The 72,089-nt window shown below is 38.6% G+C and overlaps 5 protein-coding genes and 1 pseudogene across 5 annotated transcripts; 3 read left to right on the top strand and 3 right to left on the bottom strand.

Annotated features, from left to right (window-relative positions):
* The first annotated feature begins 16,576 nt into the window (after window positions 1-16,576).
* Window positions 16,577-17,527, top strand: LOC138420170 (olfactory receptor 51H1-like). The gene has a single exon (XM_069553314.1). The coding sequence runs from the start codon at window positions 16,577-16,579 to the stop codon at window positions 17,525-17,527; it is 951 nt and encodes a 316-aa protein (XP_069409415.1).
* A 6,911-nt stretch (window positions 17,528-24,438) lies between these two features.
* Window positions 24,439-25,443, top strand: OR51T1 (olfactory receptor family 51 subfamily T member 1). Its single transcript, XM_069554641.1, has one exon. It carries the CDS (start codon window positions 24,460-24,462, stop codon window positions 25,441-25,443), a length of 984 nt encoding a protein of 327 aa, XP_069410742.1. The 5' UTR covers window positions 24,439-24,459.
* Window positions 25,444-33,927: 8,484 nt separating this feature from the next.
* LOC138420597 (olfactory receptor 51A7-like) lies at window positions 33,928-35,037 on the bottom strand (annotated as a pseudogene).
* A 14,169-nt stretch (window positions 35,038-49,206) lies between these two features.
* OR51A7 (olfactory receptor family 51 subfamily A member 7) lies at window positions 49,207-50,145 on the top strand. The gene has a single exon (XM_069553742.1). The coding sequence runs from the start codon at window positions 49,207-49,209 to the stop codon at window positions 50,143-50,145; it is 939 nt and encodes a 312-aa protein (XP_069409843.1).
* Window positions 50,146-54,359: 4,214 nt separating this feature from the next.
* On the bottom strand, window positions 54,360-55,301 carry OR51G2 (olfactory receptor family 51 subfamily G member 2). Its single transcript, XM_069553280.1, has one exon. The coding sequence runs from the start codon at window positions 55,299-55,301 to the stop codon at window positions 54,360-54,362; it is 942 nt and encodes a 313-aa protein (XP_069409381.1).
* A 12,109-nt stretch (window positions 55,302-67,410) lies between these two features.
* Window positions 67,411-68,363, bottom strand: OR51G1 (olfactory receptor family 51 subfamily G member 1). The gene is given in 3 exon segments (XM_069554155.1): window positions 67,411-67,969; window positions 67,971-68,183; window positions 68,185-68,363. Coding segments are annotated over 3 exon segments (951 nt in total).
* Window positions 68,364-72,089: the final 3,726 nt, after the last annotated feature.

Raw genomic sequence — 72,089 nt, 5'->3', positions numbered from 1 at the left:
CTGGTGGAGTTCATTCCTGGGGTCACAAAGAGTCAGACAGGACTGAACCACTGAGCACATACATATATTTGTAAATAGACACATTAGTGGACATAACTGTTCAAATCAATCTTCACAAGTTTTAACTTTTAAGTTTCCATAACCTCATTTTAAAATATGAAGGGATAAAGAATAGGGGCTATTGACCCAGAAGCAACCACATATATGATATGAGAGTAGCCATTCACAAAATCTTTATCTCAAGGGTCTTCTAACACTCCAAAAACCTGAGGCCATTCTTGAAACCTCTCCTTTCATTAAACCAAACTTAATGAATTTCAAATTTGTCTCCAAAACATACAAAATCATTATTTCCTTTCTTCCTTTTGTGTAGTCAAAAATAGCATAGTTCATTCCTTGCAGGCACCCTAACTTATCATCCTCCACCCATGAGTGCCCCCTTTCAAAAATTCCTTTCTGCAGTCAGAATGCACTTGGAATATTTAGAAAATTATTTATTCACCCAAAGCAAAAGGTATCTCAAGATCTTCTATTGTACTTAGAACAGAGTCCTAAATCTTTATCATTTCCTTCAGCCACAGTACAATTCAGCCCATGTCTACCTCTCTAGTGCCAATTCGCACCATTCCCCACCCCTCCCCCCACTTTGGTCTCTTCAGTCCAGCCAAATTTGCAGTCTTTAAGTCCCTGGATCTCACTAAGAAACTTTCGGATATGGGATTTCACGTGTCCCTTCCTGTTTCTTGTGCCTTTCTCCACCTTCTATAAAGTTCCTCTTTGCCTAATCAAAGCCTATCTATCCTCAAATAGAAAGAAAAAGTGAAAGAAAGTAAAGTCGCCCAGTCGTGTCCTAATCTTTGCAACCCGGTGGACTTTAATCTACCTGGCTCCTCCATCCATGGCATTCTCCAGGCAAGAATACTGGACTGGGTTGCTATTTCCTTCTCCAGGGGATCTTCTCAACTTAGGGATCCAACCCGGGTCTCCCGTATTGCAAGGAGACACTTTACCCTCTGAGCCACCAGGGAGGCCCAAATAATAATCCTCAAATAAGCCTTTTCCAATTCTCATAAGAGTTTAAGACCCCTCAGTACATAGTTTTCATATTCTTCTTATAAGTAGGTACAGTTAATTAAACATCACATAGATATTTGTTTAGTGTCTATCTCTCCTACTAGAATTAAACTTCCTGAAGGAAAAGACTCTGTTTATCACCTAAAAGATCATATACTGGGCTTCCCTGGTGGCTCAGTGATAAAGATTCCACCTGCCACTGCAGGAGAAATGGGTTTGATCCTTGATCCCAAAAGATCCCACATGCCATAGAGCAACTACGCCTGTGAACCACATCTATTGAGCCTGTGCTGTATACAGTCCACAGGGTTGCATAAAGTAGGACCCATGTGCCTAGAGCCAGTGATCCACAGTAAGAGAAGCCTAGATACCATAACTAGAGAGTAGCCTCTGCTCACTGCAACTACAGAAAGCCTGCAAGCAGCAACGAAGACCCAGTGCAAGCAAAAATAAATAAATGAATAAATCTTTAAAAGAACATATGCCGAGCATATGTTAGCTTTCTGTAGGTGTTGAATGAAGGAATGAAATCAAGAATAAATGAATATGGATGATGAAATATCATTCTTTGCAGATATTTTACAAACTGTCAAACTCTTTCTGCATGTGGGTTGAAAATCATTGATCTAGAGAAAAATCTCTTTTTCTAACAGGGCACAAAAGCTTAAATGAAAGGTCTTTGGGAGGAATTAAATTTTGTTGTTGTTGTTATCATCCAAGTACTGATTGTGAGAAAGGAGAAAGAAAAAATCAATGAGTGTTTCTGGGAGAGTTGGGGATGGGAGGTGGTGGTGTTGACAGGTACACAAGACCAGGTGGGCTTCCAGGCTCATTCTTCCATCTGTTTCCCTGCTGTGAGAGGAGAGTTTGTGGTTGGGGGACAATACTACAGAGAAGTTATTTTGCAGATTATGATCTGACACAGGAGGTCTTTGAAAGAATCTGTAGTCTTTTTACAAAGGTTGTGCTGTGTGTTGAAAACAGAATCCAGATGTCTCTCCAAATAAATCACAATGCTCAGATCTAAACAAAGCACTCTGTGCTGCCCAGCTAACCCTCTGGAGCACTTTGAGGAAGCAACATTTTTATACTTTATAGGTTAAGTGAGAGCCCTTCAGTTGACTGGTCCATTTTCCCAAGAAATTAATGACAGCTTTCACTTGAGAGGAATTAGTTGGCTCATCTCTATTAGATATTTTTCTTGGAAAAACTTGTACAATATTTGACAGTCTCTGATCAAGTCCCCAGGGCCTGCTAAAGCACTGCTGTTCTATGGAAATTGATTATTTTCTTTTAATTTTTATTTTTACTTTATTTTACTTTACAATACTGTATTGGTTTTGCCATACATTGCTTATTTTATTTTCCCCCTTTCTTTTATGTGCCTTTGACTCTGTTTTTCTTTACCTGAATATGTTTTACCCCATCTTCTCCTTTTTAAACAATATCATTTCTATCCCTAGTCTTCACATCTTTTCCATTCTCCCTGATTTTTCAGACCCTTATTTTCCCTAGCTTGCAGTTCACTTCTCATTTACTCTTCCATCCACTTTTTGTTTCATTTTTTTTCTATATGATAGACCCTCCCTCACAGTGTATCTCTTACTTTACTCCTAATAACATTACCTACATTTTACTTTTTTTCTCATCTTTTCTTTGTCTTCCAGCAACCCCATGACACTGGACACTCTCTAGGTGCTTCTCATCTGCCTTTGTCATTTTCCTCACCAGAATTTTTATGAAGATTTGATGAAATAATGTGCATAAATAATCCCACACAGAGCTTGGTATATAGAAGTCATGCCAAAAGATTTTAAGATAAATTTATTACCTGTATCAACCTCTGTGCTCTTGTTCAGAATTAATTTGGCTTCTTTCCTTCCCTGAGACTAGTAAATAGAGCACCTATGAAGTCTCCTCAAACTTCTGGTGGTGTCTCAGCCATCACGGTTCTGTATGCTCCTTAATTCCTCTGGAGAAATCCTTTGAGGCCTGTTATGTAGTGCTGCCTGACCTATTCCATCGTGAATTCCCAAAGAACTCTAAGCTGCTCCTTCATCTGTAAAACTGCCCTTTCTTCTACCAACACCTGTTTCAAAATTTCCTTCATTTTGATTTTATTTGTGTCCTCTCAGCCAAGACTGAGGAAGGAATAAGGATCTACTTCTCCCAAACACACACACGCATACTTTATACATATATGTGTGTATGGCTGTGTGTATGTATATATATATAATATTACTAAAGAAGTCCTAGAATTCCATCCTAATTTTTCCCTAGAGCTTCTGATTCCAAAGCCAGTTTCAGTCTCATTGCTAATATAGTGCTGAGATTTACCTTGAAATAGCACTGAAGTCTATTGCTGTTTTGGATAGAGAGAAGAATTGCTTAGAATTTCCATTAGGAACAAAGAAGACAGAGTTCTTTAAATTTGTTGGACTTTGGTTTTCTGCACTGTTATTCCAGTATCATAAATATAATTTCTTTCAATTGTTTTTATGCATTTTTTCTATAATCATATTTTTTTCATCAATGAGGTAAGTCTTAGGATTGTGGAAACAGCTCATTATTCCATCAGTGTGTGCCTTTGTGTGGTCAGTCATTAAAATGTCCACAAACCCTTTCCACTACTTCTTCATGTCTCTTTTGATACCATTTCTTTACCTTCATAGGCTTATTTACATTTTTAAAAATTTTATTGGAGAGTAGTTGATTTACAAAGTTGTGTTAATTTCTGCTATACAGCAAAGTAAATCAGTTATATAACACATATATCCACTCTATAACCATATACATCATTATAGAGTATTGAGTAGAGTTTCCAGTGGTGTACAGTAGGTCCTTATTAGTTATTTCTTTTATAAATAGTAGTGTGTATATGTTAATCCTAATTTCTCAGTTCATCCCTCCCCTCCACTTCCTCCTGATAACCATAAGTTTGTTTTCTACATCTGTGGTTTTATTTCTGTTTTGTAAATAAGTTCATTTATAGCTTTTTTAAGATTCCACATATAAGCTCTCTATCATACAATACTTGTCTTTCTCTGTCTGACTTAATGAGTATGATAATCTCTGGGTCTGTTCATGTTGTTGCAAATAGCATTATTTCATTTTCTTTTTGTGTGGCTGAGTAATATCCCATGGTATTTACGTACTACATCTTCTTTATCCATTCCTCTCTCAGTGGACATTTAATTGCTTCCATGTCTTGGCTGTTGTAAATGGTGCTCTACTGATCATTGGGATGCTTGTATCTTTTTGGATTATAGTTTTCTCTGGATATATGTCCTGGAGTGGGATTGCTGGATCATATGGTAGTTTCACAGATATAGATCTTTTGTGCTTTGTTTTGAATATTTTTCTTGAAGCCCAGAGTGTTACACAATGGAGTATTACTCAGCCATTAAAAATAATACATTTGAATCAGTTCTAATGAGGTGTATGAAACTGGAGCCTATTATACAGAGTGAAGTAAGCCAGAAAGAAAAACACCAATACAGTATACTAATGCATATATATGGAATTTAGAAAGGTGGTAATGATAACCCTGTATGCAAGACAGCAAAAGAGACACAGATGTACAGAACAGTCTTTTGGACTCTGTGGGAGAGGGAGAGGGTGGGATGATTTGGGAGAATGGCATTGAAACGTGTATGATATCATATATGAAACAAATCACCAGTCCAGATTCAATGCAGGATACAGGATGCCTGGGGCTGGTGCACTGGGATGACCCAATGACCCAGAGTGATGGTATGGAGAGGGATGTGGGAGGGGGGTTCAGGATGGGGAACACGTGTACACCCTTGGCGGATTCATGTTGATGTATGGCAAAACCAATACAATATTTTAAACTAATTAGCCTCCAATTAAAATAAATAAATTTATGTTAAAAAATAAATAAAATAAAATGCAAAAAAAATCACAAAATATGGGAAAAAATTCTGAGGAGTCTCTATTCTAGAACAAGCTAAATATTCTCTAGAACAAATAAAATTTCCTATTCCTCTTCAGTCAAAAGTATATGCTAAACTATTTGTTATGATTTAAAGGTTAAAATGGTTTTCATAGAATTTTCCTAAATAAAGCAGACTAATGTGCTTCTGCCATATTTACATTTTAACAGCAGAAAACGAAAGCCAGATATAAACAATTCTTATGAAGATACTTATTTTCAGGTATGATAGAGAATGTATGGAGGAAGTTTATCTATTTATTTTTAATTTGGGTTTTTCACTTTAAATTGGGTTTAAATTTAATTTGGGCTTAAATTTTTATTTAAACCTATTAAGAAATATGTGTATTATAATCTTCAGGAGACTAACTTTGTCATACATGTGAAGGGTTGGTGTTTTACAATAGATATTTCTGTATATTTTTTACTATGAGTATGTGACTACATCTAGAGATCTATAATTTTCTGTATATTTATATTTTACATAATTATTTATGTGGGCTATATATATACATATATATGTGTGTCTATATGTATATATAGTATATATATGTGTGTCTTTATATAGATATATAGTAATATATATATATATATATATATATATATATATAAAGATTTACATTTCTTTAAACATCCCTTGCCATTATGTGTAAGGAGTTAAAGGATGAAATCCTTATCCTCAAGGAGTTTCTAATCTGTCAGAATATTTAATCCTTCCCAATCTCTCTTGAAGTGCTGTTAGAGACAGAAATAGACATACACAAAATGCTTGATCTGAATGTTTAATGGATGACTTGGGCTCCTCTGCAAACATCAGGACTTGCCTCATCCATATCTACAGAAACTGATGCCCCCTTTAGAATAGCTTCATTCAGGAAAGCCCTCATATTATTCTAACAGAATTTCCTAATATCTGGAGTTCTGCTTTATGAAGGGTATGCCTTTGCAGACCCAAAATTGTAAAATTCAGCAGAAAGAGTAGAGTCTGTGAAATCAGATGCACCTTGCTTGAAATCACCATTTTAATTTTCTGGAAGTTTGATCTTAGAGAAAGTTATTAATTTTTTCATTCAATCAACATTTCCTTGTTATCTATTACTAAACAACATATACTGTTTAAGTCCAGCTGTTTCCTCTCCTCTCCATCTGCATTGATGAGCCCAATACACTTAGAGGAGATCATACAACAATGTTGAGTACTGTATTCTTACTTTCAATGTATCACCAAAGACCTCATGTACTCCCTCACAGCTTTCAAATTATCATTTTTTTATGTCTTTTCTTCTATTCCATTACATCTTTCCAAATTCTTATTCTTTGTTGATGACTTTATTTCCTACATCATCAAGAAAGTTGAATTATCAGAAAACAACATCCAGTGCCCCGATCACATTTACTCGTCTATTAACAGGGTCAAATATATGCTGATTTCTTTGTTACCTTATATAAATTAGATGAACTATTCATCCTATTTTCTAAAACCAATCCTTCCATTTTTGTAGTAGATCCTGTCCTTATCATTTACTCAGCAACATCATTTAGACACCTGTTTATCGTAAAGTTTTTACTCTCTGGTTGGTTATTTTTATCAATATCATATGTGATGTGATATTTTTCATCAGAAAGAAAGTGTTCCACTGGTATTGTCTTGTTTCTTTGCTTCCCTTTAATGTAAAATCTCTAGGAAAAAAAATTAGGAAAAGATGGATTTCTGGCTACTTTAAAAGGAAGAGGTTGGTGAATACTCTCTTCAGAGGAAAAAAAAGAAAAGAAAGAAATGTATAAACCTGGATAAATTATTTTTTAAAAAATAACAACTAAAGATTCTAAGGTTCTAGAAGTTTACCAAAATCAAACAACAGATTGAGAAACATATTTGAAAACCTTTTACAGTTTCAGGTAAGGACACATTCCTTCACAACTGATTTAATAAGCAAATTTTTAAAAAGTAGTTTCACCAGGTTGGAGCTGGCTCAAAGCCAACTGCTATGCTCTCAGAGAGTACAGAGTCAACTCTGAAGCTTTGTCAGCTATCAGCAAACCTGGCAGCAGTGTTACCCAAAAGTGAGGCCTAGTTGCTTACCACTCTGAAATCAATAAAGTCTTGTACCAGCTTACTATTAACAAAAAGTTCATTCATCTAATTAAATTCAATCTAATCTTAATCCTGACAATGTACAAAGTTCTGTTCTCAAATTTCCTTTTCCACAGACTTTTTCTAACTTTCTGGATCCAAATTAATTTGTCCCTTATTATCCTTATATACATAAGCAACCAGCTCTAGGACAAAATTATTTTCATTTTCCTTCCTCAATAAAAAATGTCACCTGTCTTTATACTTTCTCTCACTGGCAACACATATCCTAATGCTTAACAAACTGAAATGTTTCCTCTATCATTTAAGAAGGTTTAATTACATATTCTAAATTTTAACTTTTAAAGAACCTTATGGGGGAGCCTGGTGCGCTGCCATCTATGGGGTCTCACAGAGTCAGACATGACTGAAGCGACTTAGCAGCAGCAGCAGCAGCAGCAACAAAACCAAGAAACAAGTAACAACTGTTATATATCAGTATTTTCTCATTGGTAAACTTAAGAACATATTCCATAGCCTCTAAAAACATACATTTTTCTCATACCACAATTTTCCTTTGATGTAGTACAAGATGTGCGTTTAATGAACCCAAATATATTTTAAAGTTCTACTAATTAACCCAGTGCTGAGGCTTCAAGCAATTCGGGTTGTCATGTATTTCAAGGACATGATAAGAGTTTACTTCAAGCTTTTTCTTAGGCATATTTTTGTTCTCACAGGGTCAGATTCTGAAAATGGCATTTCATCAAGCTAGCTTTCTCTGTGTATGCAAAAAGTGTAAGTTTTTAAATTTCAAAACAGCTTCACCTTAACCAAGTTTCTTTGGAGTCTAAAGGATACTGTTGCCATATGATGATTAATTTATTAATGATTTCATGGCTAATTTTTTTCTAATGAATTGACCCTGTAGTTTCCCTTTTACAAAAGACAACAATGACACCAGTCACACAAATGGAATATATACTCACACACCAGAAGACAGAACTGTCACAAGTCCCCCAGGAAGATCACCAAATAAACACTTGCCCAACACAAACAGTTCCTGACATGACACAGCTCAGATCAATTGGCAAAATGCCCAAATAACACTCAGCGTTCACAAACTGACCCTCAATGGTAGACACATGTCAGATCAATTGGCAAAAATGTCCAAATAGTACTTCATGCTCACAGATGGTCCTTGACATCAGATACACATCAGAACCAACTGACAAAATGCCCAAATGACACTCAGTGCTCACAAACTGTCTTTGGTGTCAGATACATGTCAGAACCAACGGGCAAAATGCCCAAATAACACTTCGTGCTCAAAAGACAAGTTTACCTGGATCCACACTGGGAGACTTACTGAGTCTTGGAGCTTCTCAGATGTCCAGATGTATCTTTCTGTTTCATCAAGGAAAAATGTAAGTTAGCAGCCAAAGATTCTGCTGGAAAGTGAAAGTAAAGTGGGATTTGAAAACTGGTTGATATGAGTGTAAAATGATTCAGCACGCTGGTAAACAGTTTGACATCTTCAAAATTAGACAAACACCTGTCTTACTATCCAGTAATCCCTTTCCCTGATAGGTACCCATACATGCCAACACAAAGACTGTCCATTAATGTTTTTAGTGGCATTATTATAACAGTCAAATCTGTAAACAATCCAAATATATATCAACTAGTGATTGGATAAATAAGTATGCTTTATTTGTACAGTGACATACTTTTCATTAAAGAAAAGGAGTGAATTATGGATATATTCAGCAACAGGAGTAAAACTCGTAACACTGCATTACTTGAAGGAAGATAGACATAAAGAATAATATATTGTAGTAATATGACTCCATTTACATGAAATTTCTAGTAAAGGCAAATTATATAGATAGAAAGTGTATCAGTGGTTTCCTGGAGCTAGAGACAGGCCCAGGACTGACAAACCACGATCAGGGAATATTTTTATGTGATGAAAGTCTTAAAATCAGTTTGGTATGATAGTTTCACAGCTGTATAGATTTAAATTGAAACTCTTTAAATTGTACATCTAACATGGATAAAGTCTATGGTCCATAAGTTATACCACAACAAAACAAATAAGTAAGAAAACTAAAAAATCAATAATTAGGAGACTATTGTTATATTACAGATGAGGGGTCATGGTGAATTTGCTAAAATGACAGAGATGACGAGGAAGAGAATTTGAAGTATGTGGAAAATATTTTGGTTTGTACTTAATAGGATTTGGCAATGATAGAAGGAAGAAGGGGAGAAAATCTGTAGTTTTGATTTGAGCAGATGAGTGAATTGTATGGCTGTCTGATTTCTTGAAATTAATCAGCAAAAAAGTTTACAGTATTCATCATGCTAATTTTTAGCTTCCTATTTGATATCCAAGTGGAATTATCAAGTAGAAAGCTGATCCTGGAGATTAAGGCAGAACTAAATCAATATATAGATGGTATGTGAAGCAATGGGACTTGATAATATCCTTCAGTAGGAGAATGGACCTAATAAGAGATACATTAACATTTAGTGATGTAGGAAGAAGATAAGCCATCAAAGGATATTGAAGAGTGGACATTAAAGCTGGAGAAAAACATGGTGTCACACACATAAAAAAGAAAACAAACAATGAGAAAAACAGAAAAGAAAGCAATTCAACATCAAGGCAATTTTCCACTGTATTGAATTTTGCTTAAAAGGAAAGTAAGATGGGGAATGTTCGGCAATAAGCAGACCATTGGTGAAATACACAAAGATAGTGTCAGAGGAGTGGGAAAGAACTCTCACTGAAGCTGACTGAGGAGAAAATGGGAAACAAGTGGGAAGAGGGGCCACAGATCACAGCATTGAAAGGCTTTACAATCATGAAGCAGAAAAAAGAAACAAGATAGTAGGCGGATGCAAGACTGAGCTCCACATTTTCTTTTAGTTTCTTTCCCTTTCTCTCTTCTTTCCTTCCTTCCTCTCTCTCCATGCATTCGACCCTCCTTCCCCTCTTTTATTTTTTTTTTGACTGAATTGTAAAGATTAGGCAGTAAAGTATATCTGTAATTTGATACAGTTGGTGAAGTACCATTCATATGAGATTCAGATTGATTCTGTATTTGAATGATTGTCATCACAGGTTTGTATTAGGGAAAATTAGGTCCAATATGCCCAGAAGCCTAGGTCTATATGGTCTATGCCCCTGGGCACATCTTCAGCAAGACTGATACTCTTGTCTCCAGAGAATCACCCCAGAGGGGTTCTAGACTAGATGCTGCTAGTTTATCATCCCAGTTTTACTGCTGTGGCTGTCAGTCAGCATCAGAAGTGATTCCCATTTCCTAGACTGGATTTTCGGTAAGTTGGAGACCAAGATTTGGGTGGTACTTTTTCTAGAATGCTGTCACAGAATGCAGGGAACTGTAGTATATACTACAGTTTTTAGGGAAAAAAAAAAAAAAAGGTCAGTGAACTTACAGATGTTCAAGCTGGTTTTAGAAAATGCAGAGGAACCAGAGATCAAATTGCCTACATCTGCTGGATCATCGATAAAGCAAGAGAGTTCCAGAAAAACATCTATTTCTGCTTTATTGACTATGCTAAAGCCTTTGACTGTGTGGATCACAATAAACTGTGGAAGATTCTGAAAGAGATGGGAATACAAGACCACCTCACCTGCCTCTTGAGAAACCTATATGCAGGTCAGGAAGCAACAGTGAGAACTGGACATGGAACAACAGACTGGTTCCAAATAGGAAAAGGAGTACGTCAAGGCTGTATATTGTCACCCTGCTTATTTAATTTATATGCAGAGTACCTCATGAGGAATGCTGGGCTGGAAGAAGCACAAGCTGGAATCAAGATTGCTGGGAGAAATATCAATAACCTCAGATATGCAGATGACAACACCCTTATGGCAGAGAGTGAAGAAGAACTAAAGAGCCTCTTGATGAAAGTGAAAGAGGAGAGTCAAAAGTTGGCTTAAAGTTCAACATTCACAAAATGAAGATCGTGGCATCCGGTCCCCTAACTTCATGGGAAATAGATGGGCAAACAGTGGAAACAGTGGCAGACTTTATTTTGGTGGGGGGGCTCTAAAATCACTGCAGACGGTGATTGCAGCCATGAAATTAAAAGACGCTTACTCCTTGGAAGAAAAGTTATGACTAACCTAAATAGCATATTAAAAAGCAGAGATATTACTTTGCCGATTAAGGTCCGTCTAGTAAGGCTATGGTTTTTCCAGTGGTCATGTATGGATGTGAGAGTTGGACTGTGAAGAAAGCTGAGCACTGAAGAATTGATGCTTTTGAACTGTGGTGTTGGAGAAGACTCTTGAGAGTCCCTTGGACTGCAAGGATACCCAACCAGTCCATCCTAAAGGAGATCATTCCTGGGTGTTCATTGGAAGGACTGATGCTGAGGCTGAAACTCTAATACTTTGGCCACCTCATGCAAAGAGTTGACTCATTGGAAAAGACTCTGATGCTGGGAGGGATTTGGGGTAGGAGGAGAAGGGGCGACAGAGGGTGAGATGGCTGGATGGCATCACTGACACAATGTACATGAGTTTGAGGAACTCTGGGAGTTGGTGATGGACAAGGAGGCCTGGCGTGCTATGATTCATGGGGTCACAAATAGTCGGACACGACTGAGAGACTGAACTGAACTGAACTGATATATATATATATATATATATATATATATATATATATAATTAGTATAGAAATAACACTTCTATCTATAAATGAGAGAATTAGGTGGAGAGTGTGTCATTTTACCAAAGGCCAATTAGAAAAGTAACAAGATCCCCCAAAATTTTGCCCTTCCCTCCTAAGTTCCAGCTCAAGGCCAATAGCAAATACATTTCTTCCCAAAGTGAAAGACTGATCTATGGTTCCTCAGAAGACAATTCCAAGGTACCAGAACTCTGTTTCAGCCTGCAGCTCAAACACTATAAGAGTATAGATTTCTCAGTCAGTCTTTCAGGGAATAGTTCTTCTCCCTGACTGCCTGGGTGGTAAAGAACATTGAATGCTACTTCAGCGTTCTTCAATGCTGTGAGTAGAAAAGGGAAAAATCTCATTTCCTACTTCTCCTCCACTTCCCCACATACTCTTATTAAGCCATAAAGTTTCTGTCCTTTTGCTGTGAGGAAAGTTTATGTTTGATCTTCATTGTCTGTCACTAGTACTGATGGAGGCAGAGTTAATTTGAGTCCAGTTGAGGATACATAGGTGAACAAGGTGAACATATTGACCCATCTGTAAAGCTTGTTTTTATCCAACCCCAGGCACACATTCTACTCCTCTTTCTGATCTTGTTTTTCATGTGTTCTTTGCTAAGGGTCTTGGAAGGAAAAAAAAAAAAATCTCATTTTGAGCCTCTGATTATGATGACTTGTCTAGAACTTAGTAGGCATTCAACAAAGTGATTTATCAGTAAATTAGCTAGACATGAAAACTTTTCCTGGGTTCACCAGATCTTAAGGAATCAACAGGCTAACGTGCAAACCTCATGTTGAATTTTTTGCTTCCCTGGTGGCTCAGAGGTTTAAGCGTCTGCCTGCAATGCGGGAGACCCAGGTTCGATCCCTGGGTCTGGAAGGTCCCCTGGAGAAGGAAATGGCAACCCACTCCAGTATTCTTGCCTGGAGAATCCCATGGATGGAGGAGCTTGATGGGCTACAGTCCACGGGGCCTCAAAGAGTCGGACAAGACTGAGCGACTTCACTTTCACTTTGTGTTAATCTCTGTGATGAATCTCCTCGGATGGTCAGTGCAGAGTTTGTTTTATACTCATAGTCCCTCAGAATCAATGTTCTTTATTCCTCTCTTCCTCTTACTGATTTTCACTACCTATGATTTCTACTAGTGTATTATCCTTTCATCTCTATTTTATCTAGGATCTGCTTCCAATAAATTCTTCACAATAAGCATTCATGATTAAGTGAAGAGTCACTGAGCACAGATCAGTAGAGTTCATGATTTTGAGCACTGCAACAGCCACTGCATGCAAGCCACTGATACTGAGTAATGGAATAAATTCACTGATGGATACAAAGATTTAGATAATATAGAATTTGATTAAAATGCATCAGTAATATATGGGTAGGTAGATATATCTATCAGTGTGTAAATAAATTCCACAGCCTATTGATATTTTTGAGATTAATTTTCACAGCCAAATATGACAAAGTTCAGAGAAAAAAAGACGCTCATTAATTATAGCTAAATTTTGAGTGTTAATTTGTCTGGTGCTTAACAAAATGCTCAATATCGCCAGTGAATACTCTTAACTATCCCACTCATTTTTAAAAGGTGAGGAATAAATCACAGAGATTCTTAAGTAACTTGTCTAAGGAAATAGAACTATGATTCAAACCCAGGTGGTTTCTCTCCAGAATCTTCAGTTTTAGTGGTACTTTCCTATTTAATTTCCCCAAAAAAGAGACAAAGACAGAGAGATAGGTAAAGGGAGGTAGAGGTTATGCAGTATGAAAGACTCTTAAATCCACTTGGAGCTAAGATTTGGCAAGAGGTCACCTAGAATGCTGGTATTCTCTAAATCTGCAGTCTGCATCATTAATTTTTCAAATCTTAATAGAATTTTTTGGAATGATGAAAATATTCTGCATCTGTTCTTTTCAAATACAGCAGTCACTAGCAACATGTAGCTACTGAATACTTGAAACACAGCAAGGGCAACTAAGGTATTGATGATGTATTTAGCTTAATTAATATAAAGATAAATGAGCACAGGTCTCTAGTGGCTACCAGAGTGGACAGTGTAGCACTAAGCTATCGACTCTCAAGGAACTTGGGGCAACTTTTTTCCTGTCTGCATTTATTCCCAAGCATCCAGTTTTCTGCCCTTTGTAGCCAGCCCTGGATTTTGTCTAGTGACTTTGCTCTTTCTGTGACTCAGGCTTCTGTTCCATTTTCTTTAATATGGATCCTGAGATGGGCTTCAGTAATACATGAATTCACTTAATTTCTATGCAGAATTTTGCTTGTATTCATGTATGTGTATATAAGTTAAGTTAAGTCACTTCAGTCATGTCCGACTCTGTGCGACCCCATAGATGGCAGCTCACCAGGCTCCCCCATCCCTGGGATTCTCTAGGCAAGAATACTGGAGTGGGTTGTCATTTCTTTCTCCAGTGCATAAAAGTGAAAAGTGAAAGTGAAGTCTCTCAGTCGTGTCTGACTCTTAGCGACCCCATGGACTGCAGCCTACCAGGCACCTCCATCCATGGGATTTTCCAGGCAAGAATACTGGAGTGGGGTGCCATTGCCTTCTCCACTATGTGTAAATATGAACACTTTTATTTGAGAAACTCATTATGATATGCTCAATAAGGATCATGACATATGGTTAAGAGCCATTATAGCACTGTTTTTTCCTTCAATCCTGAATTCTTATCATTTGTGGCTAGACTGACCCCCCAAAAGTGATATCTCAGCTGTACATTTGGATACATCTTCTTAAAGAGAACAAGTAATTGAAATAGAAGATATTTAATTGTATGACACCAATATTTTAATACTGATCTTTGTTACTGCAACCATTAGGCACTAACATCTAGAATGATTTTTAAGTTCATCTAGGTCTTACTCCGGAGAAGGCAATGGCACCCCACTCCAGTATTCTTGCCTGGAAAATCCCATGGATGGAGGAGCCTGGTGGGCTGCAGCCCATGGGGTCTCTAAGAGTCGGACACGAGTGAATGACTTCACTTTCACTTTTCACTTTCCTGCATTGGAGAAGGAAATGGCAACCCACTCCAGTTTCTTGCCTAGAGAATCCCAGGGACGGGGGAGCCTGGTGGGCTGCCGTCTATGTGGTCCCACAGAGTCGGACACGACTGAAGCGACTTAGCAGCAGCAGCAGCAGGTCTTACTCAGAATTACAATAGGAAATAGAGCTGCTGGAAACTCAAGGAGATTACTAAAGTAGCTGGGCAGTAGTGAGAATGCATAGAATGAGAGATCTTAATGCAAGAACAGGGAAACTAAGTCCAAACGTGTTCTCAACACCAAGGCCAATGACGTCATCAATCTGAATAATGTTTGAATCTATCTTTTGGGAGATTCTCCAGAGATGGGTTTCACCTGACTGGATCAGTTGTTGGTTGTAAAACTCATTGCAAGTTCTATCCGGCATTCTGCTCTCTTAGGTGTAACACAGAAATGGATCTCAGAATTCTTTTCCGGGTATACCTTAGGACAGAGAAGTCTAACTTCCATGAAGAAAAAGGGACAGAGTTTGAGTAAATGAGACTGAATAGGAAGATTGCAAATATTTCTGAAAAGGGGTTAAAGCAACTCTCTTCTGGCTCCTCTGGATATTAGTTTTCTTCTTCTCCCACAACAAATTACCGTGAATGTAGTGACTCAGCATACATGTATTTATTATCTTACAGTTCTGCATGTCAGAAGAACAACACGGTTCTTACTGGGCTAAAATCAAGGTGTCACCAAGTCTGCATTCCTTTCAGAGGACTCCAGGGAAAATTCCACTCCCTTGCCTATTCCAGCATCTAGGGGCTACTCACATTCCTAGGCTCTTGGTCCCCCTCCTTCTTCTTCACAAATACTGCTGAGTCTTTTTCAAGTTGTCTCTCTGGTTTTCTGCAGCTGGGGAATTTTCTTCACTTTTGAGGACTCATATGATCAAATTTGACCTATTTGGGTAATCCAGGATAAACTTCCATCTGAAGCCGTTAACTTTAATGACATCTTCAAAGTTTCTTTTGCCATGCAAGCCACTATGTTCACAGGTTTCCAGAATTAGGAGGTGAATATCCTTAGAGACGGTTATGCTGTCTATCATAGTGGGTCCTTATAAAATTCTGAGGAAAGCCAAATAATTCCTTCCTTCATCACCTGCTGTAATCTCAGGTCCTTTTAGTACCCATACACTACTAGGAATGCAGATAGTCAGAAGTTTAGTCCTTGAAGATTATATTTCTGATTCTGTCCCATGTCATGCAAGTGGAAAACTTGAGTCTCAATGAAGATTTTGTCTAAATCACAACAATTTAAGATCATAATGAAGATACATACAGGTCTTCATATTTGTGTTCATGAATACTCCTTATGTCTTGTTTGTGCCTGATAATATTTCTTTTCTGGTTATTTGTATCAGTTTTTATGATCCAGATAAATGTACAGCATCATTTTTTCCTGAGGAAGGAGGCAAGCAACTACTCCATATTTCTAGGTGAATTGTATTCCAATTAGCTTAGGTGTTGATTAAAATTTTTTGTTGTACTCCTAGATATTTTAGCATATGGTGGTCAGTAATAGAACTGCTTCACGGGAGTGGGGATATCAGTTTCTGTATCAGACTGCGAACATAAAATATTTATCACTGCCTCTCATGGTTACCATCTCAAAACTTATTGTCAGTGATTCTAATTGAAGCTGATTGGCTTAATGAGTTCTTCTCTTTTTGCCTAGTCAAACCTTTGATCCACAATGCTATCATTCAACCAAACTATTAATAACCATCAGACCTTCACCCTTACTGGGATTCCAGGAATGCCAGAGAAGGACTTCTGGTTGGCCCTGTCCCTCTGTCTTCTTTACAGTTTCACATTCCTGGGTAATGTCACCATCCTAGCTGTCATCAAAGTTGAACAACATCTCCATGAGCCCATGTATTATTTTCTGGCAATGCTAGTTGCCACTGACTTCAGCCTTCCATTGTCTTCCGTGCCCACCACGATCAGTGTTCACTGGCTCAGCTGGTGCTCAGTAACCCGTGATGTCTGCATCACTGAAATGTTCTTCATCCACACCTTTGGGGGAGTGGAATCGGGTGTTCTGGTGGCCATGGCCTTTGACTGCTTTATGGCTATTCGCTTTCCTCTGCACTACGCTCCCATTCTCACTCATGGAGTCATTGGCAGGATTGGAGCAGCAGTCCTGCTGCGGAGTGTGGGGATTGTGCTCCCTGTGCCTCTCCTCATCAAAAGGTTACCTTTCTGCCACTCCAACACCCTCTCCCATGCGTGCTGCCTCCATCAGGATGCCATGAGGCTTGCCTGTGCTGACACCCACGTCAACAGCATCTACGGCCTCCTGGCGGTGATCTTCGTCATTGTGGTAGATGCCTTGTTCCACTTGGCCTCTTCCTTTCTAATCTTCCAGGCAGTATTGGGCATTGCTTCCTGGAAAGAGACACTCAAGGCTCTCAATACCCGCCTCTCTCATATCTGTGCTGTGCGGCTCTTCTATGTACCTCTCATTGGCATGACTGTGATTCACTGCTTTGGGAAGCATTTGTCACCCGTAGTACACACAGTCATTGCCAGTACCTACCTGCCACTGCCTCCTCTGCTCAGTCAGATTGTATACAGTGTTAGGACCAAGCAGGCCCATCAGTGGATTGTCCAAGTGTCCTGTGGGGGTAGGGTGGGCTCTTAGGACTTTTGTGCAAACACAATTGAGTCAGAGAAGATTATCAAGTACAGCACTGTCCGATAGGAATTCCTGCAGTGATGTTAAAAGTCTCTGTTGTTAATATAGTAACCACTAGCCACACAAGGCTACTGAGCACCTGATACTTAGCTAGTGCAACCAAGGAGCTGAATTTTTTAAGTATATTCAATTCTAATAAATTGAAATGAAGATTTAAATAGTCACATGTGGTGAGAAGCACCTAATAGGTTTTATATGCCATTGCATAGTAGTTTTGATAAAAGCAAAAATTTAACTTGATACAAATATGAATTTTTCTTTCTCAAAGTGGTGTATAGCAACTTTTCAATATTTATATACAATAAAATTTACTGGTTTTGGTATATAGTTCTATTAAGTTTTCACAGATGCATAGTCATGCAACCACCACTGATACCTAGATACAGAAAAATTATATCACTCTCTCAAATTACCTCATGCTGCCTCTTTCATCAACCCCTCTATCTATGCCCAACCCTGAAAAGCTCTAATTTGTTTCCATGCATATAATTCTTGTTTTTCCAGAATGCCATGGGCCCTTCAGCGCATAATCTTCCATGTCTGGCTTCATAGTGTAATGCATTTGAGATTCACTCATGTTGTTGTGGGTCTTTGTAGTTTATTTCTTTTTATTGCTGACTAGTATTCCATTGCATGCCAATCTTTAACAACTTATTTAAGAAAAATTCTCAGATTGTTTTTGCTCCATTGTAAACATGCTGACATATATTGAATATATGATATGAATACAGGATATGTCTTCTTTTGTCTTTAGTGTTTATTTATATGTTCTGTAAATATATTTCATAAAAATAGTGTAGGCATATATAATGGGTTGGAAGCAGGAGAGAAATATATTAAAAATAAAATAGCAAGTAAAAAGTATGATGAATTCAGTGAGCTAGAATAATAGGGAACTCTGTATAAATTTTTGATATAAATTTCAACTTTATTTCTGTCCAGAAGACTTTTCTGACATGCCCTTTATTATGTTAGAATTTCTCACAGTATCTATGTTCTAATTACCTAATAGAATGTGTTCCTGCTATTCTGCATACTTCATAAGAACCATACCATGCTCTCATTTTTATACTACATCTGTCTATCTCAAGTATGTACCTAATATAGTTCATAAGATATGTCCTTTGTGAATTAATGAATGAGTGAAAACTCTATTTTATCAAGATTGATTTAATGCTGCCTAACTTCTCTGTCTCATTTAATTTTAGTAAGGCTCATTTGAAATTTCCAGAGTCACTCATTTTTGCTGAGAAGAGTCAGTGGAAAAGGATGGTATTTACATATAAATCTAAACATTGCTTGCTGTATAAAAAGTTTATGCTATAACTTAATCTCTCTAGATATACACTGGGGTAGGTATCTCCATCGTTGCCCAGTGTGTCATTGTTGGAAAAATGTTTCAAGAAGGATAAAAAGTCAAGAATTATTAGATATGGTGCACACATGCTAAGTCTCTTCAGTTGTGCCTGACTCTTAGGGACCCTATGGACTGTAGCCCACCAGGCTCCACCATCCATGGAGTTATCCAGGCAAGAAGTGGGTTGCCAAGCCCTCCTACAGGGCATCTTCCTGACCCACGGATCAAACCCATGTCTCTTAAGTATCCTACATTGTCAGGTGGGTTCTTTACCACTAGCATCACCTGGGAAGCCCGTTAGATATGGTAAGAATTATTAATTTACTGCCTACTATGGAGAGACAGATTCTTGTCAAAATGAGGCTATAATGAGCTATAAGCACATAGTTGAGAATAAAGCAATCTATTGAATGGATAGATCGAGAACCATGTATTACAATCGCATTTTCTGAAATATCAGTGGAAGCGGTTGACCAGAGAAGACAGTATAGCATATTGTTTAAGATTAACAGCTTTAGAGTAAGATAGACATGGGTGAATACCAGTTCTGTAACTAGCTAACTTTTACAGTTATTCAAAACCTCTTTGAGTTTCAATTTCATCAACTGCAGAATAATACTTAACTCATAAGCAAGATAATAAATAAATACAACAATGTGTTTCAAGTGTTAGCATTATTTTTGGCAAGTGTTATGAGCTCATCAAATGCTAGTTTAATTATGCTTAGAATGGTAGGTGGGCTGTAGATGTGATTCAGATAATAAGACGGCTTCTTAGAAAGGGATCCTGAGCAAGAGGAGGAACACAGGAATGACAAGGAGGGCAACAAGATTTGTTAGAAAGAGTACGTATAGGAGCTGAGAACATAGAGATGACTCTGTACTCTCCCGAGCCTGCTCTGACATCAGGGAGCATCCCGGGCTAAGAATCTGTAGCCTAAGGCAGGGTGAAGAGGAATGGTTGCAGTTTTCTGACCCAGGCAGGCAGATTTTGAAGACACCCATTACTGTCAGCCCCCAGGGCCAGGGATTTGCTTACAGCCCCTGATATATGGAATTTGCCTGGGCCTGGGAGCAGGGTTGGAAGCATGTCAGGGAGATGTGTCTGAGCTGTTGGAGAGGAACATAGTCTTATGGGCGCCATAACTCTTGATCCAACCAGTTTGTTCACCAGCCCTCTGTTGCCTGGTGACTCTACTAATCTTCCTATAAAACCCCCACTCTTGGGAGCTGGCTTAGTTCCTGCTCTGTGGTGGGACTGGAGAGAAGTTGGTGCTATTTCCTGATGATTTGAGCAGGTAAGAATAATACATTAGTGGGTTGGAACAGAAGGGAAGGGATTAAAGTGAGAAATGCTGGGAGAAAGAGGGAAAGAGAAGATCAGTGAAGTGATGGAAACTATAAAATAAGGTAGGATGAAGAAACAGAGGAGAGTGATGGAGCCTTGAAGAAACTGAGACAGAAAAATGAAGGACATGAGGGAATGGGAGGAAGGAAGAGAAAAAGGGATAGAACTTATAACTCTCTGTCTGTGGTCAAGATCATTTAGAAATCAGTCAACCATAATTAAACATTTGTGTTATTCCATATCCTCCTTTATGTAGCTAGCACTAAGAGAAGAAAATCAGGCATTTCCAAACCTTTAAGAAACTCACACTCGAGGCAGAAAAAGGAGATGGTGCTTGCACATGTAACTTACTGATCTATATCAACCATGCCTCATTATTGAGTTAAATGTTAAGATACAGACATAAAGTGGAGGCGAAATTTCAGATTAATATGGCCTGGATCTGTTGTGACAGGGTTCCAGATTGTGGAAAGAATAGATTTCAGTGTCGAGAAATGAATAGAAGAAGGTGGAGATTGGTCTATACTTTACTGATGCCAGTAAGCAGTGATGTTGTCCTTTGGATCACTACATTATTTAGTTGGGTGGATCTTATCCAAGTCATTCAATCTAGCTTTCTGTATGTGAACTGATAGATGTTACCTTCTGCCTGACCTGTCAGGTGGACAACTGGTGCTATAAAGCACTAGCCTACTCTTCTCGTTAGTAGGTAGTACGGAGAAAATCTTGATAAAACTAGGCACTGAGCTTTGTCCCATAACTTGTTCCAGAGTGCATGGGCTTATGTGAGCTGGAGAGAAAGCTTCTCTTTCTCCTGCCTACATATCCCTATCCTATTGGAAACAATTTTTCCAGTAGCATAATGAACTGAAATGAATTTCCTTTCCTCCTAACCCCTCAAATCATCCCATATTATCTTTTTGTCCTTTATGAGATACATTTCAAATAAGAGAAGATAGTTGATATCTGATTTTTGGTCATCTTTTGATTACGTTCCCATTCTAAAACTCCTCTCTACATCCACCAGCACATGGAGGTATACACAAAACAAATATATGTGGACATCCGTTCATATTTTTATACTGATTGACTCCACAAATATTCTTTAAATAAGCCATAAGGACATTGTTCTGTGTTTTACTTATTTCTCATCTCTATACTTTCTCTAAGTCACATACTAGTATATAATAGAAACTGTTCTTTCATTTTCAAGGAAGAATATCACAGTGTTTAACTTCTCTCATAAGCCTGATTTCTCGAATGGTCTATGGTTTAATAAAACATGGTTTAATGGATTTTGAAGTTAGTAAATTTGGCTTTGAATGCGTATGTACAATTTTGCCTTGCCAGTTTCATTTCCTTTCTCTAAAATAGAAGAATAAACATCTGTATCAATTTTTCCTGGTATTATATGAAATTACATATAAAATTTACATATAAATTAGCTAACAAGTGATGACACATATAAAAGACTTTAATTCTTTTCCTTTTCTCTTAACTTACCCTCCTTCTTCTCCCAATAAATAAGAGGATTAATTACTCTCCTTATGCTCCCCATATCTATGGAAACAATTTGCCCTCAAAACTTCCAGTCTCAATTTGTGTTTCTCTCATCTAGTCTTTATCTATCTCTCTATTATCTATCTATTCACCTGTTAATACACCTAATGAAAACTAGTTTATCTGAACTTTTATCACCATGCTTTGTCTCTGGAGAAAATATAAAGATGAACACATATGTTTTATCTCCAGAGAGCCAGAATTTTAGAAGAAGAAAGAAATGTGATCAACCAATAGAATACTAATGTAATAAAAAGCATATGTAAAGCACTGTTGAAAGACAGTCAGTAGATCGAGCGACTTTATTGCAGAGAGATTCCAGGATGGTTATCACAGAAAAGGAATTCACTTTCAATATCTTTGCTTATCAAATTGAAAAGAAGTTGTCACTAGTCTTCCTGATTCTTTGTGTTTTATTCTCAATCAACTATAATATAACAATACTAAGTATTATAGCAGAAAAAGCAATTAATTTTTTTTCCTTTGGTGTAACAAGTAATTTTATCTGTAACCATCTAGAGTAGATTGAAGGATGGGAAGAAAATAACCAGCAATCCCTCATTTATCTTTATAAAACAACTGGAAAGATCTGCTACTCACAAATTCCTTGTATCTATTCTGTCGCTGGTGCAGAAAGCCTAGACTAGGGAAAAATAGGGGTAAGAATATTATGATTGGCTATATCTACACAATGGTTAGGCTAGGTATATCATTCCTTTCTGTTTTTTTTTTCTTGATAACTAAATGTCCCAAGTAAAAAATTAAAATGAGCAATGACATTAGAGCTTATTGAAACAGTCCTATGTAGAATTTCAATGCTTGTCTTAAATATCAATTACAGATTCTGCCTCCCTAATGATATCATGCGTGTGTGTGTGTGTGTGTGTGTGTGTTTGCAGCTATTATTCTATGGGCATCTCACTCAGCAAACTACCTGATATTCCAGTTTATGATAGCACCTCATCCTGTCTGTCTCTGAGTGTCTCTCTTTAAGCTCCTAGTCCCTACTTCAATTCCATTAAAGATTTTTACAGTCATTCATTTCATTTTGCTGAGGGCCTCTTATAGTTTTTTTTATACAAGTATTTTGTCTAGCTTTACCCACTATCCCTAGATTAGGATGCTTGAAATCATGTATTCTAGAATACTATTTGAAATTTTTCACAGGATTCATTGGGGCAACCTACTCACAGTGAGTTGGTTACAAGTTACATGGTAGAGACCTATGGGAAGGAGTAGAAAGAAGTACCAAAGTGTAAGCTTGGAGAAAAGGAAGACAAGGCCTTGTTATTTCAGTAGACCAGGAACAGGATTCAGAGAAACAGAATTAGAGCACAAGATGATGTGGAGTAGAGGAGAGAGGAATTAAGGAAGCTGCTCCATTAAAGGAAAAGAAAGAAAGAAGCTCTGATACCTAAAGGACATTTCTAATAGAGTCCACTAGGAGAGAATGGCTAACAACTCAGGTTCAAGGGTATTTCTGGATATAAAATCCTAGCCCATCTTCCAGCAAGAACATTATGAAGTATGCTTTCACAGGTGCCCTTAAGAAGTGCCCTTAAGCACTTCTCCATTATTTCTATAACAACTCATATAGCTTGGAGACTTTTTTTCTTGAGTGTACCACACAGCATGTGGGATCTTAGTTCCCCAACCAGGAATGGAACCCATTGTTCCTGCAGCAGAAGCTCATAGTCTTAACTGCTGGACCACCAGAGAAGTTCCAGCTTGGAGATTTAATACTAAGACCCAATAGTTGTAATTACAGTTGTTTTGTTGGTGTGTGTGCATATGTGTGACATGTCGATAAGTATTTCCTACTTCAAGTCAGGGCTGGTCTGGGCAATAGGGTGGGATGAACCTAGAGAGATTGATGGTTTTAATTGGGAGGTGATAGAAAAAGAAAAACAGCCAAATCTGATAAGAAAAATTTAAGATACTGTAGAATTATGTGATAGGTATCATGATTAAATTGGAGGTTTTGAATACAGAGACACATGTAATTTGGAAAGAGTTTATAGAAGAGACCAGGTAGACAGATGTGCACTTATCAAACATACTGCTGGGGCCTTAGGGCATATGAAAACAAAACAAAACAAAAAATATTCAGACAAAATTACTATAATAACTAAGACACTTGGGCTAAGTGTTTCAGTTGAAGTGGTATTAAAATCACATGATAGCAAATGGTAACTGTGCATAATTGTACTAAAAGTCACTGCCTAAAAATGTATATAATTTTCATTTCATGTTATGGGTTTTTACCCAATCATCTTGTTTTGTTCAGTATATCTGTCAGAAGGATTAGCAGTGGCATACATGAGCTCCTAGACACTGTTTTAAATCTTCTTGTATCTCTTATACCCACCAGGAGTTTGGGTACATTTGTTGAAAACCAAGGATTCAATAATCTACCTACTTCTACAGTTCAACAATTGCATGATTTAGCAAGATACTGTCTACATGCATTCTTATGCATTAGTTTTAGTATCACCATCAGCTTAACATGAAAAAAAAAAAAAAGAAGAGTTAGTGCTTGGAAAAAGGAAAAAGGATCAATATGACAAATACTATTATTGTTATCTCTTTTTTCAGGGCATGTCCTCAACCCACCATGATGATTTTCAATAACACCACATCCTCCCCTTCAACCTTCCTCCTCACTGCATTCCCTGGGCTGGAACTTGCTCATGTCTGGATCTCCATCCCTGTCTGCTGTCTCTACATCATTGCTCTCTTGGGAAATACTATGATCCTGTTTGTCATCTTTGTTCAGCAGCGTCTCCACAAGCCCATGTACTATTTCCTCTCTATGCTGTCAGCTGCTGATTTGTGTCTGACCATCACGACCCTCCCCACTGTGCTTGGGGTTCTCTGGTTTCATGCCCGGGAAATCAGCGTTAAAGCTTGCCTCATTCAAATGTTCTTTGTACATGCTTTCTCCTTCCTGGAGTCCTCAGTGCTGGCAATTATGGCTTTTGACCGCTTCATGGCTATCTGTAACCCACTGAAATATGCCACTATCCTCAAGGACATGATGATTTTGGCGATCGGACTATTCATTTGCGTACGACAACTAATTTTCATCTTTCCCATGCTTCTAGCCTTGAAGACTGTATCTTTCCAGGAAAGAAAGGAGCTTTCCCATCCATTTTGTTACCACCCAGATATAATCAGAGATACATATTCCAACCCCTGGATCAACAGCTTTTTGGGCTTGTTTCTTCAGCTCTACATGACTGGTACTGACTTAATGTTCATTCTTGTCTCCTATGTCCTGATAATCCGTGCTGTCCTGAGCATTGTGGCCCCTAAGAAGCAAAAAAAAGCTCTCAACACTTGTGTGTGTCATATCTGTGCTGTCACTATTTTTTATGTGCCAATGATCAGCTTGTCCTTTACACACCGCCTCCTTAGCTCTACTCCGAGGGTGATCTGTAGCATTTTGGCCAATGTTTATTTGCTCTTACCACCTGTACTGAACCCTATCATTTACAGCTTGAAGACCAGGACGATCCGCCAGGCTATGCTCCAGCTACTTCAAACTAAAGGTTCATGGAGCCGTAATGTGAGGGGTCTTAGAGGATCGTGGGACTGAAGGGGAGAAATTGTCAGTACATAAAGTATATTGAAGTAGGAGAGGGATTTATATCCATGTCATCCTCAGGCACTGCAGTTACTAAGACAATTTCAGTTAAATTATAGGAGTAGGAAGACGAGAATCCCCTAAATTTATCAGAGTTCAAACAAACAATATTCAAAACCAAATTAATTGTGTATTAGTCAAACATTTGGGGCTTCCCTGGTGGCTCAGTTGGTAAAGAATCTACCTGCAACGCGGGAGAGACCTAGGTTTGATCCCTGGGTTGGGAAGATCCCCTGGAGGAGGGCATGTCAACCCACTCCAGTGTTCTTTCCTGGAGAATCCCCATGGACAGAGGAGCCTGGAGGGCTACAGTCCATGGGGTGGCAGAGAGTCAGACATGACTGAGCGACTAAGCACAGCACAGCACAGCCTTCAAACATTTAAAACCACTATGTGGACTTTTGTGCATATTAAAAGCACAGCAAGACTAAACACACACAGAGTGACATCATCTTCATCCATCCAGTTAAACAATTTAATTATCTGCTTAAAAATGATAATTCTTAGGACCAAAACAAATGACAATAATTTTATTTTTCATTCAGCTGAACAAAGCCGTTTATTTCTGTGGTCAAATTCCCCAGTGGGAATTGAAGATTTTTGGTTGAGCTGGTAAACAGAAGAGTTACATGTGTGTGTAAAGGTTCACACATACAAATTTGTAATTTAAAACTGGGTAATTATTGTACACTGGTTTCATTTCCTAGATCACCTCTAGAGACCCTTGCCTCCTTCTGGATACATGCCCTGAACTTCTCTTTTTGATTTTTTCCCTTTAATCCTTTTCCTCCTTAACAAAAATGAAACTTTCTAAGTTCCAATTTGTTACACCTCCAATGAGTGCAATTTATAAAGTCACACATTGCCTCTTATTATTTTCCACTGCATTGACAGTCTAATACAGTTCTGATTCTGATTCTATGCCCCTCTTCAGTATCTACTGTGCCTCAGGACTGAAACTTCTCTCTATTTGCCCTGGTTTCTTGGGTTGTTAATTTTCTCCCTAGCTGTTAGGCTCCTTGACCTTTTTGTGTACTTGTTACCATAGAATTGCATAGTGGTTTTGATGCTTTTTAATATGACATTTGTGGATTATCTCTATCAACAATATTTATTTTGTGAAAAAGTAACCTCAGTACAGAGTTGACAGGATATTGGGAGAATTCTCCTAACTTTTGTTTCACACAAAGGGTTATGAAATTTTAATTCCACTCAGAAATTCATGTGTAAGCTCTACGGACCAAACAGATACTCTGATCTAAGGCACTTATCTCCTCCCTCTAAGCCAGCTTCCTACTTCTAGCAGACAGGGAGTTTTTGTTGTTTAATCCCTAAGTCGTGTCTGACTCTTTGTGACTCCATGGACTGCAGCATGCCTGGCTCCTCTGAACTCCACTACCTCTCAGAGTTAGCTCAAATTCATGTCCATTGATTCAGTAATGTTATCTAACCATCTCATCCTCTGACATCCCCTCCTCATTTTACCTTCATTTCCCCCCAGAATCAGGGTCTATTTCAATGAGTCAGTTCTTTGAATCAGGTGGCCAAAGTATTGTAACTTCATGGATCACAGCGTTGTCGTGGTGATGGGCCTTGCATAACTCAATGAAGTTATGAGCCAGGCTGGGCAGAGCCATCCAAATGGACGGATCCTAGTGAAGAGTTCTGAGAAACCGTGGTCCACTGGAGAAGGAGACAGCAACCCACTCTGGTATTCTTGCCTGGAAAACCAGACAGGGAACCCCACTCCCAAATTCTGGTATGTTTGCCTCAGCTTTCTGTTCAACTCAAGCTCTAACAACCCTGTGCATCTGCTTTGCTGAAACCCCAACCCACTTTTCTCTAACCATAAGCAATGATATCCACGTATTGTTTATAGTGAATATTATTTGTATGATTTCATTTTTATACAGAATATTCAGATTTTTTTTGATTTCTTACTAGAATCACTTAAATGTCACACAAATGTGTATGCCTGAAGCCACTATTTTAAGTGGAGAAAAATCAATGTATGAGCATACAGAAAGTAGTGCAAATGGAAATAGCATTTGGCTGTTTAGCCTCCAAGACCAGCATCACAGCACAGAAGCTCTCTTGGCCTTGTGCGTTTTGTGGGAAACCTTTATATTTCATCATACCACGATTCAGTATTTCAGATTTCAAAGTTCCATCTTCATGTTGCTACCAAATGTCTCTTTGGTTATAATCTCTTCAATGGAATAGAATACAACTATTATGTAAAAGTTCAAGAGTCCCAAGGTATAGACATGAAATATCTATACCTCATCACAGGAAAAAAAAAAAAAGGATTAAGAATGGAAGACATTTTTATTAGTCAGGTAGCCTATTAGTAAGCCCAGAATTAAAAAAAAAAATCTTAAGGAAAGAGACTTAAGTAAGAGAGTTTTGTGAATTCAGGTAAGAATTATAGGAATGGGATGAGGCAGAAAAACTGTCACAGAACTGGGCATGTTCTAGATGAGGTTACACAGTACTCTTTGAGGACTCCAGGGAATGACATAAAATACCAAGCAATGTTTTTCAATATTTATGTTTTTGAGTCCAGACATTACTACTCCTAGAGAGGAAAGAGGGCTTGTATAGCACCTATGAAAGGCTGGTAGAAATGAAGAACTATGAAACAAGAAAGAAAAATATTTTTCTTTAAAGAGCATCACAGTACAGCAGAGACTATCACTCTGAAACCATCCTGTGGCAGAGTAGACAGCCCACACCACACCCTAAGCTAACCATCCAAACATCCCTTCACCAGCTCTTACCAATATCAATGGCTTTTAAATTGCTTCTTTGGAAGAGATTTCTAAATTTATTTTTCCTTTTCTTTTTTTTTTTTTTTTTTGTAGATCCACAGCACTTCACAATTCATATATTTTAAAACATCTGGAAAAATACATATATATATATATATTTAAAAGTTTCATAAGTCTTGATACCCAAATGCATTAGCAACAAACAACAAAGCTAACATGAACTGTTGTGAATATACTTATGGACATTACTTATTTCAATTGTGTGAATACTAACACATTTCACTTCAGTAATACAACTGTGTTAGAATACAGGATAATGCCCCAAGTGTTACAGGGCCTTTCTAAAGTATAAAAAATTCTGAGTTCTGAACGTTTTAGGTGAGCAATTATAGAAATGTGTGATTGTTCTTCCAGTTTTATGATGGTCAGTATATAAAGCAGCCTGCTATATGTGTTAATCTTTCATTCCTCCGAATGTACTTTTCATAGTCAACTCAAAATTCAATTGCTCAATACCAAAATTGCCTGCTCAGTGTTGAAACACTTTCATCAGTGTACTCTATAGTCATTGCTATTAGTAGATGACTTTGCATTTTGGTGTTATTTCAAGCAATGCATTTAATATATTTGGGTTTTTCTTAAAAATTATTAATATCATATATATGTATATTTATATGTAATTAAACTTTTGTGAATATATTGGGAAATACAGAAAAGTATTTAAAAGATAACAAAAATCATTTGCAATTCTACCACTGAGAAATATTATATGCTCTACCACTTAAACTCTTTTTAATAAGCCAAAGTAGTACACACACAACATATATTTATGAACCAGGGTAGTAGTGTATATTCCAACATATATTTCTACTTGTAGATTTGCCTGATGTTACTCACTATTCTCCATTAAATCATATTTTATATTAGATTAACTTCCTTTAGGAAGCTTTCCTCTGATTCTTCACTAAAATAGGCAAACTGCCATTCTTTTATTTGTGCTTTCTTACATTCATGCTTAAATTTACCATACTTTACTCAGTAAATTTAACTATTTGTTTGTTCTCCCTACCACTAGACTATAAGCTTGAGAGTGGGCCTATGTTTTATTTTCATTTAATCCTAAACATCTAATTTAGTGTTTAGCAAATACCACTTAGTTCTGACTGCTGTGTTGCATGGATGAATCATATTTAATATTATTTGTATATCATGGTTTATATTATACTTCCTATTATTTAACATTTCAGTATTTTATAGTATTTTTATCATAGAAAATAATTCTCAAAATATATTCTTATAAATACATATTTGACGACACATAGAATGTGAATTGTTAAATTGAATGGGTTAGTTTGTAGGCTAAGGAAACACACTGCCTGGGGTAGATTCAAGTTTCTAACACCATAGTTCTGGAAAACTTTTCCCTAGAAAAGCTAACTGCTCAAAGCTTTAAATTCTTAATCCCCATAACAGGGGGGAACTCATAAAATCTACCGTGCTCTTGCAAAAATTAATGGAGTTAATACAGGTAAATATTTAGCCCAAAGTCTGGTACCTGGTAAATGGTGAACGTTGCATATATATTATTATCTTCTAAATTGTAATGATTTAAAAGCCATTCAAATATCTAATTGCTTTTCACTTTTCCTTTCAGCTTTTACATTTTTCTTATTTCTTTAGAAAATTGTTCCCATCCAGAGGTTAATTTATTTACCTATATTAAAGTAGATTTAAAAGTTAGCTTTGAACATACTTATTCATTTATCTTATTTTTGTGTGTGATTAAAGATCACAAACGCATGTGTAGTTTAAATAGGTGTTGATTTTTTCTACCATAATTATTTGAATAGTCAACCTATTTCAATATTGTTTTGATATTCCTTAATTATATATTAAGTTTTCATATCATGTATGGTATATTGAAGTGTGTTCTTTATATTTCCTTGTCTTTACCATTGATTCATTGACCACTACACAGAATTTATAGCTGAGTAATAGTTGTTCTTATTATAAAGAGCCTTGTTACAATTTTTATTTATTATTATCATAATCTTCAGTTTAATCTTATAAGTCTATTTTTGGAATTATTGGGTAAATTTCTAAATATGTTATTGGGAGCTTGATTGAAAATGCGTTAAACCTGTATGGTAATTGAGGAAAAGTGACAAACTGAAACATATTTACTCTTCTGATCAAGAAACATTTATTGACATCTTATGACTTGAGTTAGTGTAAAGGTTTGAATTTCTGAGTTGAGGGTAAACACTAAAAAGAGAATAAGTATTCTTTCCCATGTTTTCATGACAATGTATTTGCTCTTTCTTGTGGTTAAACAGAACATTAACTGTTTTTTAGGACACCTTCTTTAACCTGAAATGTATAGTTACTCCTTAATGATTTTGGCAATAGGTTTTCTATCATTCCAGATATTCTGCATGCCTGAAATTTATCATCACATTCTGAATTGTTAAGAGTTTTTACTGCTGTTGTTCAGCAATAAAATGTGTTGAGAGTTGAGAAATGTGTCAGACTACTATTCAGATGTCATTTCCATACATCATACAAGTGCTGGAGATATGCCAATCAGTGTGATGTGTACAGTTATTTTAAAGAAATCAATTATAAGAAAGAGAGGCAGACACGTGAACTAATAAACATAACATAATTGGAAACTGTTAGGGTCCTCAGAGAATTAATAGTACAAACTGGAAGGATGTACAAAAGGTTGTCCTTCATTTTCCTAAAGAAGCTATAGACATGGAGACATCAGTTGTTTGGGAGAATGACATTCTAACATGTATACTATCATGTGAATTGAATCACCAGTCTATGTCTGATGCAGGATGCAGCATGCTTGGGGCTGGTGCATGGGGATGACCCAGAAAGATGTTATGGGGAGGGAGGTGGAAGGGGGGTTCATGTTTGGGAATGCATGTAAGAATTAAAGATTTTAAAATTTAAAAAATAAAAAACTAAAAAAACAAACAAACAAACAAGAACTCAGTGAAATTCACCTAGGGACATCAAATCTATAGTAATACTTAGCCATCTGAGAACAACTTCTTCAAATGCTTTTTGGGAACATCAGTACTGTTAATTATTTGTCATTTTGACTCAGGAAGTAAAACATTGAAATTTATTAACAGTAATTTTCTCTCACTGCACAGTGCAAATTGTTGGTTAGCTTATTCTAAATTTTATGCTTTCTATCTTTGCCCCCAACTAAATACTCATGAATAAAACATGAACAAAAACCAAATGACATAATTCATAGGAAATAATCTGAGGTAACCCATCATTCTTAGTTGGCCATTTACCTTTTTAAAAGTGCAGTTATATATGCATGAATATTATTTTATATTCCTTAATGTATGTCTAATTTGTCATTTTTTCTGTTAGCTCAAAATTATTTCTAGCATTCTTACTGTAAATTAACATGCCAAATACCAAAATACTAAGTATCTAAAAGCATTGAAATCATTATTTTAGAACCTATATTTTAAGGCATTTAAGAATATCAGTGCTTTAAAAATTATCGTGCTACTATTAATAGCTTTCCTATTTCTTACTAATAGCAGAACTGCCCCTCTGTTCTTTTAGTAAATACGGTTTTTTGGAACCCTGTTGTAAGTTAGAGGAAAAGAAAAGCAAACCTACTCTGTCTTCAAGAATATTATGAGTTTATTGTCAGTTAAAGGCTGTGTCTGACTCTCTGTGACCCCATAGATTATAGTCCACCAGGTTCCTTTGTCAATGGGATTTTCCAGGCAAGAATACTGGGGTGAGTTGACAGTTCCTCCTTCAGGGGATCTTCCTGATCCAGGAATCAAACCCATGTCTCCTGCGTCACCTGCATTGGCAGGCAGATTCTTTACTGCTGAACCACTTTGTTTCTATTTGATGGTTAAGAATAGAGCAAAGACAACATCACTAATTATTAGATAAATGTAAGTCAAAACTAAACTACAGTGAGGTATCACCTCACACTGGTCAGAATGGCCATCATCAAAAAATCTACAGACAATAAAAGGGTTTAGAGAAAATGGAATCCTCTTATACTGTTAGTGGGAATGCAAATTGGTGCAGTCACTATGAAGACAGTATGGAAGTTCCTTAAAAAACTAAAGTTACCATGCTTGCATGCCTGCTATGTTGCTTCAGTCATGTCTGACTCTGTGTGACCCTATGTAATGTAGACCAACAGGCTCCTATGTCCATGGGATTCTCCAGGCAAGAATACTGGAGCGGATTGCCATGCTCTCCTCCAAGGGATCTTCCCAACCCAGGAACTGACAGTTACCATATGTTCCAGCAATCCTACTCCTTGGCATACATCCAGAGAAAACATCAACTCAAAGAGATTCATGCACCCCAATGTTCATAACAACACTATTTACAATAGCCAAGACATGGGAGCAACCTAAATGTCCATAGACAGATGAATGGATAAAGAAGATATGGTATATTTATACAGTGAGATATTACTCAGCCATTAGAAAGAGTGAAATAATGCAATTTGCAGCAACATGGATGGACCTAGAGATCATCATACTAAGTGAAGTAAGCCAGATAGAGAAAGACAAGTATCATATGATATCACTTATATGTGCAATCTATAAAAAGATACAAATGAACTTATTTACAAAACAAAAACAGACTCACAGACTTAGAAGACAAAGTTAGGTTATCAAAGGGGGAAGGTGGTGAGGATAAATAAATTAGAAATTTGAGATTAAAATACACAGTACTATATATAAGAGAGATAATCAATAAGGACCTACTATACAGCATGAAGAACACTACTCAATATTCTGTATTGACCTAAATGGGAAAAATATCTGAAAAAGAATATGTAACTGAATCACTTGGCTGTATACCTGAAAGTAACACCACATTGTAAATCAACTTTGAAAAGTGAAAGTCACCCAGTCATGTCTGACACTTTGCGACCACATGGACTATAGTCCATGGAATTCTCCAGGCCAGAATACAGGAGTGGGTAGCCTTTCCCTTCTCCAGGGGATCTTCCCAACCCAGGGATCAAACCCAGGTCTCGCACATTGCAGGCAGATTCTTTACCAGCTGAGCCACAAGGGAAGCCCAAATCAACTATAACCCAATGTAAAATTAAAAACAAAAAACAAAAAACAAAAAACCAAAAAAAAAAACAACAACAAGAGCAAAGGGAGAAAATACATAAGCAACTCATATTTGGAAAACAGACTTTTTAAATTTAAATGGGAAATCAAGAATTTAAATTGAGTCCCCATAGTAAATACATGTCTGAAGGCTGCAGGAAAGAAAATCAGTAACTGGTTTGGAGTAATGTCTTTAGACTCCAGCTCCTCTGATATTCATTCTCTATAAGGGAAAACAATCTCTACTTCCATTTTTACATCCTTGTGTTGTAAATACTGTAACTAAAATTCCACTTCCATGTATTGGTTCATGATTTTAATTATATTACAGAATTATCCCATACATACCTATCAATGCCCATGTAAGTCCTAAGCTCACAGACCTCAAAGCCCAGATCCTATATTGTTGTACTGATTACAATCATGATTAGGAAAGATAAGAAAGACCCATCCATAATAATTTGCTTAGAAAGGTATTGTTTTATTCCCTGAACCTGGCTGACCCTGCCTTACTTTTCCCCATTCCTTTATTTTAGACCAAATTTCCCCAGAACCTTCTCACGAATTTGCTGTGTCTTCACACAGTAGACAATTGGATTCATCTGAAGTGGCACTAGCAAGAAAAAGTCAGCAAAGAGGATCATGGCGACTGATGCACTTGAGCTTGCCAAAGAGGTGCATGGAAGCCAAAGAGATGATGAGCACGTAGAAGATGAGCACAGCACAGATGTGGGAGATACAGGTGTTGAGGGCCTTGAGCTGCTCCTTGTAGAATCCAATTCCCATCACTGTCTTCAGGATGAATACATAAGTGAAGTGAAAGAAAGTGAAGTCGCTCAGTCATGTCCGACTCTTTGCGATCCCATGGACTGTAGTCTACCAGGCTTCTCTGTCCATGGGATTTTCCAGGCAAGAGTACTGGAGTGGGGTGCCATTTCCTTCTCCAGGGATCTTCCTGACCCAGGGATGCATATGAATACATAGAACACAGCAATGAACACGCTGTCTGTCATCATACCGAGAGCAACAAAGAAGCCATAGAAAAAGTGGACTGTGTTGTCTGAGCAGGCAAGCTTCATGACATCTTGATGGAGACAGTAAGAGTGAGAAAGTAGGTTCTTCCTACAATAGGTCAATCTTTTAAGAGTGAAAGGAAATGGGGGCACTAAGAGCATGCTTTTAATGAAAAACACCAGACCCATTTTGGCCACTCTGGCATTGGGGAGGATGGAGCTGTATCTCAGGGGGTTGCAGATGGCCAAAAAGCGAACAAAAGCCATGACCAGGAGCACTGAGGACTCCAGATTTGTGAATCCATGGATAATGAATTCTTGAGCAAAGCTGGCACTTGGGGAAATTCCTGTAGCATTGAGAGCAAAGATCTGCAGCATAGTGGGGAGGGATGAGAGGGACAGTCCCAGGTCAGAGACAGCCAACGTGGAAAGGAAATAGTACATGGGTGCATGGAGTGAGGGCTCTGTCCTGATCATGAAGAGGATGGTGCAAATGTCAAGGATGGCCACCAGGTACATGAGGCAGATGGGGACAGAGATCCATATGTGAACATGCTCCAGTCCTGGGATTCCAATCAGGAAGAAGGTGGTGATCTCCACCTTAGAGGAATTGAGATTGTGCATGATAAATTGATTGGAAAGTATTTATTCCCAGATCTGAAATGGCACTTTCAGCATAGGTCTGTTATGCACTTCTCCCTTCTTTCAGCACTTTTGTCTGAGACATAAACAGAGAAAGACTTCTCATAAAAGAACAAGGAATAAAGAAGTTTTGAAAGACTTCTCATAATAGAATAAAAGAATAAAAGAATGAGGTATTTCTTAAAAACAGACTATTGATAATATAGTCAGATAATGTTAACTGACAAGGAGAACCATGGATGTCACACTTCCCCATTAGGTCCTGAGAAAAAAAGTACCCAACTAAAGATATGTCCTGCAAATAAATTCCCCTTCTATTATTAGTTTTTGCCCCTCCCCATGTATAATCTAATTAAACAATTTATACAGTCAGGCTGAACTATAGGGTAACTCTTTCTGCTTGATCCAAAATGAACATAGAATTAAGAAGAAAAGAAGAAAAATGGCAAAAAATAGATTTTAGTAAAGCAGTTAGGAAGTGGTTTCTCCAATTTCCAGAGATGCTTGCTCCAAACACTTTTCAGGCCAGCCTTCTAAAGCTGAATTCACTTGCAAGCTCTCTGTAGAGCTTGCTACCACTGTTGATAGCACCATCCACCAAGTAGAATCAACTGTGACAACGTAAAGGTACAAAATCAACACTTGCTCAGTCAGATCAAGAGATGAAGATGAGAGATGGCTCTTAACAACCTGAAAGAGGGAAAAAAGGAACAAATATGTTGAAGAGATTAAAAAGAGAAAACATCAGAAACTATTACTCTGTGCTAGGATCACAGAAAAAGCAAGAGAGTTCCAGAAAAATATCTATTTCTGCTTTATTGACTATGCCAAAGCCTTTGACTGTGTGGATTACAATAAACTGTGGAAAATTCTGAAAGAGATGGGAATACCAGACCACCTGACCTGCCTCTTGAGAAATCTGTATGCAGGTCAGGAAGCAACAGTTAGAACTGGACATGGAAAAACAGACTGGTTCCAAATAGGAAAAGGAGTACGTCAAGGCTGTATATTGTCACCCTGTTTATTTAACTCCTATGCAGAGTACATCCTGAGAAACGCTGGACTGGAAGAAACACAAGCTGGAATCAAGATTGCTGGGAGATATATCAATCACCTCAGATATGCAGATGACACCACCCTTATGGCAGAAAGTGAAGAGGAACTCAAAAGCTTCTTGATGAAAGTGAAAGAGGAGAGTGAAAGAGTTGGCTTAAAGCTCAACATTCAGAAAACGAAGATCATGGCATCTGGTCCCATCACTTCATGGGAAATAGATGGGAAAACAGTGGAAACAATGCCAGACTTTATTTTTGGGGGCTCCAAAATCACTGCAGATGGTGACTGCAGCCATGAAATTAAAAGACGCTTACTCCTTGGAAGAAAAGTTATGAGCAACCTAGATAGTACATTAAAAAGCAGAGACATTACTTTGCCAACTAAGGTCCATCTAGTCAAGGCTATGGTTTTCCCTGTGGTCATGTATGGATGTGAGAGTTGGACTGTGAAGAAGTCTGAGCACCAAAGGATTGATGCTTTTGAACTGTGGTGTTGGAGAAGACTCTTGAGAGTCCCTTGGACTGCAAGAAGATCCAACCAGTCCATTCTGAAGGAGATCAACCCTGGGATTTCTTTGGAAGGAATGATGCTAAAGCTGAAACTCCGGTACTTTGGCCATCTCATGTGAAGAGTTGACTCATTGGAAAAGCTTTGATGCTAGGAGGGATTGAGGGCAGGAGAAGAAGGGGATGACAGAGGATGAGATGGCTGAATGGCATCACTGACTCAATGGATGTGAGTCTGAGTGAACTCCGGGAGTTGGTGATGGACAGGGAGTCCTGGTTTGCTGCTATTCATGGGATCGCAAAGAGTGGGACACGACTGAGCGACTGAACTGAACTGAACTGAAACATTCTTTAGACAATTTTTACAGTTTCACTTTCAAAATATTTGTTCCATTTTTATGTGAACTTAAAAATAAATGTTTATCTGTGAAGTTTCATATGCTTACTGATGAACAGGAAATAGTAAAATAGCATAATTTCTTTGAGGATAAGAGACAATTGGCAAAGTCCTGATCAGTTTGAAACATAATAAACCTCCTACTAACAATCAGTTCAGTTCAGTTCAGTCTCTCAGTCGTGTCTGACTCTTTGCAACCCCATGAATTGCATCACGCCAGGCCTCCTTGTCCATCACCAACTACCAGAGTTTACCCAAACTCATGTCCATCGAGTCGGTGACGCCATCCAGCCATCTCATCCTCTGCCATCCCCTTCTCCTCCAGCCCCCAATCCCTCCCAGCATCAGGGTCTTTTCCAATGAGTCAGCTCTTCGCATGAGGTGGCCAAAATATTGGAGCTTCAGCTTCAGCATCAGTCCTTCCAATGAACACCCAGGACTGGTCTCCTTTAGGATGGACTGGCTGGAGCTCCTTGAAGTCCAAGGGACTCTCAAGAGTCTTCTCCAACACCACAGTTCAAAAGCATCAATTCTTCAGCACTCAGCTTTCTTCACAGTCCAACTCTCACATCCATACATGACCACTGGAAAAACCATAGCCTTGACTAGACAGATCTTTGTTGGCAAAGTAATGTCTCTGCTTTTTAATATGCTATCTAGGTTGGTCCAATTTTCCTTCCAAGGAGTAAGTATCTTTTAATTTCATGGCTGCAATCACCATCTGCAATGTTTTTTCAGCCCCCCAAAATAAAACTGACGTTGTTTCCACTGTTTGCCCATCTATTTCCCATGAAGTGATGGGACCAGATGGCATTATCTTAGTTTTCTGAATGTTGAGCTTTAAGCTAACTTTTTCACTCTCTTTCACTTTCATCAGGAGGCTTTTTAGTTCCTCTTCACTTTCTGCCATAAGGGTGGTGTCATCTGCATATCTGAGGTTATTGATATTTCTCCTGACAATCTTGATTTCAGTTTGTGCTTCCTCCAGCCCAGCATTTTTCATGATGTATTCTGCATATAAGTTAAATAAGCAGGGTGACAATATACAGCTTGACATACTACTTTTCCTATTTGGAACCAGTCTGTTGTTCCATGTCCAGTTCTAACTGTTGCTTCCTGACCTGCATATAGATTTCTCAAGAGGCAGGTCAGGTGGTCTGGCATTCCCATCTCTTTCAGAATTTTCCACAGTTCATTGTAATCCACACAGTCAAAGGCTTTAGCATAGTCAGTAAAGCAGAAATCGATGTTTTTCTGGAACTCTCTTGCTTTTTTGATGATCCAGTGGATGTTGGCAATTTGATCTCTGGTTCCTCTGCCTTTTCTAAAACCAGCTTGAACATCTGGAAGTTCACGGTTCTCGTATTGTTGAAGGCTGGCTTGGAGAATGAGCATTACTTTACTAGCGTATAAAGGGTCCTTTGCATTTGTTTCTCAAGTGCAGTGACTCATGTGGAGAAGTTACTCAAGATGTTCAAATAAATTTATTGCCTTGAGAGACAGTCCTACATGTTATTACTAAAAAGAATTAAAATTTAGGGATACTATCTCTAAGGTGAATGATATCTCAGACTCTTTATATACACCTTATTTAATTCTCAGAGAAACCTTGTGAAGCAGGTACTGCTATATCTCTGTTTTATAAATTAAAAAAGAAATACATAGCTAATCGTGGATAGATATCCATATATGTGCTGCATACATAGTGGTGTCTAACTCTTTGTGACTCCATGTACTGTAACCCAACAGGCTCTTATGTCCATGGAATTTTACAGGCAAAACACTGGAGTGGGTTGCCATTCCCTACTCCAGGAGGTCTTCCTGACCCAGGGATTGAACCTGCATCTCCTGTGTTTCCTGTGTTGGCAGGTGGATTCTTTACCACTGCACCATCTGGGAAGCCCCAGTCATGGATGGAACTAGAATTCAAACCCAGGTGTGTCTTATTCTCTGGCTGAACACTAAGGACTGTCTTATACTACACCTTACAGTACTTTCCTTGCAGTCACGTACCACTTACCTGGAGTAGCTAGATCATTTCCAGGCCCCTCTTCCAATTAACATGAGGCTGTAATATCCTCTCACCTGCCCTTTCTTCTGAGACTAAATAAAGTCCTCTCCTCTGATTTGAGTCTAGTGACTAAGATCCTGTCATCCATGGCCTGACTTCTGTACCCATGTCTACCTTCCTAGTCTTTGCTTAGATGAACACATTTTACTCTTTCAGCTGATGAGTCTGCCTATTTCCCAGTCCCTATCCCACAGAGTTCCAACTCTATCCAGCGTTTTGTCTAACTGTGCCTGAACAACTGGATACTTTCTAAGATGAACCATAGAAAGGTGAACTGAACAGTGGCAATGGATGGCTAAAAGCATTTTAGTGCATTTTTACATTTTCATAGCTTCTTCTCCAAATTTAAGCTAAAAGTATCTTCCTATCAGGTAAACATATCACCAAGAGAAGCTCTCCTAGCCCTTTCTCCCCATTGCAATCTTTTTTGTTTTTGTTTTTTACCTTTGAGCCCTTCCTATGTCAATAAGTCATCCTTATTCATTATCCTCTCTAAGGCCCAGTTCATAGTTTCCATGTTTCAGACATAAAAACTGTACAAAGCCATATTATAAGACAATGCTATGTTAGGGCCCTACTGCACTTACCATGTAACCACACAGTGAAACAGAAATGATTTTAGGCTAGAGGCTTCTCAGCCTCAGTGTACCGCATCTGTTGACCAACCTTCATCTACAGATCACCCTTTCAGCTGTCTTTTGAGTTTTGTACTTATGGTACACCAATTCCTATAGCTCTGCTATCCTCTGTAAACAAATGATTTCCCCGATAAACTTCCTAGAAATTCCCAGAAGAGAGCCTGATACAGGATTGTAGTTTTAACTCACTGGTTCCCATAAGAACATGAAAAGGTCAGACTGCAATTTTCCACAGGTTTTGGAGAGTTGAACATATCAAGGAGAGCCTGCCTGAGAGATTAGAGAAAGCAGGTGAAGCTACCAATACATTATTTAATTCTAAATTAACTGATACATTATTTTAGGCTCAATACTTCTTAATTTCTTTTTATTTTCTTACAGTCAATGAAGATGTTTTCCCTTTTTAATTATTAAAATGCAAATTACATGGAGTAAGATGGATACATCTGGAGTGTACAGCTCAATTTCATTTTTATCTACATACGCAACAAAGTAGCACAAAAACAGGAAAGTGCTAAAATCACCAAATCTGATTAATAATTTGTCTTTTTCCAGAGAAGGAAAAATATCATATGACATCCCTTATATGTGGAATCTAAAAACAAATAACATAACTTACAAAACAGAAGGAGACTCACAGACTAAGAGAAAGAATTTATGGTTGCCAGGGGGAAGGGTGGGGGGAAGGGATAGTTAGTTTGGGATGGATATATACAGATTACTATATTTGAAATGGACAACCAACAAGGACATACAGGGAACTGTGCTCAATGTTATGTGGCAGCCTGGATGGGAAGGATATTTCAGGGGAATGGATACATGTATATGTATGGCTGAGTCCCTTCACTGTTCATCTGCGACTATCACAATATTGTTAATAGGCTATACCCCAATACAAAATTGAAATAAAAAAAAACTGTCTTTTTATTTTTAGTACTGTTACTTTTTCTTTGTGTATTTTGAACCTTTCTTATTACATGTCTAAACAAAAGGCTTCCCATGTGGCTCTAGTGGTAAAGAATCCACCTGCCAATGCAGGAGACACAGTGATGTGGTTTTGATCCCTGGGTCAGGAGATCCACTGGAGAAGGAAATGACAATCCACTCCAGCATCCTTGTCTGGGAAAGCCTAGGGACAGAGGAGCCTGACGGGCTAGTCCAATGTGTCCCAAAGAGTTGGACATGACTGAGCACACATGTATAATATTAAGACTGCTATGACATCTTAATGAACTGATGCTTTTATCACTGCAAAATGTTTCCTTTTAAGTTGGTGATGCAGTTCACTTCAGTTCAGTTCAGTCGCTCAGTTATGTCCAACTCTTTGTGACCGCATGGATCATGGCATCTGGTCCCATCACTTCATGGGAAATAGAAGGGGAAACAGTGGAAACAGGGTCAGACTTTATTTTTCTGGGCTTCAAAATCACTGCAGATGGTGATTGCAGTCATGAGATGAAAAGACACTTACTCCTTGGCAAGAAAATTATAACCAACCTAGATAGCATATTCAAAAGCAGAGACATTACTTTGCCAACAAAGGTCCGTCTAGTCAAGGCTATGGTTTCTCCAGTGGTCATGTATGGATGTGAGAGTTGGACTGTGAAGAAGGCTGAGTGCTGAAGAATTGATGCTTCTGAACTGTGGTGTTGGAGAAGACTCTTAAGAGTCCCTTGGACTGCAAGGAGATCCAACCAGTCCATTGTAAAGGAGATTGGTCCTGGGTGTTCTTTGGAAGGAATGATGCTAAAGCTGAAACTCCAGTACTTTGGCCACCTCATGCAAAGAGTTGACTCATTGGAAAAGTCTCTGATTCTGGGAGGGATTGGGGGCAGGAGGAGAAGGGGATGACAGCGGATGAGATGGCTGGATGGAAATGAGTTTGAGTGAACTCAATGGATATGAGTTTGAGTGAACTCTGGGAGTTGGTGATGGACAGGGAGGCCTGGTGTGCTGCAGTTCATGGGGTCACAAAGAGTTGGACACGACTGAGTGACTGAACTGAACTGAACTGGACTGCAGCACGCCAGGCCTTTCTGTCCATTACCAACTCTTGAAGATTACTCAAACTCGTGACCATTGAATTGGTGATGCCATCCAACCATCTCATCCTCTATCGGCCCCTTCTCTTCCTGCCTTCAATCTTTCCCAGCATCATGGTCTTCTCAGATGAGTCAGTTCTTCACATCAGGTGGCCATAGTATTGGAATTTCAGCTTCAGCATCAGTCCTTCCAAAGAATATTCAGGAATGATTTCCTTTAGGATGGACTGGTTTCCTTGCAGTCCAAGGGACTCTCAAGATTCTTCTCCAACAGCACATTTCAAAAGCATCAATTCTTCAGTGCTTAGCTCTCACATCCATACCTAACTACTGGAAAAACCATAGTCTTGACTAGACGGACTTTGTTGGCAAAGTAATGTCTCTGCTTTTTAATATGCTGTCTAGGTTGATCATAATTTTTCTTACAAGGAACAAGTGTCTTTTAATTTCATGGCTGCAGTCACCATCTGCAGAGATTTTTGAGCCCCATAAAATAAAGTCTGACACTGTTTCCACTGTTTGCCCATCTATTTCCCATGAAGTGATGGGACCAGATGCCATGATTTTAGTTTTCTGAATGTTGAGTCTTCAGCCAACTTTTTCACTCTCCTCTTTCACTTTCATCAAGAGGCTTTTTAGTTCCTCTTCATTTTCTTCCATAAGGGTGGTGTCATCTGCATATCTGAGGTTATTGATATTTCTCCCAGCAATCTTGATTCCAGCTTGTGCTTTATCCAACCCAGCATTTCTCATGATTTCCTGTGGTCATGTATGGATGTGAGAGTTGGACTGTGAAGAAGGCTGAGCATTGAAGAATTGATGCTTTTGAACTGTGGTGTTGGAGAAGACTCTTGAGAGTTCCTTGAACTGCAAGGAGATCCAACCAGTTCATCCTAAAGGAAATCAGTCCTGAGTGTTCATTGGAAGGACTGATGCTGAAGCTGAAACTCCAATACTTTGGCCACCTCATGCGAAGAGTTGACTCATTGGAAAAGACCCTGATGCTGGGAGGGATTGGGGGCAGGAGAAGAAGGGGATGACAGAGGATGAGATGGCTGGATGGCATCACTGACTCGATGGACGTGAGTCTGAGTGAACTCCAGTAGTTGGTGATGGACAGGGAGGCCTGGCGTGCTGCGATTCATGGGGTTGCAAAGAGTCGGACACGACTGAGCGACTGAACGGAACTGAACTCTGCATGTAAGTTAAATATGCAGGGTAACAATATCCAGCCTTGATGTGCTCCTTTCCCAATTTGGAACCAGTCTGTTGTTCCATGTCCAGTTCTAACTATTGCTTCCTGACCTGCACACAGATTTCTCAAGAGGCAGGTAAGGTCGTCTGGTATTCCCATTTCTTTAAGAATTTTCCCAAGTTTGTCGTGGTTCACACAATCAAAGGCTTTGGCATAGTCAATAAATCAGAAATAGATATTTTTCTGGAACTCTTTCTTTTTCAATGATCCAATGGATATTGGCAATTTGATCTCTTGTTCCTCTGCCTTTTCTTGCTTTAAATCCCATGTGCCCTGGAATTTATGGTTATATTCAATTTGTATTGGAATGCATGACATTTTCCCCATCCTTTTACACTAAACTTATCTGTGTCTTTTTATTTACCATGCAGTGTATGTAGTCAGAATGTTTTTTAATCTTGTGTGACAAGAGTTCTTTGGAATCTTTAGCCCAGTGGACTGTAGCCCACCAGGCTCCTCCTTCCATGGGATTCTCCAGGCAAGAATACTGGAGTGGGTTGCCATTTCCTTCTCCATTAGCCCAATATAGTTAATACAATTATTGATACTTTGATTGTATGTTTGTCATTATTTTATTTGTTTCCTCATTATGTCACCTATTTTCTCTTCTCTGTCATAACTTTACTCACTTACCCACTTCTTTTGAATCTTTAAATCAAATCAGTTCAAGTAAGTTTTGATATTCTGTTTTATTTATTCAGTTGACTGTTTGGCTATACTTTTTTGTGGTTGCTCCTTGGGTTATGGTATGCAACCTTAACTTATCAGATTCTGCCTATGAATTAATATATTCTACCCCACCCCAAAATCCTACTACTGGGCATATACCCTGAGAAAGCCACAATTCTAAAAGACACAATGTACCCCAATGTTCATTGCAGCATTATTTACAATACCCATGTGGTGGAAGCAACCTAGATGTGCATATATGGATGAATGTATAAAGAAGCTGTGGTACATATATACAATGGAATATTACTCATCTATAAAAAGAGCAAATCTGAGTTAGTTCTAGTGAGGTGGATGAACCTAGAATTTGTTATACAGAGTAAAGCAAGTCAGAAAGAGAAAAGCAAATGTCATATATTAATGCATATATATGCAATCTAGAAAAATGATACTGATGAACCTATTTACAGGGAAGAAATGGAGACACACATGTAGAAAATGGGCTTGTGGATACAGTAGGGGAAGAAGAGAGTGGGACAAATGGAAGAAAGCACTGACGTATATACACTATGTATGTAAAACAGATATCCAGTGAAAAGTTGCTGTATAACCCAAGGCGGCCTCCAGCCCGGAGCTCTGTGTTGACCTAAAATGGTGGGGGAGGAGGAGGGGAGGAAGGCTCAATAGAGAGGGGATAAGGAACAAGAGAGTTTATTGACCTCTCTTCCCTTCCCTCTCTCTTTCCCCTCCTTAACCCTTCCTATCCTTCCCTGTTTATCTAGTCCCCCGGTCCTGGACACAGGAATCTGGTCGAAGGGCCCTCAGTCTGAGCTGAGGATTGGAGACTGATCACTTCCTCTTGGCAGAGAACTTGAATAGATGGTATGGTCTGATATCTGGTAGGGCCGAGTTCCAGTTCTCCCTTCTCTGGAGGCCCAGGAAAAAGTCCCATAATGCCTGGGTATCTGTAGGTGGCAGGAGACGTCTGTAAGGCCACCCCTTTCCCACCCCCGCCTCCCGCCTCCTCCCCATTCTTCTTTCAACCTGGCTTCCTTTCCTCCCTTGAAATCTTTGATGTTAGTACTTGGATCTGAAGTTTCCTGTCTTTATAGGTTTTCTGAGAGACTGTATTCTTGTATTTAAGGGCTTCCCTGGTGGTGCAGAGGTTAAAGAGTCTGTCTGCAATGTGGGAGACCTGGGTTCGATCCCTGGGTTGGGAAGAGCCCCTGGAGAAGGAAATGACAACCCACTCCAGTACAGAGGAGCTTGGTGGGCTACAGTCCACAGGTCTGAGAGACTTCACTTTGAAGACTGAGAGACTTCACTTTGACTATATGTATGATTATGGCTGATTTGCATTGTTGCACAGCAGAAACCAACACAACATTGAAAAGCAATTTTTTACCAATTAAAACATAAATTTGAAAAAATAAAATAAAATCTTATACTACCCCATAGGTAACATAAGAAACTTTTAATAGTATAATTCATTTATCTCATTTTGACCTGGATGTAATTATTGCTGAGTACATATTTCTACCTTTGTTACAAATCTCTCAATGTAGTGTATTTTTTTTAACCTTAAAAAGTAAATCATCTTTCCTAGCAAATGAGAAAGGAAAATAATATTTTATGTTTACTCACATATTCACCCCTTTTAATATATGTCATTCTTTTCTGTTTAATCTAAGTTTCCATCTTGTACTATTTTACATCAGCCTGGAATACATATAATTTTGGAATACTTGGTTAGAAATCTAACAGGAAGTGGCAGAAGATGTCTATTTCAAGGCTCGTCTAATCACATTTGACAAAAATGGGTCAAATTAGTGAAATCACTGATAAACTATCCTATAGTTTATAAAGTGCCTTCTTAAACATTTGATATTTTGTGTATTATTTTTCCATTTTGTCAATGATTAAACTGAAGTAAAAGGTAGGTGGTATGATCTCAAATTAGAACTCAAATATTTTGATAACAAATAGCCTATTCTTTTGCCTATATTGCTGAGTCTCTGTGACTGACACATATCAAGCATCTTTCATCAATATGATTTCCAGCATATCTTTAACTTGAGTAGTTTTCTAATTGTGTTTTGCCTCAATTGGTCTCTAGCTCCTATTGGAGTTCCTGGGTACCAAAGAGTTAATGTACTATGTCAAACCCTTTCTACTTAAGTTTGCTGGGAGATTACAGAGAGCTGGCTACTTTTTTATTCCACCCAAGGGGCTGCATCCCAGAGGGAAATAGAAGTAGGTGCATCTAGATAAATTAAATGTTAAAGTTGAAATTTCTTGCTCTTGTCATTCAGGGATATACTGAGCATCCAGTATTGGTATGTGCAAGTAGTTAAAACTCTGCTTGAAAACCCTAAGCTAAGGCTTTGTGAAACAACTCATATCTGAAGAATTGACTATGGGGAGGAAGAAGTAGCTTGAGAGAGAGACAGAGAGACTCTGTGTGTGTTCTTGTGTGTGTGTGTGTGTGTGTGTGTGTATGTGTTAAAGGAGAATGGATGGGGTTGTGTGGTCTGAAGGTTAAAAATAATTTTATTAAATCTGATATTAGCAGGATTCCATTTATTGGATAATATAAAAAGTAATAACAAGCCTTAATGTCAACTGAAAAAATGAAAAACCTTCTTTGGCCAGTCTAGGACTTGATGTGAAGAAGAAATGTTAGGAAATTTTTGTTGAAATATATAATAGTAGCTGATACTTACTAACATATTCAGTATGCAAAAACTATACCAGACTTTCTAAGATAACTATGTTAGATAGATATTATTGTTTACAATATTTAACAGCAGAGTAGACACCAGAAGCTTACCCAAGTTCACACAGCTGGTAATCTGCAAAGATGAGACATATATCCAGATGTTTCTGTATCAGATTTGAGGGTTTATTTTTTACCTTAAAGAATGGAAATTCTAAGAAATCTAGGCAATGTTTGAACTGATGACCATCTCCTTGAAATATTCCATGGGAATATACTATATCTCACTCTCTTAATTTTTCTTCCTGATGTCCAGATATTCTTGAGCAAGATGCTCTCAACAATCTTGCTACTCTTCAGGGTTCAATCTGAGATTTCAATTTTGTATTTTTCACAGTTTCCTAGGGGATCTCATCTACTCCATTGACCATAGATATCAACTATCAGTTCAATATTTCGGAATTGATGACCAATATTTATGTTGAGCTGTTTTTCCTGATGTTCAGACTCTGTATTCAAAAGCATAGTGTATAAGAATAAGTTTACCACTGAAAATGTACATGAATGGACTGAGCATAAATATCCCTTGTTTACCACTACAAAAGAAAGGGAGATGGCACTAGGAAATGCTTCTATGTCTTATATTTGTTCCACTCACATTCACTCTTTGCATGCCTCCCAAGAAACTTTCATAATCTAGAAACTATGTTGATGGCAGATATATGAAGACAAATAAAATCCCATCTATACTTTACAGTATTTAGCAGTCTGTGTATATGATGGGGGTTTGGCTGGGTAGGTATACATGAAAATAGTACATTATAAAAGTATAGAAGAGACTATAGTAAAAACTGCAAAGCAGAAATATTCCCTGGAAGACCAAAAGCAACACCTCTTAGCCAAAAACAGCAAAAAAGGAAAGGGTTATGTGCTTTTGGGAAATGAGGACTTCCTCCTGGGGTGGAAGGATCAGCATAAAATTTGCTAAATAGGCAAAGTTTGACAGATTACATACAGAATGAGGTTTACAGCATTTGAAAATCTACTACCATCTCCAAAATGCACTTTCTTTGGACTTGGCAGGAGGCTTGCTGCCATGGTGGGAGATAAATAAGATCTGTCCGACTGCTTGGGGGCTCCAAGTCAGCAGGTGAGGCTTGTTTACAAGCTGACAAAAGAGAACTGCATAGAAAATACCCCCAAATGTTGATATATAATATGAACCAAGGGCTGCTGGCTATTTATTACATTTTCTTGTTTATTCTCTAAAGAATTACAAAACAAAATATCAATTCACAATCAAACTTCAATTTAGCCAAATTATTTCCAATGTCCCCTGTTTTCCCTTGGAGACTGATGATTTTTCATCTCTTGCAATTTGAACTTATAAATTCTCTAATGAGGTTAATGCGTCATATGAACTCTTGACTTCCTTTGTCTCTCCCTTTATTTTTGTGTTTTGCCATTATTTTTGTGCAATTGAAATTATTACTTTAATAAGTTGTATTTACATATGCATGTATTCTTTATGTTTACCAAATACAAATGGGATTTATGATGGTTAGCTTAAAATATGTGCATTTCTCTGGTAATTTATATCAATTATCCAACACTGGGATATCTTAAAGCTCAAAAATTTCATAAGCTGCAAGACTGCATATTTTACCTTTGAAAACATAATCTGTGAACACTTTAATGACATTGTTCAGTTGATAAGTTGGGTCCGATTCTTTGCAGTCAGGCTCCCCTGTTATTCACTGTCTCCCAGTTTGTTCAGATTCATGTAAGAGACTTTAACAATAAAATCAATTTTTTTAAAATTTTTTTAAATTTAAATTTATTTATTTTAATTGAGGCTAATTATTTTACAATATTCTATTTAGTTTAATGCATAGGTGGAGTTAAAATTTTTACCTTACAAAGGTAAATGGAATGTTTGGGATACTTTTCGTTTTGAATTTTGTTGACTAATTCAGTCATAGAATTTCTTTGACTAATTCAGTCATAGATAAAAATATAAGATAATTGATCAAGAGAAACAAGATGAATACGATACTAATGCATGGCTTCAACATTTTCTCTTGAAATAATAATAACTTGAAGTGTGGCTCAAAGGTGTCTGAGCTAGAAATTATCATATTTTGTGTAGGAAAATGAAGGCATTATGGATACATAACTCCCAAGGGAGTATCCATATTCCATTTCTCCTAGCTTTTCATTTGAAAACCACTATATCATCAATATTAATATATTACAGATACATGTTCATGATTTTTTGAGCCTAGAGTAGTGTTTATGCTTGTGTATAAAATAGAGTAATAAATACCAAGATCACAAATTTAAGAATTAAATTAGTTTATAAATTTACTTTCTAGCATTTGATATTCACCATAGTGTAGATATCTACAGGGATCTCTGTGTAGGAGAACTACTGAAGATCATGTGGAAAAGCTGCAGAAAAGATTCTGAGTATCTGTCAGTAACTCAGTCAAAGCAGCTTTGACATGAGTTTCATATTTGGCTAGAAATTTTGGAAAACCACCACCTTAGGATAATTCACTGTAAGTAAAATTCTTATGTTAGAGGACATGAACATGTTTAAAGCTTTTTGATAAATGTTGGCAGTTCCTTTTTATTAATATTATGTCAAATATGTGCTCCTGTATATAGTATAAGAAAAACTGCTCATCTTCCCCTGCTCCTCCCCACTCCTGTCCAGCACTGATCTTTATCCAAAAGCGTTACTGCTTTTTGTTTATGTGATTTCAGATCTGGTTAAAGAGTTCATATTCCCACTTCTCATGGCTGTTCTCAACAACTCTGAGGTCCAGCTTTTCCTTCTGATTGGAATTCCAGGATTGGAACATGCCCACGAGTGGATCTCCATTCCCATATGCCTCCTATATCTGGTTGCCATCATGGGCAACAGTACCACTCTCTTTATCATAAAGACAGAGCCCTCACTTCATGAACCCATGTATTATTTTCTTGCCATGTTGGCTATCTCTGACCTGGGCCTGTCCTTCTCCTCTCTCCCTACCATGCTGAGAATCTTCTTGCTCGATGCCATGGAAATTTCACCCAATGCCTGCTTTGCTCAAGAATTTTTCATCCATGGATTCACAGTCATGGAGTCCTCAGTACTGCTGGTCATGTCTTTGGATTGCTTTCTTGCCATTCACAATCCCCTGAGATATCATTCTCTCCTCACTAACAACAGAGTTGCTAAAATGGGACCGATTTTAGCCACCAGGAGCCTTCTCTTAGTGCTTCCATTTCCTTTCATGCTAAGGAGATTGAAATATTGTCAGAAGAATGTCCTTTCTCACTCATACTGTCTTCATCAGGATACCATGAAGCTGGCCTGCTCTGACAACAAGATCAATGTTATCTATAGTTTCTTTGTTGCTCTCTGTACTATGCTGGACTTGGCTCTCATTGTTCTTTCTTATACACTGATCCTGAAGACTGTACTCAGCATTGCATCTTTGGCAGAAAGACTTAAGACACTTAACACCTGTGTCTCCCATTTCTGTGCTGTACTCATTTTCTATGTGCCCATTATTACACTGGCTGCCATGCACCGCTTTGCCAAGCACAAAAGCCCCCTTGCTATAATCCTTATTGCAGACATATTCTTGTTGTTGCCACCCCTAATGAATCCCATTGTGTATTGTGTAAAGACTCAACAAATCCGGGAGAAGGTCTTGGGGAAGATATCTAACATATGCAGGAGATAAGATGAGGATGAGACAGTTGGACGGCATCACCAATTCAATGGACATGAACTTAGGCAAACTCCCGAAGATAGTGAGGGACAGGGAGGTCTGGCGTGCTGCAGTCCGTGTGGTTGCAAAGAGTTGGACACAATTTAGCGACTGACCGACAACAACAAGAGACAAGAACTGAATATTTAGACAATAAACTGTTGACCAGTATTTATTGGCATCTATAATATATTCAGGACTTTCCCCGATGGCTCAACACGTAAAAGAATTCACCTTCAATGCAGGAGACACAGGAGATGCAAGTTCAGTCCCTGGGTCAGGAAGATCCCCTGGAGAAGAAAATGGCAATCCACTCCAGTATTCTTGCCTGAAAAATCCCACAGACAGAGGAGCCTGGCAGGGTAGTGTCTATGGCGTACAAAGAGTTGGACTTGGATGAACAACTAAGCATATACAGTGTATTCAATGCCACAGCACTTACTCTTTAATGGAAGACTGGGGGCAGAGTGAAAAGCTGTGCAGTATGGAATTTATTATAAAGTCAAGAACACATCATAAATAGAGCACTTAATTTGACAAATAGTGATGGAATATTTATAAGTAGTATGAGTGAACCAGATTTTGGTACTTTTAAATGTCTTCAGAGGAGTCTGAGCCTCAGAATTCTCACAGAAAGGTGCAGTCCATTTCTTCCCTGTTGCCTAAGTCAAGGAATCTTTTTCTGACGGTAATCTTAAAACATCAGCTTTGCCTAGCATTCCTGTCCCCTGTATTCAATATCAAATTATTGCTTTCTAATTTTCCGCTGGTTAATGTTTACTCACTTAGCTTTAGCCATAACTGGCACTGGTCTTTTTGTTTTTCCTAACAATTACAATAGTAGATACAAAGGACTTCATCTTAGGTCCCTCAGAGCATTTTTAACTCTCACAGTTGCCTAAGTCAAGGAATCTTTTTCTGACGGTAATCTTAAAACATCAGCTTTGCCTAGCATTCCTGTCCCCTGTATTCAATATCAAATTATTGCTTTCTAATTTTCCGCTGGTTAATGTTTACTCACTTAGCTTTAGCCATAACTGGCACTGGTCTTTTTGTTTTTCCTACAACCTTTCCGTTTGGGTTTTTTTTTCCTTGTCTTTGTTTTTTTCCCCACCCCAGACCATTGACATTTATTCTGCATTTTTGGAATGCTTTTCCTTTCAATCATTTCATATCTCACATAATTTAGAATTTTATTGAACACCACCCCCCCCCCCATTTGGTTTCCTTCAGAGTGCTGTCTGAAATGGTTTCTCGTTGACTTTTCTATTGTCTGTGTCTCTCAGCTCTGTAACAACCTAGAGGGGAGGGATGGGGAAGGAGGTGGAGGGATAGTCAAGAGGGAGGGGACATAGGTATACCTGTGGCTGATTCATGATGATGTTTGGCAGAAACCAACACAATGCTGTAAAGCAATTATCTTCCAATTAAAAATAAAACAAAAAAATAAATAAACCAAGAACAAAGTCTTTCTTTAATATTTTGCCCACTGTGTTTCTAGGATGCAGACTCTGCCTAGGAAAAAAACAAACAAACAAACAAACAAAAAACCCACACTCAACAAATACTTTTGGACTGAGGGAATATTCCTTCACACACAGTTTGGGCTTCCCTGGTAGCTCAGCTGGTAAAGAATCCACCTGCAATGCAGAAGAACCCCGTTCAATTTCCCGGTCGGGAAGATCCTCTGGAGAAGGAAATGGAAACCCACTCCAGTATTCTTGCCTGGGAAATCCCATGGACAGAGGAGCCTGGTGGGGTATAGACCATGCAGTCGTGAAGAGTTGGACCCGACTGAATGACTAAGCAAAGCACAGTAAAGCACAGAGTTTTGTCTATTTAAATTTTGCTTGTTCTTTAAGAAGCAGCTAGGACATTCCCCTTGGGAAATTTTCCATTTTTTTTGGAAGGAAGTGGTTTTCCTTCACCTCAGGGCTGTTTCAGAGCTTCTTCTCTGACTGATTACACATTCTCCATGGTATGTTTTATTCCATGTCATTAGGCTTTGTTTTAGGAATGAAAGTAACTAAAATTTATTTGAAGTTAAAAAACATGATGAGATTCGTTTTGAAACTTTCATATATATATACATATATATGTGTGTGTGTGTATAATATATATATATATATATAATACTTGGACTATGTAAAAAGCCTTATGGGATAGACATTGTTAGATCCATTTTAATAGAAAAAGTTCCTAAGTTCACAGTTAGAATCCAGAACTTTCTCAAAACTGACTCCAAGTTTACTCTACTGACTAGTATATCACAGTAACTCTTTAATTGATTATAAGATATAAGAGAACATGACTCCCACTGAAGGACTGAAATTGCCTGTTGATGACATACATATTGTTTCCAGATGTGGAGTTGTAATGTATGCTTCAGTATTTGCAGTGGCTTTGTGGTTGTTTTGAAGTTTTGTGGGCGCTTCCTAAGTGAAACTAGTGATAAAGAACCTGCCTGACGATGAGAGAAACACATGAGCAATGGGTTCAATCCATAAACCACTCATGATACTCAAGGACATATTCTACTTGCTGTCTATAAGAAATCTTGGATCTTTCAAGTGATATCATCTAAGGTTCCCACATAGCTGTCACTGAAAACAGTTTTCTTATGCCAGACTGGATGAAGCACTGGTTGGCAGTGGGACATGATGCATCCAATGTTAAATGCCAAATGGGATAGGTAGCCTTGAATGAGACTAACTTCCGGTGAGAGAGAACAGTCTCCACGTAAAGGTCCTAGTAGGGAATTCTATCCTTGGCCCTCTGTCACTCTCTTTCTAAACTCTGAACTAAAACTATGCAGGGATACAACATCTTCATGCTTTCCTCTAGATGTTCAAAACTACCCTTGGTCGTATCTTATCCAGGCCTGCTTTCCTTGCAAATATCTCCAAGTCAAAATTACAAATACTGTTCTGACAAGTATTATTCAAAAGATCAATTAAAAAAATATGGAGCAATGTAGTAGCGCTGCAGTGCACAAATAGGAGGGTGTAACTAATTCTCTCCTTTTAGTTCATTGGGTCATCACGATAGGGTCAGTGCCTCCACCTCAGTCCACTTACCACCACCCACCCCCACATTATCTACTCTTCTCTGACTTGCTAGGGAAGAACAATGGCAATAAGAACAACTTCAGATATTTTCCTGAAGACAGTGTCCTCTCTCTCATCTCTGTGTCAGGTTAGCAAATGCTGTTCTCTCAGACTGGACCATCACTTTCCAGTTTGCCTGTCTAACTTCAATACATCCCTGAAGGCTGCCTTCTATGCCAACTCAAGGAAACCTTTCATTCCACTTGTTTCCCTAGCTGGAGGAAGATATCTTTCTTTTAGCTTCTATATCAACATTTTTCACTTTAACACAGTTAACATAAACATATGGAACACAGTTAACATATCGTTAACAAAGAATCCCAAAAGGTAGTGTCTTAAAAACATACATACATACAAACAAACAAACAAACAAACAGTCATTTAACTTACAAATCTGCAACTTGGGCTGGGTAAAACATTGGTTGTTTTACCAGGTGCAAGTGGGAAAGACAGGAAGGTTGGGTATTAGAATAATTTGAAGATTCATTGACACTAGTAGTTGATAATGATCCAACCAAGTCTGAGGCCTCAGCTGGGTCTATTGGCTAAAACACCTAAATGTGACCTCTCCATGTGGTTTGAGCTTCTGCTCAGTATGATGGCCAGGTTTCAAAAGCAAGCACTGAGTGAGAGCTATAGATACATATTGAAAGAGAGACAGAAAAAGAGGGAGAGAGAAAGAGAGTGAATATCAATGAGTAACATATCACCTCTTATGACTCAGCCTCAGAAGTTTTATAGCATTGCTACCTCAACAGCCAATCCATTGAGCTGCTGAGTCTGGCCCAGTTACAAGGGGAGAAGCTACATACTCCATCCCCTGATGGAGGACTCAGGCATTTCTGGAAGAGAATGGGGGATGAGACGTAACTCTGTGGCCTTCTTTGGAAAATACAAGTCACCATGCCATATTGCCATGTATTTCCTTGATACCACAGCGAGGATTCCATGACAGCTGTGACTTCTTATTTGTTCAGTAAATAAATAACAATCTCTTCCACTTCATGCACATTAGATATTATAAAGAATAGAAGAGTAAGGGTACATTTAAAAACACGGTGCCTCCAAGATTAGACCAAGCTAGAAACAAAAGGCGTGGGTCACACGATCGCGGATCTGTTTGGTCTTCACACTGTAGACGATGGGATTCATCAGAGGAGGGAAGAGAAGATACACAAAGCCCAGAATCACCTGGACCAGATGAGGTGCCTGCTTCCCAAAGCGGTGGATGACAGACAGGCCAATCATGGGAGTGTAGAAAAGGAGCACAGCACAGACGTGGGAAACACAGGTGTTAAGAGCTTTGAGCCTCTCGGCCCTGGATGCAATGGACAGGACAGTGCGCAGGATCAGGGCATAGGAGAAGAGAATGAGCAGTGAGTCTATACCCACTGTAGAAACGATGACAAACATGCCGTAAATGCTGTTGGCTCTGATGTCTGCACAGGCCAACTTCATCACTTCCTGGTGGAGGCAGTAGGAATGTGAGAGGACTGGGGAGCCACAATATGGGAATCTTTTGAGCATAAAAGGTAAAGGAATAATGAGTGCTACACTGCGACCCAATGAAGCCAGGCCGATCCTGCCAATGACTGTGTTGGTGAGAATAGAAGCATAGTGCAAGGGGCGGCAAATGGCCACAAAGCGGTCAAAGGCCATAGACAGTAGTACAGAGGACTCCAGGAAGGACAAGCAGTGAATGAAAAAGAGCTGGGCAAAACAGGCATCATGGCCAATGTCTCGTGCCCCAACCCAAAAGATGCCTAGCACTGTAGGGAGGGTGCAAAGAGACAGCCCCAGGTCAGTCAGAGCCAGCATGGACAGGAAGAGGTACATGGGCTCATGGAGCGAGGGCTCTGTTTTAACGATAAAGATGATAGTGCAGTTGCCCAGGATGGAGACTGTGTATACGAAGCACAGTGGGATGGAGATCCAGGTGTGCATGTGCTCCAGGCCAGGAATGCCACTCAGCAGGAAGGTGGAGGACATGCTGCTGCTGTTCTCCAGGGACCTCAATGGCATTGTGTGTGGAGGGAAGGGGAAGGTTGGGGTTCCTTCAAATTGCTGAAATGAACTGAGGAAAAGCTAGTGACTGCACCTGGGAAGATATTTTTTTTTTTTAAAGAGAAAGGTTAGAATCAAATAGATTTAACTCCTCCAGAAGTCATTTCCTTCTGGTCCCTGGTTTCCTCTCAACATTTATTTTTTGTTTTGAAGAGAAAATCTTTTCTTTGAAATTGTTTTGCCTTGCTTCTTCAGGCTAAGAGTTGCGAAACACCTTCACTACAGTGCATATAATTCACCGTAGCAGATATCTAAATTCGTTACACTTAATTTCATTTATATCTTATGAGTAGGTCTTTAAAGAAACACTTCCTCATATGCCTTTTTCCTGCTGGGGCTCTCGCTAATATTTCAACCTTTCTTCCAGCTTCTCTTCTTTTCCTTCTTAGTTCCTTTCCTATTGCATTATCTTTTTTTTTCCCTTCCTTCCCTCCCTTCCTCCTTCCTTCCTTTTCTCTTCCCTTCCTTCCCTCTTTTTTCCTTCCTTCTTTCTGTTTTATTTCCAGTTGTGGATAATTGGTAAACTTGGATACCTTCTCATTTTCTCCTTTGATCTTCCTATTTTGGAAGCTTAGCTTGATCCAGAAAACACATAAATGATACTCAGCTCACAGAATTCCAGAGAGAACTGGAGGGTACAGGAATGGCTGTCTGTAAAGTTACTCTTGGCTGCTGGGATAAGAAATCAAAGCTCTGATGCTCAAAATAGTCAGAAACTGCCATTCCTTCTAAGTCTATGGATTCAACTACTGTGAACCTAGGTGGGAGGGACCCTGGCACACCATCAACCCTGGCCATGACCCAAATCACAAGGCAGAGTCCAAGTGCATCCAGAGAACAAGAGGCAACAATGCTAGGGCTTATTCTGTCGATGAGAAGATGAAGACTTAGAAGAGGATATTACTGGGTGGAAACCATGTGTTAATTTTAGCCTCCCGACTTCCCGGGCATTGATCTTTCCACTACTAATCCCACTACAATGTGAACTCAAAATGGGTGAGGGTTTTGCTTTGTTGACTTCCGTCAAGACAGTGCTTAGAAGGTACCTTAGTACACAGAAAGTGCCCAGCACTATTTTTTATGAAAGAGTACGAGTTCAATTTTATTTAGCTAGCTGTTACTAACTTCATGCATGTTTTATCTCCCTAAAAAATCTGTGAATAAAGTTCTATTAACAGTACCATGTTATGGATGAAGAAACAGAGGCTTAGAAAAATCTGACATTTCTAAGATCAAACTAAAAGTAAAATGGCCAAAATGGGATTTGAATCAAGATCTGATTTTTTCTCTAGATTTCAAGCTCTAAATAATGGCTATATACAACACTGTCAACTATCAGCAACTAGCATGAAATCAAGGCTTAATGGACCTTCAAAAAAAAGTTCTGACTCTTTAGTTGAATTAATAAATAAACTTCCTGGAGAAATACACACAATTGTATACACAGACATTTTCTTTCTTGCTACAAATACCAATGAAATGAATAGTCAGTGCCATGAACTCACTGTTCACTTGAAGATCAGGTTGACTTTCAGTGTTCCTCAGTTTCTTCTTTGGCCATGATCAGTGCCCAGCACATTATTTATCAAAGTAAATTCAGAAGAGCTGTGGTAAACTTACATGTCAAGTAAGCTATGTGGTAACAGGTAACTTACATGGTGGCTAACAATGAAATTCATAAAAGCCAAGGCAGAAAATATTTTAACATGAAAATGAGGTAGGATGGTGAAGAAGAAAGAACACTTTTTTGGGACATCTGCTATATGCCAGCCACTGCACAAAGAACATGGCAAGTGAAATAGCATTTAGACCTTAAAAAAGCTTTGCAAGTTAATATTGTCACCTCAATTGGCAAATAAGGCAAGAGAAGCTTAGAGAATTTGTAATGTGTCTCAAGTCTTACAGCCAATCAGCAGCAGAAATGGGATTCAAGCTTAAATCTCTGGAACTCCAAGGTATAGTCTGGAAATTCAGAAGTGTTTAGGTTAACAAACCCAGCCTGAGACAGCCTGGAATGGGTAGAGATTAAATGAAAAATGAGAAAGAGAAATATCAAAGGTCTGGGTGCCTACCTCCATTTAGTCAAGACTGACTCTTTGGAATCAATGCTTGTACTTCAGAATTTAAGGAAGCAGAGCAGAACAGGAATTAGAAAGAGGATTTACGAGGATAAAAGGGAGCAGGGAACTTGGACATAAAAGAAAATTCAGAATAGTGAAGCCGGGAGATCTCTGCTTGGAAAAGATTGGCTGAAGAGATTTCAATAAGATGACTATGCTAAGTTCTTCTTAAAGTATTTTTAGAGCATTCATCCTCAGGTTTGCTGAGAATTTCATTGTTCCCGACAGGACAAAAGTCAGTTGTCCAGGGTAGAGGTGGGTGGCAGATTCAACAGATGGCCTTTCTGCCCCAGTTGCTCTGCTTGGAGATCATTCCTAGAGGGACTTAAACAATTGCAGTGTTGGCTTCTAATTCCATTAGTCATACACTGTGGTCGTTCCAGGAAATGTCCTTTTATATCACAGTCTAGCTTTTCTCCAGAGGATCACATTATTTCCTACCACTCTTTGCTTCTTGGAAATAACCTCTGACTCTTGTAACCTTGTATTGAGGCTAAGAGGTAGATATGGAATCTTTAGTAACTTAAACAGAGACCTGAGGTTGCCTACTAAATCAGCAAGATCTGATGGCAGCAGTCACCCACCTTGGGCAGGCACCCTTGACAGCCTTTCCTGTCACTTTCAGTCCCTTCTCTCCTCTCTATCTCCAAAGCTCAGGCTGAGACTTTGGTGGCCTCTTCTTGGTTCTACAGTTCGGCACCAAACACCTGCTCATTATGACGACTCCTTACATACCAGAAGCTCCAGGTCTTACAAAAGAGCACAAAGCTCTGGGGACATGGTGACACTGGAAGGTGGGTGCTTAACTTCCTGATTTTTATGAAACTGCCTGAGAGACTCGTTGCAAACTTTTTAAGGATATTCAATCTATTTCCTACTAGGACTGGTTCCCTAGCCCTCATTATCACATACCCTGGAGATAGAGAAAGAGAGAAGAGTGTGTCCCTTGAGCTATCTGGATGGGAAGCCCAGAGGATCTTATGCGCTGTAACTAATTTTAAAGACCTGGTGAAAATTTTGAACAGCCCTCACAACTTCACAGAAGCACACTGTGTGTAGATGATGGTGCCTTGTAAATGACATATCCTAACTATAGTTTATGCACAACAAATGCGAAGGGTGCGTCTTTAGTTTATTTCAGTCACTCAGTCATGTCATGGACTGCAGCACACCAGACCTCCCTGTCCATCACCAACTCCCAGAGCTTACTCAAACTCATGTCCATCCAGTTGGTGATGCCATCCCACTGTCTCATCCTCTGTCATCCCCTTCTCCTCCTGCTTTCAATCTTTCCCAGATCTGGGTCTTTTCCATTGAGTCAGTTCTTCGCATCAGGTGGCCAAAGTGTTGGAGCTTCAGCTTCAGCATCAGTCCTTCCAATGAATATTCAGAGTTGGTTTCCTTTAGGATGAACTGGTTGGATTTCCTTGCAGTTAAAGGGACTCTCAAGAGTCTTCTCCAACACCACAGTTCAAAAGCATCAATTCTTCAGCACTCAGCTTTCTTTATAGTTCAACTCTCACATCCATACATGACTACTGGAAAAACCATAGCTTTGGCTAGGTGGACCTTTGTTGGGAATGTAATGGCTCTGCTTTTTAATATGCTGTCTAGGTTGCTCATAGCTTTTCTTTCAAGGAGCAAGAGTCTTTTAATTTCATGGCTGCAATCACCATCTGCAGTGATTTTGGAGCTCAAGAAAATAAAGTCTCTCACGGTTTCCATTGTTTACCCACCTATATGCCATGAAGTGATGGGACCAGATGCCATGATCTTCATTTTCTGAATGTTGAGCTTTAAGCCAACTATTTCACTCTCCTCTTTCACTTTCATCTAGAGGATCTTTGGTTCTTAAATTTATGCTATAAGGGTGGTGTCATCTGCATATCTGAGGTTATTGATATTTCTCCCAGCAATCTTGATTCCAGCTTGTGTTTCATCCAGCCTGGCGTTTTGCATGATGTACTCTGCATACAAGTTAAATAAGCAGGGTGACAATATACAGCCTTGAAATACTCCTTTCCCTATTTGGAACCAGTCTATTGTTCCATGTCCAGTTCTAAACTATTGCTTCCTGACCTGCCTACAGATTTCTCAAGAGGCAAGTGAGGTGGTCTTGTATTCCCATCTCTTTCAGAATTTTCCACAGTATGTTGTGATCCATGCAGTCAAAGGCTTTGGCATAGTCAATAAATCAGAAGTAGATGTTTTTCTGGAACTCTCTTGTTTTTTCGATGATCCAACAGATGTTGGCAATTTGATCTCTGGTTCCTCTGCATTTTCTAAATTCAGCTTGAATATCTGGAAGTTTACAGTTCACATACTGTTGAAGCCTGGCTTAGAGGATTTTGAGCATTACTTTGCTAGCATGAGAGTATTGCAATTATGCGGTAGTTTGAGCATTCTTTGCCATTGCCTTTCTTTGGGGTTGGAATGAAAACTGACCTTTTCCAGTCCTGTGGCCACTGCTGAGTTTTCCAAATTTGCTGGCATATTGAGTGCAGTACTTTCACAGCATCATCTTTTATTTTATTTACTTTATTTCATCATCATAATTTATTGGTGGACTTGGTGTGTGAATGTGAACATCAGGTTAATTATACAGTGAATATGTATTATACAGTTCCATGTATTTTATAACTACATGTAAATAATATAGAGAAACTTACAGAAAAAGGACTGATGAACATAGTGGAGCAAGGTTAGATTCACAACACTAACCTATGGTAACAGTTCTACATTTACCCAGGGAAGTTCCATGACACCTAATTTAAATGAAATATATCTGTATTCCCCCGAATTGTGTGTTATATAGAAAGCTATCACTGATCTTAAGATTTAAAACTTCCCCAAATTAAATATGCATATAATATACATAATATCATCCTTAATATGGATATCCAGTTCTTTTATTTTTAGACATCTTATGAAAACATTTTTTAAGAATACTATTGAACTGTGAATTATACTCATGATAGAATTTGTTTCTATTGCCCTGAGATAGTTCAGTTCAGTCACTCAGTTGTGTCCGACTCTTTGCAACCCCATGGGCAGCACACCAGGCTTCCCTGTCCATCACCAACTCTTGAAATAGTTCAACTAGAGTTCCATCACCTCTGCTAGCTTTGGTCCTAGTGATGCTTCCTAAGGCCCACTTGACTTTGCATTTCAGGATGTCTGGCTCTAGGTGAGTGATCACACATATCGTGGTTATCTGGGTCATGAAAATTTTTTTGTATATGTGTGTACATGTGGGTAAATATAAAACTATATGTAACATTAAATGGGGCTTTTTATTTTTATTCTATTTTTTAGTTAATTTTTATTGGAATATTGTGTTAGTTTCTGATGTACAGCACAGTGAATCAGCTACACACACACACACACACACACACACACATCCCACTATTGTTTTTTTAATTTTGTTCCTATTTAAGTCACCACAGAGCATTGAGTAGAGCCCCCTGTGCTAAACAGTGGTTTCTCACTAGGTATCTATTTTATACAGAGCAGTGTAGAGTTATCAGTTCCAATTTCCCATTTCATCCCACCTTCTCCTTCCCCTCTTTGGCATCCATATGCTTGTTTTCTATGTCTGTGTCTCTATTTCTTCTTTGCAAATAAGTTCATCTGTATCATTTTTCTAGATTCCTCATATAAGTGATAATATACTATATCTGTTTTTCTCCTTCTGACTGACTTTACTCTACTCTGTGTCAGTCCCTAGGTCATCCATGTCTATGCAAATAACTCTATTTCATCCCTTTTATTGTTCAGTAATATTCCATTGTATATATGTATCACATGTTTTTTATCCATTCTTCTGTTGATGGACATTATGTTGCTTCCATGTGCTGATATTGTAAATAGTGCTGCAGTGGATATGTGGGTGCATGTATCTTTCAATTGAATGCTTTTCCTATCACCAAAGGGGAAGAAAGAAATCTGGGCAAGCAAGTTCTTGAAAATATTACAATTGTGTTGATGCTTATTCTTGGGGTCCCAGGTAACCGCATATGCTCCTGACGCCTGCCCATGCTCAGGGACTCCATCTCCTCTTCCTGCCTCTGAATCATCCTCAGTTATCTCTTGTTCCTAGACATCAAGGAGCTGATTGGAGAAACTAGTCCATTCTGGTACCTTTGTGGGAACATGAGTTTCTGCAAAGGGTGGTTAAGCTTAAAGAGGAGTTTTATGTGTTAGCATAAGGCTGTAAAGAGTTAATCATCTATTTGGGACTCTTAAAAGCTGATAGAGAAGACATTTAGAGAGAAGAATGGAGGTCATTTCAGTGTTTTTATTACCCACCTAATTAGCATCCACCACATTGGATCTCTTTGGGGACTACAAAGGTATAAACATTAAGGATTTCCCCAGAATCCCCAAACCAATCATAGCGCATTATTCCAATTCATTGGCCTGTCAGGTCCTCTTGGAATATGATGAGATTTTTCTTGTGGCCACATTCCATTAACTTTACATCAACTACATTGTTGACACATTTTGAGTGTCATGAAGCAGTGTTTTTCAAATTATAATCTCCAGATAATCAGAATCTGAATTACATGTGATGCTTGCTAAAATTCAGATTTCTGGGCCTTCTCTCTGTTTTACAGTTAGAAATGGACATTTATGACAATCAGAGAGGTTTAGGAATTTCATATATCCTTGTCTTTATGATTTGATTTCAATACTGATTCCAAATTTTTCTATTCTTTCTGTAGTTCAAAATCCATCTTCACTTTTAACATTGAATTTATTCCAAAACACAGTTATACCTCTTGTTTTAGTTTTACAAACTGCCATATGAAAAGACCAGACTGAGTGGTTTTAAAATCAGCAATTTATACTGTCACAATTCTGGAGGTTAAAAATCCAAGACCAAGGTGGCAGCAGATCTGGTGTCTTCTTATTCTTTCCATTGGCAAGTGACATTTCTCTCTGTGTCCTCACTTGACTTCTCCTGCAGACATGAAAATCCTTTGTGTCTCTTCCTTTTCGTGTTAGGGCACCAGGTGTATTGGGTTAAGGACCACCATGAAAGTCTCATTTTAACTTAATTACTTCTTTAAAGACCTTGCCCTTGAATACAATTACATTTTGAGGTACCAGGGATTGGGACTTTAATATGTAAGTTATGGGTAGAGGATACAATTAATTCCATAGTACTTGTGTGGGCATACATTCCACCACTCATTTTTTTTTCAACTAGTTAATAAATATTTTAGAACAGAGATAATGCTCCCCTTTACACAAGTAATATTTGTTTATAGCCTCTGAGTCCAAGCACTGAGAAGAGAGAGATAGTATTATTTATGGATATATATTGGCATAAAATTGGTCTGCATCTCAGATGTTATGGAGAGAAAGAAAGACAGAGATAAAGGGAAAGATAGGGAGAGAGAAGGACTAGATTAATCATTCAATAGCTTTGATTAGAAGGAACATAGAGTTTGATTATAGTATAGGGAAGACAATACTGTCTGCTGTAAAATCTCAGTTATTCAGCTTCTGCAAAGGAAACACAGGACATGATGTGTTGAGAGACAAAACAAAAGCTCATAATTTCTAGCCCAGAAAAGTGTGTGGAGTTGGGGGAGGTAGAGAGAAAAGAGAAGAGTCAGGTGAACATTTTGTATCCAAAGATCTATCTTGAGGAGAGACAGAACTTAGAGAGATTTCAGGGTACCTAACGAAGGCAATGGCACCCCACTCCAGTACTCTTGCCTGGAAAATCCCATGGACGGAGGAGCCTGGTAGGCTGCAATCCATGGGGTCGCAGAGAGCTGGACACGACTGAGTGACTTCACTTTCACTTTCATACATTGGAGAAGGAAATGGCAACCCATTCCAGTGTTCTTGCCTGGAGAATGCCAGGGATGGGGGAGCCTGGTTTGCTGCCATCTATGGGGTCACACAGAGTCGGACATGACTGAAGCGACTTAGCAGCAGCAACAGCAGCAGCAGCAGCAGCAAAGGGCATATTATTGGACTGAGACAAACTCATGCTAAATGAATGCTTTTTAAAATAATTTTTTTAGTTGTTATTGAACAATGAGGAAATAAACAATGAGATTAAAAAATGGGTCAAAGATCTTAATAGGCACTTCACTAAAGAAAACATTTAGAAAGCAAATTAGCATATGATAAGGTTCTCCATATCATATGTTATCAGGGAAATTCAAATTAAAACGATGATACACCACTGGATACCTATTTCAATGGCCAGAGCAGAAACAGTGACAACACTAAATGCTGGTAAGGATGCAGAGCAACAAGAACTTGCATATATCATTGGTGGGAATGCAAAAATGGTACAGTGACTTCAGAATGTAGTTTGACTAAACTGCTCTTAGCATAAGATCCAAAACTTGAAAGCAATAAAAATGTTGCTGAGAAGGTAAATGGATAAACTGTGGTACATGCTGACAATGTAGGAATAGTTATGCAGATACAGAGAACAGACATGTGAATACAGCAGGGGTGGGGGAGGGGAGTGAGGTGAATTGGGAGATTGGCATAGACACTGCTATGTGTGAAATAGACAGCGAGCAGGAACCTGAGCATAACACAGGGGACTCAGCTCTGGGCTCTGTGGTGACCAAGATGGAGGGGATGGGGGAGGAGGGAGGTCCAAGAAGGAGGGGATATATGTATACGTATAGCTGATTCTCTATTGTACAGCAGAAGCTAACCCAGCATTGTAAAGTAACTATACTCCAATTAAAAAAATAAAGTACAACTCCAAAAAAAAAAAAACCAAAAAAACAAACAAACAGGAAAAGACCTGTCAAATCATGAAAACATGTAGAATATTTAAATGCAAAATATTATGTGAAAAAAGTCAATCTGGAAAGGCTACATGCTATATGATTCCAAATATATAATGTTCTGGGTAAGGCAAACCTAGAGACAGTAGAAAGCTCAGTGGTTTCCAGAGGATGGGTTGGGGAGACGGATGAATAGGCAGAGTACAAGGGAATTTTTGAACAGTGAAAATACTTTGTATGATACAATAATAATGGATACATGTCATTATACACTTGTCTAAAGCACAGAATGTGAAACACCAAGAGTGATCACTGAGGTACTGTCATGATGACCACCATATGCAAGATGAGGGTGTAGGAGGTGAGAAGTGGAAAATATCCATGCTCAAACCTGAATCCAATGCCTTTTAGGCCATAAATGTAGGTGACAGTTATACCAGAACAGGTCAGGTTTGTGTTATCCTGGTAGATATAGCATCTTAGGGAAAGGATGCTAAGGCCAGGGAAAGGATGAGAGTCAGGTTCCTGGCCCCAGAGTCTACCTATTGGACTCTGGAAACAGTAAACAAAGAGGTCTATCTCAGTGAATGAGAAATGACATCTGGTAGCTACGGTTGTGATAAGAACTGAAGACTCCCAGAAGGAGAAACTATAAATGAAGAATTGCTGAGTGAAGTGGGCATCTGTAACAACATAACAGAGATTAAACCATAATAGCCAGGGCACTAAGGAGGGTAGAAAAGTCCAAATCAAATTACAGGAATGCCAAGAGAGTCAATAATTTATACATGGGTTCACAAAAGTGATAGTCGTACTTAAAAATGCATAACATCATTGAATTGCTTAGGGAAAAGAAAAGATGGGGATGAACAAGTTGCTGGTGTTATTCAGTTACTATGTCAAGTCTGCCTCTGACACTGCATGGACTGCAGCATGCTGGGTTCCTCTGTCCTTCACTATCTCCTGGAGTTTGCTCAAGTTCATGTCCAGGCATATAATTTCTCTGGAATGACCATTAAAATAGAGGCTATGGGTATGTGCTGCCAGTCATGGAAGACTCCATGGTTTTGGCTCTGGAGAGAAATCTCAGATCCATTAGCTTATATACAATATGCAATATTGATATGCAATATTCTGTTATTACTATCATGAACATTATTAGATACTCCTTCAGAACATATTTTCTGCCCAATTCTGACCACTGTAATTACTCTGATGTTTGTTTTTCTCATCATTTCTTGGTGTGTGTTACTATGTGATTGTTATCTCCTTTATAGTCCTAAAATTTAGACTCAGTCTATTTGGGCTGTTGTAACAGACTGGGTTTAAAAAACAAACATTTATTTTTCAAAATTCAGGAGGCTGAGAAGTCCAAGACCAAGGTGTAGGCTGACTGGGTTCTTGCTAAGGGTCCTTGTTCTGGGTGTGCAGACAACTTTCTTCTCTCTGTGTCTTCACATGGTGGAGAGAGATCATCTCTCTTATGTCTCTTCTTATAAGGGCGCTAATCTTATTCATGAGAGCTCCACTCTCATGAGCAAACTTCCTTCCAAAGACCAAATACCATCACATTGGAGATTAGCCTTCAAAATATGAATTTTGAGGCTGGGGGGTGGGATCACAAAAGGGGCCTGCAAGGTAGCACTAGTGGTAAAGAACCTGCTTGCCAATGCAGGAGACATAAGAGACATGGGTTCAATTCCTGGGTTGGGAAGATCATCTGAGGGAGGGCATGGCAACCCACTCCAGTATTCTTGTCTAGAGAATCCCATGGACAGAGGAGCCTGGAGAGCTACAGTCCATGGGTTGCAAAAAGTGCTACTTAGCATGCACGCATGGGAGCACAAATATTAAGTTCACAGCACAGACTTTTTTTTGAATTATTTCTTTTTAATTGGAGGATAATTGCTTTACAATATTGTGTTGGTTTCTGCCATACATCAACATGAATTTTCTTCTGTTTTCTGGCAGTTGATTGCCTTACATCTTTCCTGATATTACAGGAAAGAGATAAAAATTGAACTGAAGCATACAAAATGAAGAAAAACAATCTCTTTAAGAAATAGTCTTATCTAGAAAGATGAAGCTGTTTTGATTAATTCACTCATTGGTTCCTTCATGTGTTGATTTATTCAATCCACATATATTAAACCTTTTTTGGAGTTCTGTGTGTATTGTGTGTATGTGTGTATGTTGTTTATTAAGGCTAGACATCGACATGAGAAAAACATCTTGCAAAAAACAAAATGTGCATGTGTTTCTCTCACTTCTCACCCCTGTAATAACAGGATAATGGAAGAAAGAAATTAAATCCCTTGACTAGTTATTCAGATGATGGATGATTACCCTAAACCTTAACTACCTTCTAAAAGGCTCAACTATGATTATTGCTTTGCTGTTGTTCTAACTGGAGAACTTACCTCAAGCTCCTAGAGTGTCTTCTTTTTCTTAACTTTGTGGTACGCTTAGGAAGAAGCCTCATGAAAAGTTATTAACTGAGGCATAGGTATGTGTATCTGCAAGTCTGTTGCAAACGAATAAAAGTGATACTTATGATAAAGCAATTAACCAAAATGCAAATTTAAATATATGAATCTCTGATCAAATTTCACTGACTAGAGGAGTAAAAGATGAAATCTGTGTACTCTTTTGGATTTTTTCCAAGTAATAATAGGCAATATTTGTTGAGACTTGATAACACTTCAGGCACTGTGTTACAGAGTTACATGAATGATCTCATTTAATCTTTACAATATTTCTATAAGGAAGGTAATATAATAATTTACATTTTCATTCTGCAACTGAGGAAACTAAAGAAGAGAGAAATTGAGTAATTTTCCCAAGGTCACACATGCTGTATATTGCATATTTCCTTTTTATTGATAATTGGGAGATTGCTACTTTTCCCTAGTAGTAGTAGTGTTAGCCACTCAGTCGTGTCCAACCCTTCACGGCCCCATGGACTGTAGCCTGCCAGGATCCTCAGTCCATGGGATTCTCCACGCAAGAATACTAGAGTGGATTGTCATTCCCTTCTCCAGGGGATCTTCCTGACTCAGGTATCAAACTCAGGTCTCCTGCATTGCAGGCAGATCCTTTACTGTCTGAGCAATAGGGACAGCTAAAATAAAAAAAAATATCTATGGGTTTTATGCCCCAAACTTCTCTTTCTCTAAACTAATCCTGCTGAAAACCCCTGAGTGATTTTATAAACTCAAACTTCTTAACAATGTGTTGGTGGATTTGCTTGGTCTTGATGCTGTAGACAATGGGGTTCATGAGTGGTGGGACCAGCAGATACACATATGACATGAGGAGGTGTACAGTGCGGGGCAGATGTTCACCGAAGCAGTGCACAAGAGATAAGCCAATCATGGGGATGTAGAAGAGGAGCACAGCACAGATATGCGAGACACAGGTGTTAAGGGCCCGAAGTCGCTTGTGGTGGGAGGCAATGCTTAACACAGTGCGGAGGATAAGGGCATAAGAGAGGAAGATGAGCAGTGACTCCACACAAACAGTGCAGGCCACAACAAACAGTCCATAGATGTGATTGACGATAATGCTAGAGCAGGCCAGCTTCATGATCTCTAGGTGTAGACAGTAGGCGTGGGCCAGCACATGGGCGTGGCAGTACTGGAAGCGCTTCAGGAGGAATGGCAGGGGAAGGATGAGCAGCGCACTCCTGAACACTGAGCTCAGCCCCATCCTGATGATACGCGCAGGTGTCAAGACTGGAATAACGCAGTGGGTTGCAGATGGCCACATAGCGGTCAATGGACATGGATAACAGGACTGAAGACTCCACCAGGGACAAAGTATGGATGAAGAAGAGCTGAGTGAAGCAGGCAGGGATACCAATTTCCCTGGCATCAAACCAGAAGATGCCCATCACAGTGGGCAGTGTAGAAAGGCAAAGGCCCAGGTCTGTGAGGGCAAGCATGGCCAAGAGGTTCATGGAGGGTGACATCAGTACGGATGACATGGATGATGGTAAGGTTGCCTATGATAACTGTCAAATAGATGAAGCAGAAGGGAATAGAGATCCAGTCGTGGAGATCTTCCAGACCTTGGAAGCCCGTCAGGAAGAAAGTAGCTTTCTGGAGGCTGCTATTATATAGGATTCTCATGACTTCATAACCTTGAATTCACCAACCTGCAATATAGAATGGGATTTCTGAAGAATGACAGGGCTGAATGCTCACTCACCTATCTTGGGGGTCAGTGATCCAGGAAGGATCTGCAGATGAATTGGCAAAGAATTGGGGCACCTATCTATTAGCCTTTTCTGGAAGGTCTAGGAAGGTGATCGTCATAGGTGATTTCTATAGCTCATGGATGCTGTGTGATTTAGGCTTATGGTGATATGTCCATCTGTATTGGACTCTCAGTAGTTTAATGAGGTCACCTCAGATGTCACCTTTTCCATATGTTCCTTCCTTAAAAAAAAAAAAATCTCCAATTCAATCAGCAAAGCGCTTAAAGCGGCACCATCTATATGTGGAACTGGTACTATACACACCATACTGCATAACTGTCTTCTAGAATCAGCTGCATATCAAGAGCCTTCAAACGTATTTGTAACCTGGCTGGGGACTGTCTTTCATTCCACAGTGCCTGGCCCTCGGGGGAATGCAGGAGAAGCATTGAGTAAATATTTGTTGGACTACTTAAGCTTGTAACTCGTGACCAGAGTGATCACTTTCCTGAATTTACATAAAACCTTTGATGGCTGAGGAGGCAAATGTCGATGTGCAAATTTGAAGTCTGGAACTGAGAAATGTCTGAAAAGGCAGTTTTCAAAAAAAAAAAAAAACAACTTCTAGGACAGGGTGCTTCAGGGCTTAGTTCTGAGAGACATTAGGAGAGATGTGTGTTTCTGTCATCACGGTGGTTAAGCTGAGGCCAGATGTAGAAACGGAGATATGGAGGTGGGAAACATTAGCTCTAAAACAGTGATACCAAAGACAAACCTGAAATGGTCAGGAAAAGCCTCTAATCTCTAGCCTAAGGAAAGTCTATCTTAAGGCTCTCAGAGTGAGCTGTGCCTCTGGGGTTTGGATAATATGACACAGAGGTATAGGCCTGTCCTATAAAACCTGAAACCAGGCTCTCCCTTACCTCTGCCTTCTGAACTTTTATTCAGTTATGTTTATTGTAAGCCACACTCTAATGGGTTCTATGTATATTAATGTAGTGTGACTAGTATATTATTTATCACATGCATGCTGCTGCTGCTGCTAAGTCGCTTCAGTCGTGTCCGACTCTGTGCGACCCCATGGACGGCAGCCGACCAGGCTCCCCCGTCCCTGGGATTCTCCAGGCAAGAACACTGGAGTGGGTTGTCATGTTCTTCTCCAATGCATGAAAGTGAAAAGTGAAAGTGAAGTCGTTCAGTCGTGTCCGACTAGTAGCAATCCCAGGGACTGCAGCCTACCAGGCTCCTCCATCCATGGGATTTTCCAGGCAAGAGTACTGGAGTGGGGTGCCATTGCCTTCTCCATCACATGCATAAAAATCTTAAAATAGCTAATGTTTAATATGTTATCTTTCTGTCACCTTCCTAAGTGCTTAGAGTTTATTATGCCATTCAACTCTCACAATGATCACATTATCAATAGATAGATTCTATTTTAAGCAGCATATTACAGGTGAGAAAACCATAGCTCAGAAAGATGAAATGACCTGGGTAAATTTACGGAGCAAGTAAGGGTTGAGTATGGAATTCAAACTCTGATCGGGTATTCCAGAGTCTACATTATTGTCTTACATTATATTTCCTACTACTGTACTGTACTAGTACTGTAGCCTACTACTACATAGCACTTTAGGTCTTACAAAAGTCAGATAATTTTTAAAAACATCAAAAAACAAAACAAAACTATACCAAGATATATGTATCGACAACCATTTCAACTATGTACATGACAGATGAGAGGAAATGTGTTCTGGGGACTAAGCTCAGTTGGGACATGCTGAATGTTAACTTAAAAAGAAATTTTTGGGGAGATTGTCTAGAGGGTATTATAGGTAGTGATTTTTGCGTTGAGTGGAGGCTTGAGTTATAGGATATCTCCCAAGAATATGCAGAAAATTGCTAGGAGATGCAGTGTGGAAGAAAAGACAAGGCTCCGTTCATAATACTGGAAACTATTTTACATGAGAGTAGAACATAAAATTAGAACTAGAAAAGAGACAGAGATTGGAGAAAAGAAATAGGATAAAAATAGTAGTGTATAATGTTACTGAAGTCAAATCACTACTGTTGACTAAGAAAAAGAGATGGTGTAAGATGTGGGTTTTTTGAAAGGCATTGCACTTATGATGGTGAGTTCATTATTGATTTTTCAGAGAATATTTCCATAGATTGGAGAAAGACCATACAGGCTTACACTATCAGTGAATGGGCAGGACTATGTAAGAAGTGTATGTTACTTGCAATTTTCCTCCAGGAAACAATCTACATGATAGGTGAAGATGGGATATTTTAAGGAAGAGAGATGGAAAGTTGAGGGTACTCTTTCAAAAAAGCTTCTTTTATTAATCAATAAAGTGAAGAAGCATTGAATGGCTGAGAATAAGAAAGACAAAATGTCTAGGCCAAGATTTTGCCATTCAAACTACAAATCAAAACAAATAGTAAAACAGATAATAATGCAATAATTAATATAATACTGAAATTAATGTTGTTTTATGTTCCCAAAGGAGAAACAAACAAACAAAAAGATATAAAGAGGCACTTTTAGCAAACAAGAGAAATGCAGGAGAAAAGTGGAGACTTGGAGAGAAGACGGGCTGTGAAGGAAGAAGGGAATATCATAAGATTTGAATAGCATGCTGTTGGTGGCACAGACAACAATGCAATCTGAGTCCAACACTGTGAACAGTGATGGAAGAAAAAAAGTTTCAACAAAACCTTAAAAATGAATGATAATAAAAAAGGAAAATTTTTCCATATGTTAAGTGGAGATACAAATAAGAGTTTAAAAATATATATGACTTTTCAGCCAGCAGACTCAGTCAAGCTGGTTTCCATCCATTCCACATGGAGAGATTTCAGAGAGTTTGAGAAATAGAAGAGGTAGAAACCATCTATTTCATCATATATCTCCACACAGAGAAGCTTCACTCTGCCTGCTTAATGAAAAGTTGCATCCATAGTATCCCACACCAATTATTATCTCCACTTCCTCCAGATTAGTGGATCAGAGAAGTGTCAGCTGACACTAGACAACATCATACACCCTTGAACCACCCTTAAGCTCTACTTTATTGGTGTAAAAGGATGTTGTCCTAGAGGCTGCAGCAGAAATAGAGAAGACATGGGCTAAACAGATTTCAATGACATCTGACTCCCTCTGTCTCTTATTCTTCATATAATTGCACACAATGGTATTTACAATGATCAACATCTATGTTGGTGACAGTCTGCAAAGTTACTCCGAAGGACAATTATGACCTCATATTAGTGTAAAGTGTTACACTAAATATTGGTGTTACAGAGCATGATCAAATTCATTTTAATATTATGATAATACAGTTTTAAGGTAAGCAAAGTAGAGATCACAATTTTAGTTTTAAAGGTAGAGGAACTATTAATAATATTCCTGAGGAGGAAAGAGATAAAAAGCAGCAAGAATTAAAATGGACGATGAAGATGACTTTTACAGGGTCACAGACAATGACAAAGTGAGGACTGACTATCCCCAGGCCATCTGCTTCTCAAAACGTCTTTGACTAATTTTATGATTTGATTTGGAGATTCAGAAGTAACCAAGATTGAGAGTTCAGTGTCTGATTCTATGTGCCCCAGTAATTTTTCTTTTTCTTTTTCTTTTTTGTATTACATACCTGAG

The sequence above is a fragment of the Ovis canadensis genome, chromosome 15, assembly GCF_042477335.2.
Source record: "Ovis canadensis isolate MfBH-ARS-UI-01 breed Bighorn chromosome 15, ARS-UI_OviCan_v2, whole genome shotgun sequence".
Lineage (NCBI taxonomy): Eukaryota > Metazoa > Chordata > Mammalia > Artiodactyla > Bovidae > Ovis > Ovis canadensis.
The sequence above is the reverse complement of the archived record's forward strand: the minus strand, read 5'-3'. Positions and strand labels throughout refer to the sequence as shown.

Coding starts and splice junctions, on each gene's coding strand:
- LOC138420170 (XM_069553314.1), top strand. CDS start 16,577: ATGCTATCATTCAACCAAACTATTAATAACCATCAGACCTTCACCCTT.
- OR51T1 (XM_069554641.1), top strand. CDS start 24,460: ATGATGATTTTCAATAACACCACATCCTCCCCTTCAACCTTCCTCCTC.
- OR51A7 (XM_069553742.1), top strand. CDS start 49,207: ATGGCTGTTCTCAACAACTCTGAGGTCCAGCTTTTCCTTCTGATTGGA.
- OR51G2 (XM_069553280.1), bottom strand. CDS start 55,301: ATGCCATTGAGGTCCCTGGAGAACAGCAGCAGCATGTCCTCCACCTTC.